The sequence below is a fragment of the Miscanthus floridulus genome, chromosome 9, assembly GCF_019320115.1.
Source record: "Miscanthus floridulus cultivar M001 chromosome 9, ASM1932011v1, whole genome shotgun sequence".
NCBI classification, from domain to species: Eukaryota; Viridiplantae; Streptophyta; class Magnoliopsida; order Poales; family Poaceae; genus Miscanthus; species Miscanthus floridulus.
In genome coordinates this window covers 136,248,522-136,320,610 of record NC_089588.1, presented here as the reverse complement: position 1 = coordinate 136,320,610, position 72,089 = coordinate 136,248,522, and positions in this window count along the sequence as shown.

Here is a 72,089-nt window from a genome sequence, read left to right as displayed (position 1 = left end):
CTTCCCGGTGCAGGTGACCTTGACAAGCTCGTCGGGGACTCCTAACGTGACGAGTACTCGGCAGAGGGTCTATGCAAAACCCCCGAGCTCACGTAGGTCGAAGGTAAGCTTGGCGTGGTCCAGAGGTAGCGGTCCTAGAGGCGGCCATTTGACGTTCGTTGCCATCTGCATGTTTCAAGGAATAGGTGTTAGCAGGTCAATAATAGATAAGCCTTGCATAAAAGTAAATGCAGGGTCGGTATATAACCGAAAGAAGGGTTGTCCACGTCCTATTCTATCGTCCATTTCTGAGGGTTTCGTCCTAAGGTCAAGTATGACTCTAATACCAACTGAAACAACCCCAATTTCCACGATGGGAAATCCACAGAGCCGAAGTGTAATAAGACCGTTGTAGATCATATTACCCCAATTCTAGTCGAATATCACATCCATACAACGATAATATCATAGTACAAATAGTGCGGAATTACATAAGTTATTACATCTCCGCATTGGCGGAATCAAAAGTAGCATTCATTCAGAACAGCTTGAAGATAAGATCGCCAAACTCGAGCGTAGGAACGAATCCCTCAACCGTCAAACTCCTCGGAGCTATACTCCTCAGCAGAACCTGTGTGCCAAAATTTATCAGTACGATTTGTACTGGCCACTCCCAACCCTATGAGCATTGCTTTGTGGAAATTGGATGCAAGTTGGATATAATCACAGGAACCTATAAGGCTGGGGTTTCCTATGTACTTAGCATATCAAGTATATATAATAGTATAGTCAAGTTTTAACACCAATTCAACACCCATTCCACCCCATTCCCATTCCAGAGCCAGGTTTCGATCTTGGGATCGATATACCACCATCTCAACACCATCATCATACCATAACCATACCATCGCTCAGTCGACAGGCCAACTCCCTCTCGGCACTGTCTCAAGGCCCATAGCCCCTGGCTACGACCGAACACTCTCTCACAGGGGGAGAAAAGAAGGACTCATCTCTTTATCTAGTTTAAGCGAAACCCAGGAAAGGTCCATAGCCGACAAGTCGGCACATGTATCGATAGATCAACCATACACTCTGCAGAAGTTTTACATAACCACAAGATCTGCCTTCCTCGCTGACCATCGTCAACTGGGCTGATTCTGGCCGCTTGCTAGCCTAGGATATTGCCACCCTACCATTCAGCCTAGGTACACCCCAAGTCTACCCTAGGGTGGCTAAAACTGTGAGTCATGAGCCGGGTCCACAAGGTCTCCATGAAGTCTCGGAAGGGTGTGGGGGAAAATCCTCCGCGCCCCGTACCTCCCTCGCACTGTCCGCTATCAACCTAGCAGTAGTGGCAATATCCTACCAAGTAGTCCGGCCGTCCCGCACCATATAGGGCGAGTGGTACGTAATGCTTCCCGGTGAATCTGAGTACTAGTAAGTCCTTAGGGATGACCAAGCTAGAATGTCTTCATCAGGGTTTCCATTTACCGTGCCACCATATCACCTCCACCCTATGCTCCAACCATCACAGGTTCACACCTAGGGCCACCTCATATACCATTTACCCACCACAGGTATCCATTCCAGGGGTGCCCAGGTTGCACCCCACGACAAGACTTGCCCCAGGCTCGTCGTATACTCCAACTTGGTCGACACAACCCTCGCCCTCCACTCACCCGAGTCACACACGCAGCACTCTCCCCATAGTCCAGTTAACACCAGTTTCCACCATGCATCGATGTAGTATAAGCGTAGTAGAAGTAATAAGCAATGAAATGTAGTAGCAAGCGTGTGTCTAGCCTAATAGCAGGGTGAGCAGGGGTAAGGTTGCGTCAAGGTAAAGGCCATCAAGAGAGCATACTACCATGCAAGTCCTATCATAGCATGATTATAACAACAAGGTAGAGCAATAGCAGTTCTATGTTAGCCATGCATAATAGGTGCTACGAAATTGGGTGGGATGTGGCACCTTCAGTGTAGTCATCTCCGTACTCCTCATGGTACTCACGATCCTCGTCTGTCTGGTTCTCCTCCGAGTCTACAAACGATCGCATTATAGTCGCGTTAGCGACGTCTATAGAATAGCACAAAGAAGCAAAGAAAATTCAAAAGAGCCAAATGCACTCAAATTTGGGTTCATTGCGTAGAGCTCGATTTTAGATGAATTTTGGTCCTGGTTTCGTATTTTTCCTCGATTTTAGAGCATGATGTCATTGTCACGGTTCCGAGCTGACAGGTGGGGTCCAGCTGACGTCATCATGGCGTCATCAACGTCATCCATTCCGACAGGTGGGGCCAGAGGCTATTGAGTCACTGACATGTGGGTCCGGTCAAAGTCAACGACGAGTTAATGGTCAACGGTCTTCGATAAACAGTCAGGGTCACTGACGTGTGGCTCCAGAGTGTCCGTGTTACTGACATGTGGGGCCAGCTCAACGGTCAACGGTGACCGATCAACGGTCAACATGGGCCGGGTCTCAAATGGGCTCTAGTGGGTTCGGGTTGGGCTGGTCTGGGCCGGGCTGGGCCGAACACGTGGCAAACTGTGGTGCTGCCACGTCGTGGTCGTGGGCCACCACTGGGCTGACGTCCACAGCTTGCGGTCCACGGTGGACGTAGGTTCACGGTCCATGGACCCAAGATAGGGTGCATGGTGGACCAAGTCCACCGTCTCTTCTCCTTGGTTCAGCTCACGTGCACCGAGTGTAGGGCTGCGCTGCTCGACTCACCGCTCTCCTCTGTTTTCCTACGGCGGCGAGCGCCCGGAGAGCCTCGCTAGTGGCGCTGGTGCTCAATCGAGGCGGGTGAAGGCTCCACCGAGCCTCGGTGTCTTCGCTGGTGGGGTCTACGCGGCGTGCGGGGTCCCGTGGTGTGCCGGTCACGGCGGCGGTCTTCCGGACACGACGGCGGCGACAGTGAGGGGGCTACGGCCATGGTGAGGCGTCTCGGCGGGGTGTGTTGGCTCCTACAGATTCGTGTGGACGCGGCGAGGGCGTCCAAAGCTCAAGGCGGGACTTTAGTTTCCCGGTGGCCGGTAGGGGCTCCAGCGGCCATGGCGACATGGTGACGACGGCGATGCGCACGGGTGATCTAGGGGGCTCCCGCGGGGTGGTCACGGCATGGTCGTGCGGTGTGCGTGGGTGCATGTGTATCCCGAGGCCGGAGATGGCCCTAGCCTACGCGCTCCAGGTGTGGAGCGCCATGGCCGACGGTGAGGTTCGGCGGCAGAGAGAGACCGGAAGGGGGGGGGGCTCACCGTGGGTGTTGTGGAAGAGGGGATAGCGGTATCGTGGCATTTTGAGGCCGTGTAGCTTCGGAAGCCGTGCAGTGCCGTGCTGAACCGCGTCGGTGATGTAGACGACGGCGTCGCTCTCGGCTCTAGCGATCTCCTCCCCTACAGCGGCTTCGGTGTTTCCCCCTCTTCTTCCTCTTCTCCCTCTTCTCTCTTGGCTCGGGTGTGCTGTGGACGGCCACCGAGGTGGCGGCGGGCGATGGAAGGCGCTAGGGGCTCTCGGCCGAGGCTCTTATAGCCGAGCGGGGATCGGCGAGCCCGGTGATCGGCGGTTGGGGAATCAAGGGCGATCGGGGCGCGAGCTTGCATCCAATGGCCACGAGGGGTTGCGTGGGCGCGGCGCAAGGGGGGGCAAGGCCATGCCCTGGGCGTGACCCCCTGGCCCGCTCTGCCATTGCTGTCGGGGCTCTGTCGGAGGGGAGAATCAGCGTGGGCGTGGAGAAGATGAACAGGGGAAAGGCTGACGAGTGGGGTCCGTTGGCAACGGCTGCGGTCGAAGGAGAGAGGGGCGCACGGGTGAGCAGCGCGCGGCTGACGCACGGGGCCAAGTGGCAGTGACCGCAAGCGAGCGGAGGGCGCGCGGGCGTTGCTGGGCCGCAAGCTGGGCCACGCGCGCGCGCTGGATGAAGGCGGGCGCGGTTGGCAGGCCGGTTGGGCTGGCTGGCTGGCGTGGCCTACTTCTTATTTTCCTTTTTCTGTTTTTCATTTCTTCTCCATTATTTGAATTTAAATTTGGTTTTGGTTTTTGAATTCAAAAATTGGTGCACCAAATTCATTAGAGTTTTAGATATGTGGCCCACAACATTCTTATATATATATTAGGAATTTATTTAGCCATTTTGTATAACAAAAGTCAGTGTAGTTTTGTTATACAAAAATATACATAGTTTTTCACTAAAAATCTTTATTCTTTTATTTGATTTGATGGTTTATTACTTTTAATGGAGTTGTTAGGCATTACATAAAACAAATGAAAATCCAAATCACAACTTAAGTTAACAATGTATGCAACACTTTGTTTGTTAGAAATTAAATAACATAATCAACAAATGACATGCCATGCTTATGTGTTGACTTGGGTTGGGTTACTTCTAATGCAACTCTTAGGTTGGGTTTCTATACATGACACTCATCATCACATGGGAGTTCCAAGAAAAATTTTGTAGTTGGTATTTTTGGTGTGTGGATGTTTGGGTTGTTACAGGAAGCATCGCCAAGGGCTATGGAACAGAAGATGTCATTGAGTTCTGTGTTGACTTTATTCCCAACCTTGACTCAATTGGTGTTCCTGAATCGAGACATGAGGGGAGACTAAGCGGAAAGGGGACACTAGGGATGAAAACATATATTGGTACGGAGGATGATTATTTCAATAAAGCGCACTACACAGTTCTACAGAACTCCTCTTTGGTAGATCCGTATATTGAGACACACAAGAATCTCTTACGATCCGAGTTTCCAGGGAAGACTAAAGCTTGGATTACGCGTAAGCACATGGAAACTTTCGGCGATTGGTTGCGAAAAAAATGTCAAGGTGATGAGAGCATCCATGAGCAACTGTATTTATTGGCTATGCAACCATCATGGCATATCGTCACATACAAAGGGTACGAGATAAATGGGAACATATTCTACATAGTAGCCCAAGATAAAAGGAGTACCAACCAAAATAGTGGTGTCCGCATAGATGCCACAGACCCAAATGGGAATAAGCAGACATATTATGGCCGCATAGATGAAATATGGGAACTAGAATATGCACCTACTTTGAAGATCCCATTGTTCAAGTGCCAATGGGTCAAGGTGACCGAAGGCGGGGTAACAGTAGACAACGAGTATGGAATGACAACAGTAGACCTTAGTAATATTGGGTACAAATATGAACCATTCGTCGTTGCCAAGGATGTGAATCAGGTGTTCTATGTCAATGATATGTCTACCAAACCAAAAAGAGGGAAAACGATAATGACTCAACCAAAGAGCCAAAGCGCCACATAGTTCTTTCAGGGAAAAGAGTCATCGTGGGAATTGTGGACAAGTCGGACATGTCAGAAGATTATGAAAAGGATGACCGAATTCCATCCTTCAAAGTGAACAAAGACCCTAGCATCTTGGTAAATGATAAGGACACTCCATGGTTACAACGCGATCATAACGAAGGGACATACGTAAAGAAGAAATTCACTGCTGTACCCACTTGATGATATAGTGGTTTAATGTAGTGTGTGTTTGAGATATTATGTAATAATTGTGAATTCAGATGTTTATTATGTCGTGTTTCAAATTAAATCAATGTTTGATTTGGTGGGATTTCTCTCTCGAAAAGTTAAATTAGGATATTAGGTGATGAAAAATTAAAATATTAACGTTAAAATGATGTGAAAACAAATTTCCTGTCCAAAACCAATAGTTTTAATAATTTTAATTAAACACTACATTTTTGCAATAACAAAATAATAAATATTAGTAACATTATGTTTTATAATTATAACAAAAAATAAAAAAAGTTAGGTTATAGATTTTTCCTATGTGCAATAAAGAAAAAGAAAATCCATATTTTTAACAAAATAATTTTATGCCTTTTATTTAATTTACTATGTATTTAACAATACTATTGCATTTTATTAAAAAAATTTGCTCAAAACATGCAGAAAACGAAACTGCAGCCCACCTTTACTCCCGGGTGGGAAGCCCACCCGGGAGTAAAGGTGGGCTGTAGTTTCGTGGCCCGCCAAAAAAAACATTTGCTCCCGGTGCGTGTTACCAACCGAGAGTATTTGTCACACGCACCGGGAGCAAAGGACCTTTACTCCCGGCTGGTGGCTGGCACCGGGAGTAAAGCTCCCTGTTATATAAGCGCCAGTGCCTGGCGCAGATCGATCCCCTCCTCTTCTTCCTCATCGAACAGCCGCCCTTTCTCTCTTCTTCCTCGCGCCGCCGCCGGTCTCGCCACCCTGCCCAATGCCGGTCGCCTGGCCCCCGCGCATTAGCCCGCCGCCGTGACACCGGAGCTCGCGCCTCGCCTCGTGAGACCGCCGATGACCTCGTGCGGCCGTCCACCGTGCGCGCCCGCGCGACCCCGTCGATCTGCCTCCGCATTCGTGAGGTGAGCTCTCTTGACTTTCTCTCTCCTCCAGCGCGTGCCGTCAAAATGACACGACGCAAGGAAAGGTGCCGGCCGGCCACCCGTTTGGCTGAACGCCGCAGGGGCACATGACACGACGCGGCGACTGGTGCGTGCACCGGCGTGCTCCTGTGCTGCTCGGGGCTTGGCTAGGCTAGGCACGAGGGGTTTTCAAGGTCTCCAGTCGACAAGGTTTGGCCTTGCGGCCGCGCACGTGAGTGCCGCGGTCGCAGGCTCGCTACGACGAGTGTGCGCACTGCTCATACGCGCGACGACGTGCAGCGCTCGGACACCGATCGAGTGCAGGCGAGAGAGGTGGGCGCGCGTCATGGTGCGCAGCGCCGCGGCGCTAGTGGCGTGCGGGGGCTGCGTTGCCGGGCGTCGGGTTGTTCACGACGGCTGCTAGGCTTGTGTGTACGTGGTGCAGCGGTGAGCGCGCCATAGCGAGCTGGATTGTGAGGATCAGTGTCAAAGTGCCCGAGGAGGAGAAGAAATAGGAAGGGAGAGATATATAGAGCTGGCCACTCTGTGCCGGCGCCGCTCCGGCCGCGAGTCCACCTGCAAGGCCTCGGCTTTTGGCTTCGAGATATGCTCCTATGTAGCAGGATTCGACCGATATGATCTTTGTGTGTAGTAGGATTCAATATGTACTGCGCGCTAGGTGCCGCTATTGAATAATAACTCGAAAATGGTTTCCGATTATGGCTATCTACACATCACATGAACCAAACGGGTAACATGGCTATCTTGAGGCGAGCGCGGCTGCGGTGGCATCTTTATGAGGCTGACCAATTCGCAGTTTATACGGCGTGGCCTAGGGTTTAGGGTTTATACGGCAGAGCACCGCCGCCCTCGTTTGCCCTAGGGTTTATGGTTTATATGGCGGAGCACCGCTGCCCTCGTTCGGCCTAGGGTTTAGGGTTTATACGGCAGAGCACCGCCGCCCTCGTTCGCCCTAGGGTTTAGGGTTTATACGGCGGAGCACCGCCGCCCTCGTTCGCCCTAGGGTTTAGGGTTTATACGGCGGAGCACCGCCGCCCTCGTTCGCCCTAGGGTTTAGGGTTTATATGGCGGAGCACCGCCGCCCTCGTTCGCCCTAGGGTTTAGGGTTTATATGGTGGAGCACTGCCGCCCTCATTCACCCATGTGTACAAACATATATACGGTGTACAAACATATATACGGTGGAGCAGAGCACCGCCACTCTCGTCACACTGCCCTCTCTCGCGGCCTAGTCGATCAACATTCGTATTATCGTTAATGCTAAACAATCACACTAGGGCGAATTGCATCGGTGACTAGGGCGAACCGCGTTGTTGATGTCACCGACGTGGTTCACCCTAGTCACCGACGCAATTCGCCCTCGGCCGTTTATGTATAGCCCTAATTCGCCTAGTATCGATGCAGTTCGCCCTAGTGTGGCGAATTGCGTCCGTGACCGAGGGGCAAGATTTAATAATGCATATTGTTCGTAGATTTTATGCATGTAAGCAAAGATTTGACATACTATATATTGGTTTTGTTTTTTGAAGCTAGATGGCCGACCCGAGAAACATGGATGAGGAGGAGTTTGTGATGAATTTGATCAACACTGGCACTCAAGTTGCCGGCGATGATGGTGCTAAAAATAACGTGCAAGAGGATGCAGATGACGGGAGTCAGTACTTAGCTCTTGAACAAAATGAGCAACAACATATTGGCCAAGTATATATTTTTTATTATTAGCTATATATATTATCATATGTCTTATGTGTGCTCATGACATTAAAAATAATGTTTATGTCTTGTAGCCCTCTGGATCGACATCAACAACTACAACGAAGAGTAAAAATGTTTGAGGTCCCAAAAAGCCATTGGAGGGCCGCTTCATCATCTCGGAGTTCAATGTGGATACAGGCGAATCGGGGGGCCAAATAAAACAAAACTCGTGCACCACTGTGGTTACCTTGTATGGGACTGCCTCCCGATCAGTACCCGTGAATGGAAGAAGAAGACCAATGCTCCTCATATCAGTTTTGTCTCCGATCGTGACAAGACGTTAATTTGGAATGATGTCTTGGAACATTTCACGCTCCAAACAGATGGTTATGATGATATAATAGATGGTGATGAATTGAAGGAGCGAGTTAGGGATTGGGCAATGAAGAAGATGGCCACCCAGTTTCAGACTTGGAAGAAACACCTATACACGATGTATGTCAAGAAGAACATAGCACCAGATTTCACTGTCCCAGGCCCGATCTCAAAGCAGAGGCCCTATTGGGATGAGTTTGTACAGTACAAGACGTCAGAAGAGGGTGTGAGTCGGGTGATAAAGAACCAACGTAATGCCCAACATAAGACATACCACCATAACTTGGGATCAGGTGGCTACCAGACTGCCATTAAGAAGTGGAACAAAATGCAAGCAGACCTTCTTGCCAAGGGTATCACACCAGAATCACTCGAGTGGGGAGAGCGTACAAATCGCCAGATCATCATAGTGCTCTGTACGATGACAATGTGTTGGAAGGCGAGGCTGCATCCACACCATCTCCAAGGAGGTCTCCAACGCCGCAGCCGCCACCTCCAAGGAGGTCTCCAACGCCGCTGCCACCACCTCCAAGGAGGTCTCCAACGCCTCCCCCGCCCCCGCCTACCAAGAAGCCAAGTACTAGCAAGAGGCTAGCCCCGCAAACGAAGAACCAGCCCCCGTCGGCAAAGAAAGCCACCGTGAAACCAAGGGCTATTCCCAAAATAATATCTGAAGAGAAGGAAGAAGTAACTGATGCATATAAAAAAGATATGTCCAGATTCTATGACAAACTTAAAAACGATCAAGAAGCAAGGAGTAACCCGGAGAAACCGTACTTCTTCGTAGCTCTAGATATTCTAAGAAAAAAGGTGGCTTCTTACCAGCAACAACAACGGGAATCTCGTAAGCCGTCCAAAGCAACATTAACGGACTATGACCGCACTCTCACTAAGTCAATTGAGGCGGCATAGAAAAAGAAGTGGGCAGGGAAAGGAGTTGCACAACTCGGACAACAATCGCACCAATCAGTCCCCCCGCTAGTTGTTGGTAATGAATATGGTTCGAATTTAGGATTAATGTATCAGACAAACATACCTCCGGATGTCGATTTGGATCACCTTGGTGAATTTATTGAAGAGACTGGTCTCGACCTTTACCATATGTTTGGTGATGGAAACATTGAGAGTGCGGCGGAGGTTGATATTTGGAAGAAAAAATTTGTACTAGGCTAGAGTCTATATAACCCTCAAGCCTTAGGTGATCTGGGGACGCAAATGTACCTGCTAAATAAGTGGTACATGCAGGTGTCTACCGGTGGATACTTCTGCGTTGGTGTCAGAATTAGAGATGAACATTGGTTCCGTGGCGATGATGTTATGTATGTTGACTTTGCAGAATTTCATCAACTATGCCACCTGACCTCTCTGGACAAAGTTATCATTAGCTGCTATTGCCTGTAAGTAATAATTCTTTCGATCTATTATTAAACTCATCATATGTGTGTATATGCATATAAATTATCCTAACAAGTACTATATATATGCAGATTTACAATGACAGAGTGCAGAAAGAAAGGCTGCAATGAAATTGGTTTTGTTGATCCCCATATAGTATTCAAAGACCCAGTTACTCCAAAGCCTAATTGGAAGTCTGAGTCAGAGAGTAACCTCATGAACTTCTTAGTGAACCAACGCCACAAGAAGGATATACTCTTTCCCTACAACTTCAAGTGAGTGTTAATAATGTCGATCATCCTTAATGGCTCATATGTTGATTCTAGTTAATTAATGAGTGTTATGCGTTATATCCTATAAACACATGCAGCAATCACTGGATATTGATGAACATCGATCTGGTGAAAAGTCACTTGATAATCTATGACTCGATGAGAAAACCACAACAAGACTACCAAGATATGATAGATATTATCCGGAGGTAATTTTGGTATCTCTAGCAACTATATATACACACAAACATGATGATTAACTATATCTGATGATGTGGCAAATTTTTTATTGGGCAGTGTTTGGAAAACCTTTATTGAGAAGCAACACATGGGAAAATGCAAAGCGCCACTGAATGTAATCCCTTTGAAAGCAAGTCCCCTAAATCGCATCATCTTTATTAATTAAACATATAGCTTTCACCGGATCACCAGATTGGATGACAAATCTTTTTCTCGTAAAGTGGTGTCTGAGGCAGGAATAGGGGAACAACTACTGTGGTTACTATGTTTGCAAGTTTATCAAGGAGCTCTCCCAAAGAACTCCTACAGAGAGACTCAAAGTACGTTAAAAATACACTATATATTCATTTAATTATTATTATTGATTGTGTTACTATGTCTTTATATATATATATATATATGTATGTATGTACATATATTAATTTATTTTCCTTTAATTCAAACCTGTAGGCTCGATGGTTGGAGGAAAAGGTCATACGACAAGACCAGATCAAAGCAATTCAAGAGTCTATAGCCGGATTTTTTAATGACTAGGTCATCGATTCCAAGGGCGAGTTCTACTTCGACCCAACACTGCCATGGAAGCCAAGCTAGAGGATGAGAGGAAAATTGTTATATTACAACAACTATAAAATACACATATGCATGCATGCATGTAAATATATATATATGATATATATATATATATATATATATATATATATATAGTTCTATGCTTGAATTGTGTCATTTAATACGTTCATTGTGCTTGAACCGAAACATAATAATACGACTTCGAAAACCTATTTTGAAAAGAAAACAAAAAAATGAAAAGAAAAGAAAAAAGAAAAAAAACCTTTAGTCCCGGTTGGAATTACCAACCGGGACTAAAGGGTGCCGGCCTCGTGGCATGTCAGGAGGCACCTTTAGGCCCGGTTGGTGTTACCCACCGGGACTAAAGGTCCCCCTTTAGTCCCGGTTCCTGACCCGGGACTAAAGGACCCCCCTTTAGTCCCGGATGCTTGCTCCCAGGTGGGGAACTGGGACTAGAGGGGGTTCCCCACCGGGAGTAAAGGCTGTCTCTGTACCAGTGCAATGTAGTACCATCCAAGCAAACTAAGCATCCCGTCTTCCCTTTGATCTATCCAGACAATGCAAACAACACGGGGTAATCATTGGTAGTAACAAATATTATTGCTCTACATATGAAGTCCTCCTTTCGGAATGCATCGTACATCGGCTCCTCATGCCTCCATAGCCTTTCCATTTCTTGCATCAAAGGCTCAAGGAACACGTCTATATCAATGCCTGGTTGTTTACGGCCAGAAATAAGAATAGTGAGGAGAAAGTACTTTCTCTTCTGAAACAACCACGTTGGGATGTTGTACATGGTCAAGATCACTAGCCAAGTGTTGTGGTCGCTTATCCTCTCATTGAAGGGATTCAATCCATCAGTGTCAAGCCAAACCGTACATTCCTTGGGTCATCACTAAATTCTTTGTGCTTCTCATCAATCCTTTGCCACTGACTACAATCAGCCGGGTGTGCAATCTTATCATCATCCACCTTGCGCTCATCATCCCACCATGTCATGAGTGCGACTTCTTTAGGGTTTAGGAAGATACGTCTCAAGCAGTCGGTCACTAGCAGGTACCACATTACCAGGGCATGAATTCTTCTCTGCTTTGCATCGTTGCCTAATGGAGTGTCCTCTGGGGCTGAGATTCTTGTACCAACTTTTTTGTACCCTTCTTATTCCTCTTTTTCCCCGTGGAGGCTTCGTCCCCACCGTAAAGGTCATTGTTCTTGTACTAGCTGGCCCCACACTGTGGACATTTATCCAGTGACTTCAACGTTTTGCCACGAAAAAGGATAAAGTGGTTGGGCCATGCATGGATTTTTTCAACCCATTGTCAATGGACTTATGACCTTCTTCGCTTGGTATGTGTTGGCGGGAACTGAGTTTGGTTGTGGCAGCACCCATGGCAGGAGACGTAATAGATCATTGAAACTACAGTCTGGCCAGCCGTACTTAGCCTTCAGGATGAGTAGCTCAAGCACAAAATGTAGCAATGTCCAGTGTGTCGGACAGCCCTTTTCAACACCATACATAGCCTCCTTCGATGCTTTTTCACCCTTTCAAAATTTTCTAGACCTTTCAGGCTCTTTAGTAAAATCTCTGGTCCAAGGGCTTGAATCATGTCCTCCAAATCATCTTCATCCCCGACACGTGCTCCGCCATCATTGTTGGCACCACCTTCGTCGTTACCATCCCAACCACCAGCATCACCACCTTGTTCATTGCCAAACTTGGGATCCATTCGTGCATCAAGCTCTGCTGAATATTGGGACATGGATTCTAGGGTTTCGTCATCGTATTCCTCCTCATCCTCATCGTTAATAATAACCGTTTCACCATGATGAATCCACACTGTGTAGTCCTCAACAAATCCTCGCATAATCAAATGTGATATGATGATAGTCACATCTGTCCATGCCATACGATTCTTGCAATCTTTACAGGGACAAATAATTGTATCCTTATTCTCTGTCAACGTCGTTGCATGCTTCTCTGCGGCTTCAATAAATTTATCCACCTCTTCATGGAAACCTGCCTTGAACCTTAACGAACCAAACATACAAGAGTTCCATTACTCCATCTTTTACAACAACAACAAAACAAACATTAAAGGACTACTTATTCAGGTATATATAAAAATGAATCAAATTAATAATTACTTGAGAATAATTGTATATACTTTAGATATATATGAATATAAATCAAATATAATTACATGAAGCATACAAACACACCATGGTAGAGGGAAATTAATTAATGGCCTATTTATCCATAAATAATCAAAATACATATTTGTTGATTATAATAAATAATTTCAAAGACAACAATTAGCAACAATTATATTTTACCCAATAACTTTAATGCAAACCCTAGTCCAATTTCATCAAACATAAATTTACAAAAATGAAATTAATAAAAAAAACGAAACCCTAAATCTAGATCTAGATCTACATGCACATGAAACATCCATAAAACTAACTAATTGTTCACTAAAATCAAGAAATATTGACCAAATAAGGGTATGATCTTGTTCCAATACCTAATTTACCCTAGTATATTCAAAACTTGGGTCTAATTTTCTTCATAAGTAGCTCAAGCACCATAGAATAGAGAGAAAAGCAAAACTCTAATTACTCACTAACCAACCATTAATACTTCAAAAAAAATGTGGAATAGCATTTTCTTACCTTCTACAACCTCTCCACCAAAGGATTTGAGACCAAAATCTTCCCCTCTTAGTAGAGCAATTTTTTGGAGGTGCCAAGGCCTCCCTACCTTTTTTCACGGGTTAGAGTGAGTGACCCGAGGAGAAAGAAGGGGTTGCAGGTTTTTATACGTGGGGCATTTGTGGGGACGGCTGGTGATTGAGCCGTTCCTACAAATCGCAACACCGGGAGCGGCTGGTGAGTGAGCCACCCCTACAAATCGACCCATTTGTAGGGGCGGCTCGTATCACCAGCCGCCCCTACTGTGCCATTTGTATGGGCGGCTGGTCTCGTGGGTCCCGAGCACGCCCACTGTAGGGGCGGATCTATCCCCAGCCGCCCCTAAAAAAATTGAGCCGTTGTTACAAATATTTTCAGTAGTAGTGCACGATCGATGCTTGTTACACTAGTGTGTTGACGTACGAAAGGGATCACCATTTCTCAGCTCATCATGATATGTAAGTTAAGTATGTGCCATTCATGATACGTCATCCTACTTCTTCTGTATGTAGGAGGAGCCAATTTTTTTTTCTTATTATGGCCCTGCATATATACATGATACGTCATCCTACTTTGTTCCATGAATTTTTTTTCCAACTTGAGACATACTTTGCTCAAATACGAACTAAACAAAAATGCAGTACGTACTTTAGTAACCCAAAGCAATGTCTATCACTCAAAATAGAGACTGAATTAAAATATTCTATAGTTTGGAAATAGGTATTATTGCATCATGAATTCTTGGCTGTGTGATGTGGTCATTCACGCCAAGGGTCAGGACAGGTGAAGATGTTCCGGTGTTGCAGCACTCCGGAGGAATCTGGAAACATGTGGTCCTCCTCTATGGCAGATGACTTATGCTAGCTAAATCACTATTCAGATGTTTTCTCATGTCAAGTTTTCAAAATGTGGAGATCATGTATTTCATTGAGAAGAAAGTGCAATACTTGTTGCAGCGACAACAGATAAACATCATAAACAGTCGGATGTGGTCCTCCTCTATGGCAGATGACTTATGCTAGCTAAATCACTATTCAGATGTTTTCTCATGTCAAGTTTTCAAAATGTGGAGATCATGTATTTCATTGAGAAGAAAGTGCAATACTTGTTGCAGCGACAACAGAAAAACATCATAAACAGTCGGAAGACAGCCTAACTAAGAGAGAAAGGAATCGAAGTTGTCCACCGCAGGAGCAGAGCAATGTGTGGTTCTTGAAGGAGGCTTGCCAACTACACGGCTCCTGTATGATGGACTATGAGATGGCAACTGGCTATTGGGTGGAGAAGAATCGGTTTTTGTGCTGCTTCCAGAGTGCTTCTAGCAGCAACAACCAAAGTGCCAAATTCATTCACGAGGGATTAGGCTACGCATTTCGTACCGTTAACTCACCGAAACAATGAAAATGCCTTGCTTCCAACAATGTTGGTGCGATAGCTTGCATACCCAAGCTACCATGGTCATACACTACCGGAGACCGGCTCTTTGCCGAGTGTCAAGTGGTTTGTCGAGTGTTGTTTTTCGGGCACTCGGCAAACAAGTCTTTGCCGAGTGTTTTTTTTTGACACTCGGCAAAGAAGCTCTTTGCCGAGTGTTTTTTTTGACACTCGGCAAAGAGCTTCTTTGCCGAGTGTTTTTTTTTTTGACACTCGGCAAAGAAAATTTCAAAGCATATTTTGAAGCAGTAAATTAATTCAAATGAAAAAGTTTTCAACTACAAAGTTGTACAACTCATCAAGATGTACAATGTTTGTTTTGGTCTTTTCTTCATATGACAAAGTGAAAGTAAATTTGTTCACAAATCTAACATATCTCTCTTGTAGTTTATGAAACTACAAGAGAGATATATAAGATTTGTGAACAATGTTAGAACGACTATGACGGATGAACAGATGACCAAACAACCAAAATAAACTTTGTAGATCTCAAAAAGTTATGAAACTTTGTAATTGACAACTTTTTGATTTGAAATCATCTTGTCATGCAAAACTGTGTTTGACTTTCAAAATTTTAAAATTCGAACTTTTCAAACGACCTCGGATGGAAAAACAACCAAAATAAACTCTGTAGATCTCGAAAAGTTATGAAACATTGTAGTTGGCAACTTTTTGATTTGAAAACATCTTGTCATGCAAAACTGCGTTTGAATATCCAAATTTTAAAATTCAAATTTTGTAAACGACCTCGAATGGAAAAACTTCCTTAACTAAAAGTGTAGATCTCGAAAAGTTATGAAACTTTGTAGTTCACAACTTTTTTATATGAATTCGTTTAGGGCCTCAAACAAAAAATTTACACTCGGTTTAGTATAATATATTGGGAACTAAAACGGAATCTAGACACAACTGACAGTGTGGTGTAGTGGTAAAGGAGGTTTGTGCGCAGCGGGAGGTCTCGGGTTCGAATCCCGTCGGCCGCGTAGTCGTGAAATTTACGCGAAAAAAGCCGGAGATGGATGGGCGCTGACCGGTGGGGGCCTCCACCAATTAAAAAAAATCCATTTTTTTTGGGTAAAAATTCCCATTTTTTTTGGGGTTTTTTTTTGTTCCAACTTTGCCGAGTGTCGGGCACTCGGCAAAGGCTTTGCCGAGTGCCCGACAAAACACACTCGGCAAAGACGTCTTTGCCGACTCATTTTTTACCGAGTGGTCTTTGCCGAGTGCAGGTTCGAATCCCGTCGGCCGCGTAGTCGTGAAATTTACGCGAAAAAAGCCGAAGATGGATGGGCGCTGACCGGTGGGGGCCTCCACCAATTAAAAAAAATCCATTTTTTTTGGGTAAAAATTCCCATTTTTTTTGGGGTTTTTTTTTGTTCCAACTTTGCCGAGTGTCGGGCACTCGGCAAAGGCTTTGCCGAGTGCCCGACAAAACACACTCGGCAAAGACGTCTTTGCCGACTCATTTTTTACCGAGTGGTCTTTGCCGAGTGCAGCACTATTCAGATGTTTTCTCATGTCAAGTTTTCAAAATGTGGAGATCATGTATTTCATTGAGAAGAAAGTGCAATACTTGTTGCAGCGACAACAGAAAAACATCATAAACAGTCGGAAGACAGCCTAACTAAGAGAGAAAGGAATCGAAGTTGTCCACCGCAGGAGCAGAGCAATGTGTGGTTCTTGAAGGAGGCTTGCCAACTACACGGCTCCTGTACGATGGACTGGCTATTGGGTGGAGAAGAATCGGTTTTTGTGCTGCTTCCAGAGTGCTTCTAGCAGCAACAACCAAAGTGCCAAATTCATTCACGAGGGATTAGGCCACGCATTTCGTACCGTTAACTCACCGAAACAATGAAAATGCCTTGCTTCCAACAATGTTGGCGCGATAGCTTGCATACCCAAGCTACCATGGTCATAGGAGTAGGCTTGACCTTTTAAAGTCTACTATGATTGCTACATTAGAGCAAGGCTAATAAAACAGCTGGCTGCTAGCTGCAAGGATTCTTACAGCCTAGCGCTCAGCTCACCCGTATAATAGTTAGCTCTTCAGCATTAATACGTGGCCACTTGTTTCTCTCACAGAGTTTATCGGTTCTTGTGTATAAGCCGGTTGTAAACTTACAGTCCGCTTCTCCCCGTCTCTCTCCTCTCCTCTCTCCTGCACGTAAGCATTTAGCCTGCTTACAGCTTGTTATTAGACTTGCTCTACTATGCCTTCCAACCTTAGCTTACAGTTGTCAATTGTATGGACTGCTCAAGTGTGGAGTCGAGAACACATTTAGTGCTACGTATGCTCTTGAGTCAGCATAACTGCTGACACCAAAACCAATTTATAGACTAGCAGTCATCGTTTACAAGGATGGAGTCAAAAATGTTTGTTTTAAAATTCTTAGATTTTAAGATTCAAATTTTTGAAAATTTCAAATGTTCTTGGATGGAGACATGCCCTATACCAAAATTTCAAAGGTCGTGATGAATGGGGGAAGCAGCATCAACATCCTTTACAAGGATGCATTCGAGAAGCTCTACATCGACGCAAGCAAGCTGTGTGCTTCGCATTCCCCCATTCCATGGGATCGTTCTAGGGCGGTGGGTCATGCCTCTTGGCACCACCGTCCTCTCAGTCACATTCGGCGGCTAGGTATACTACTGGAAGGAAACAATTTCCTTTGAGATCATCGACTTTGAGGGCCCCTACCATGCCATCTTTGGGAGGCCATGCTACGCCAAGTTCATGGCGGTGCCCAACTACACTTATGTCAAGCTCAAAATACCAGGCCTGCGTGGCGTCATCACGATATCTAGCAACTTTCGGGATGCCTACGAGTGCAAGAGAAGGCTGTCGAGCAGGCAGATCACATCCTCCATTCCGAGGAGGTAGGGCTGAACTTTGAGGTAAAGCGTAGGATGAGCTCGGGAACCACCAGGTGTGCGCTCTCATCGGCGGAGCACCAGACCACGCCGGTGACCCCGTCGAGCATATCTCCTACCTTCCTCCTGCTGTCAGCTTCACCGGCGACACCGCTACCTATAGAGGAGCCTGAGCAAGTACAGCCGAGGGAGCAGGGTGTAACACCCTAAAATTTGCAAGATTTTTAAAATAGGTAAATTTGATTTAATTTTGTATTTTGTGAGCATTTAAACCTAGAAAAAAACTTTGTTAAAATTAAAATCAAATATAAGGTTTAGCAACTTGTTTGTGCATACATGCTGGTGCATTGGAATTATTGGAATATGTGTCTTTGTCTAAAATTCAAAATGATTCAAATGGATTTGAAAAACATTTGAAAAAAAAGAAAACTTAACTCTCCCTCTCTCCCCTCTCCTAGCAGGAAGCCCATCCCGCGTAGCCCAGCAAGGCCAGCCGGCCCGCTCCCACTCTTCCGCTCTCCCCTCTCCTCATCAGAGCCATGGCCCAGCACCAGCTTTCCTCCCGCGCGGCCCACCTTCTCCGCCGGCCTAGTTCCCCGCTTCGCTCCCTCTCCGCGGCCAAATTTCACTTGGGCCCAGCCAGCCGCATCGCCGCACTCCCCTCTCTCCATGCCCTGTGTCACTGTCAGCTCGACCCCACACGTCAGCGACGCTGCCTTCTTCTTCCTCTCGCCGCAGCTGACCCAGACCCTGTCCGCCGCGAGAGTCCGACACCGTACCACGCCGCGCCTTGCCATGCACTCCATGTCTTCCCACCCCATAAAAGCCAAACCCAAGCACCCGCCGCCTCCATCTAGCTCCATCCGCGGCCGCTCCGTGCCCTAGCTACCGAGCCAGCGCCACAAAACCCTAGTGCCGTCGTCGCCGTCGCCCCGCCGAGCCGCCCACCAACCTCGTTCTATTCCTACATTCAATTTTGTTTGTGGTGAGTTCACCATCTCCTTCTCCTTCTCCCCGTGCTTCTGGTTTGCTCTCCCGTGGCCTCTAGGGTTGATTGCAAGCGCGCCAGCGAGGTCTCTCACCGCCGGCCATGTCCACCGTCGCCCTCAGCTCCGTTTTTGACGCCGGCATCGCTTCTCCCTCCCCGTCTTCTAATCTCCGCCGCCTATCTATGATTGAACGGATGAGATTGGTCAGTACCCCTTCGACCGGCAATCTTTGAAAAGAGCGCCCGTAGTTTCACGTAATAGAACCCGCCGTCCCTGCACTTTTTCTAAAGAACCCATGTACTTCTTCTTTATCATGCCCGCCGTCCCTGGCTCAGTTTAAAATTCAATTTTATTAATTTAAATTCTAAAATCAAGTTTCAGCTATTTATAGAAGTGCCACTGATCTTGTTTTGGGTATAACTTCTTCATTTTAATTCTGATTTGACCTGTTCAAGTTGCATTAGATTCGTAATTGAGTAATCTACATGTTTAAGCTACTGTTAAATATATTTTCAACTTTTGAAATTTGAGGTTAGATTTAATCTATTATTTTATTAAAGGAAATCTTGTTTAATTCATAACTTCTTCGTTATAGCTCCGATTAGAGTGCTTTTCGCGTCTGTGTGTTCGTAGCAACGTGTAGAACATTTTTAAAATCTTTTTACTTCTTTATTATGTTGGTGTACTATTCTAATTTAGTTCTATTATTTGCTTCGTGTATGATTGCATGGATGCTTGTCTGGTATTCTATGATCATGTTCAGTCGGTGAGCTATACGTGGTGAATCCAGAAGCAATTCATTGAAGGTTTTGATTTGAAGAAGGATCTGAGTTGAAGGCAAGTATAGCATGGGATCATCCTTGTTTCCTATCAACTTTAATACATTTAATTCATATTGCATGTGTCACTTTGATAGGGATTCCCTAGTATTGAACTTATACCTTGTCTCCTATGGGATATGCATTGGGTAGCTTTGCTAGTGCTCAACTAAAGCCATGATCTTGTAACTTGACTAATGGATTATGCAATAAACAATAAAAGATGCTTTTTAGCAACAATGAATCAAGGGGCCAGAGGATTGGGCTATTTTATGGTGCCCTAGATTCCTTGTCCTAAGGACTTATCGGTAAGCGAACATCCAGGACTTAGAGTACAACTGTGAGGGCTACATGGCTCTGGCTTTAGCTCAGTATGAGGACCTTTTCTAGCTTGTTGGTGGTTACCTTCATTTACATAAGAATGGCTTGATGAATCGGGTATAGGACAGCCTCTACTCTTATGTGTATAGCCGTGAGGGAATTGTGCCATTTGAAAGGGGGGGTTCCTATATCTGTTTGTCGAGTGAATCTAATGGCCCTAACTTGTTAGACGAACCTTTGAAAGGCTTTATAGTGACCCCTGCCTGCTCACCTTAGAAGTGTTTTGGGAGTAATTAACCCAGGCATATGGGTATGATGACTCATAGTGAAAGTGTACAACCTCTGCAGAGTGTAAAACTGGTATATCAGCCGTGCTCATGGTCACGAGCAGCCTTTGACCCTTATGGAATAGATGATCACTAAGAATTATCTATTTATGCTATTCATTATTCTTGTTTACATTGATCATGTGTTGTACTTTGGGATTGATACAACTTGTTGCTATTCCTATGCTAAAATTGTGACAACTAAAAGCTGAATGTTGTTAAACCTATGTCAAGCCTTTTGAGCCTCATGAACCCCATGTTACACTTGTTGAGTACGACACGTACTTATGCTTGTTTATCTTCATTATTTGGATAAAAATCCTGGATGTGTAACAGATGGCTATGGTAATGACGACTTTCCTAAGGATTACAAGACTTGTGGTCAACCAGTTGACGTCCCTGTGAAATGGAGCTTCCTTGAGAGATTTTTCTTTATACTTCTGCTACATTTATGTGAAGACTATGTCTTATTATTCGTGATGTAATAAACACTTATGATGATACTATTTATAATTTGTCGGCTTATGTGTGTGACTGATCTCTGGGCGCACATAATATTTTGCATCCCATTCTAACCTTAAAATCGGGTGTGACACCAAAACCCATGACAAGAGAGCAACGAGCCTTTCCTGCTCCCATAAACAAGTATGTGCTCAGGATAATAAGTCTGTGACTTAACTAGAACCCAATGCAACGGCCGATCCTTAACCGACACGGACAGGGAAAATAGTGTAACCAAGCTATGCCCCGTTGGCCGCGGGACACAACCTCTTACACCCACCAATACACATACCAAATCCCTGTCCGGTCTCCATTTCCTTTCACCATTTTATCATGAGAGTGATAATAATAATCACCTATTGTGAGTAACAGCAGGTTACTCACGCTACCGATAGCCTAAGCATAGCAGCTACTCGACCTATGCTAGTAGAACTATTAGGTAGGCTATCTATGCATGTAGTTTCCATAAAATACCTATAACGTAAATGCACATCACATATATATATCCAGTGATTATTCAAAATAAGGGTTATGCACCGGGGCTTATCTTGGGCAGGCGCGGTGTCAGCTCAAGAAAGTGCAATACTTGTTGCAGCGACAACAGAAAAACATCATAAACAGTCGGAAGACAGCCTAACTAAGAGAGAAAGGAATCGAAGTTGTCCACCGCAGGAGCAGAGCAATGTGTGGTTCTTGAAGGAGGCTTGCCAACTACACGGCTCCTGTACGATGGACTGGCTATTGGGTGGAGAAGAATCGGTTTTTGTGCTGCTTCCAGAGTGCTTCTAGCAGCAACAACCAAAGTGCCAAATTCATTCACGAGGGATTAGGCCACGCATTTCGTACCGTTAACTCACCGAAACAATGAAAATGCCTTGCTTCCAACAATGTTGGCGCGATAGCTTGCATACCCAAGCTACCATGGTCATAGGAGTAGGCTTGACCTTTTAAAGTCTACTATGATTGCTACATTAGAGCAAGGCTAATAAAACAGCTGGCTGCTAGCTGCAAGGATTCTTACAGCCTAGCGCTCAGCTCACCCGTATAATAGTTAGCTCTTCAGCATTAATACGTGGCCACTTGTTTCTCTCACAGAGTTTATCGGTTCTTGTGTATAAGCCGGTTGTAAACTTACAGTCCGCTTCTCCCCGTCTCTCTCCTCTCCTCTCTCCTGCACGTAAGCATTTAGCCTGCTTACAGCTTGTTATTAGACTTGCTCTACTATGCCTTCCAACCTTAGCTTACAGTTGTCAATTGTATGGACTGCTCAAGTGTGGAGTCGAGAACACATTTAGTGCTACGTATGCTCTTGAGTCAGCATAACTGCTGACACCAAAACCAATTTATAGACTAGCAGTCATCGTTTACAAGGATGGAGTCAAAAATGTTTGTTTTAAAATTCTTAGATTTTAAGATTCAAATTTTTGAAAATTTCAAATGTTCTTGGATGGAGACATGCCCTATACCAAAATTTCAAAGGTCGTGATGAATGGGGGAAGCAGCATCAACATCCTTTACAAGGATGCATTCGAGAAGCTCTACATCGACGCAAGCAAGCTGTGTGCTTCGCATTCCCCCATTCCATGGGATCGTTCTAGGGCGGTGGGTCATGCCTCTTGGCACCACCGTCCTCTCAGTCACATTCGGCGGCTAGGTATACTACTGGAAGGAAACAATTTCCTTTGAGATCATCGACTTTGAGGGCCCCTACCATGCCATCTTTGGGAGGCCATGCTACGCCAAGTTCATGGCGGTGCCCAACTACACTTATGTCAAGCTCAAAATACCAGGCCTGCGTGGCGTCATCACGATATCTAGCAACTTTCGGGATGCCTACGAGTGCAAGAGAAGGCTGTCGAGCAGGCAGATCACATCCTCCATTCCGAGGAGGTAGGGCTGAACTTTGAGGTAAAGCGTAGGATGAGCTCGGGAACCACCAGGTGTGCGCTCTCATCGGCGGAGCACCAGACCACGCCGGTGACCCCGTCGAGCATATCTCCTACCTTCCTCCTGCTGTCAGCTTCACCGGCGACACCGCTACCTATAGAGGAGCCTGAGCAAGTACAGCCGAGGGAGCAGGGTGTAACACCCTAAAATTTGCAAGATTTTTAAAATAGGTAAATTTGATTTAATTTTGTATTTTGTGAGCATTTAAACCTAGAAAAAAACTTTGTTAAAATTAAAATCAAATATAAGGTTTAGCAACTTGTTTGTGCATACATGCTGGTGCATTGGAATTATTGGAATATGTGTCTTTGTCTAAAATTCAAAATGATTCAAATGGATTTGAAAAACATTTGAAAAAAAAGAAAACTTAACTCTCCCTCTCTCCCCTCTCCTAGCAGGAAGCCCATCCCGCGTAGCCCAGCAAGGCCAGCCGGCCCGCTCCCACTCTTCCGCTCTCCCCTCTCCTCATCAGAGCCATGGCCCAGCACCAGCTTTCCTCCCGCGCGGCCCACCTTCTCCGCCGGCCTAGTTCCCCGCTTCGCTCCCTCTCCGCGGCCAAATTTCACTTGGGCCCAGCCAGCCGCATCGCCGCACTCCCCTCTCTCCATGCCCTGTGTCACTGTCAGCTCGACCCCACACGTCAGCGACGCTGCCTTCTTCTTCCTCTCGCCGCAGCTGACCCAGACCCTGTCCGCCGCGAGAGTCCGACACCGTACCACGCCGCGCCTTGCCATGCACTCCATGTCTTCCCACCCCATAAAAGCCAAACCCAAGCACCCGCCGCCTCCATCTAGCTCCATCCGCGGCCGCTCCGTGCCCTAGCTACCGAGCCAGCGCCACAAAACCCTAGTGCCGTCGTCGCCGTCGCCCCGCCGAGCCGCCCACCAACCTCGTTCTATTCCTACATTCAATTTTGTTTGTGGTGAGTTCACCATCTCCTTCTCCTTCTCCCCGTGCTTCTGGTTTGCTCTCCCGTGGCCTCTAGGGTTGATTGCAAGCGCGCCAGCGAGGTCTCTCACCGCCGGCCATGTCCACCGTCGCCCTCAGCTCCGTTTTTGACGCCGGCATCGCTTCTCCCTCCCCGTCTTCTAATCTCCGCCGCCTATCTATGATTGAACGGATGAGATTGGTCAGTACCCCTTCGACCGGCAATCTTTGAAAAGAGCGCCCGTAGTTTCACGTAATAGAACCCGCCGTCCCTGCACTTTTTCTAAAGAACCCATGTACTTCTTCTTTATCATGCCCGCCGTCCCTGGCTCAGTTTAAAATTCAATTTTATTAATTTAAATTCTAAAATCAAGTTTCAGCTATTTATAGAAGTGCCACTGATCTTGTTTTGGGTATAACTTCTTCATTTTAATTCTGATTTGACCTGTTCAAGTTGCATTAGATTCGTAATTGAGTAATCTACATGTTTAAGCTACTGTTAAATATATTTTCAACTTTTGAAATTTGAGGTTAGATTTAATCTATTATTTTATTAAAGGAAATCTTGTTTAATTCATAACTTCTTCGTTATAGCTCCGATTAGAGTGCTTTTCGCGTCTGTGTGTTCGTAGCAACGTGTAGAACATTTTTAAAATCTTTTTACTTCTTTATTATGTTGGTGTACTATTCTAATTTAGTTCTATTATTTGCTTCGTGTATGATTGCATGGATGCTTGTCTGGTATTCTATGATCATGTTCAGTCGGTGAGCTATACGTGGTGAATCCAGAAGCAATTCATTGAAGGTTTTGATTTGAAGAAGGATCTGAGTTGAAGGCAAGTATAGCATGGGATCATCCTTGTTTCCTATCAACTTTAATACATTTAATTCATATTGCATGTGTCACTTTGATAGGGATTCCCTAGTATTGAACTTATACCTTGTCTCCTATGGGATATGCATTGGGTAGCTTTGCTAGTGCTCAACTAAAGCCATGATCTTGTAACTTGACTAATGGATTATGCAATAAACAATAAAAGATGCTTTTTAGCAACAATGAATCAAGGGGCCAGAGGATTGGGCTATTTTATGGTGCCCTAGATTCCTTGTCCTAAGGACTTATCGGTAAGCGAACATCCAGGACTTAGAGTACAACTGTGAGGGCTACATGGCTCTGGCTTTAGCTCAGTATGAGGACCTTTTCTAGCTTGTTGGTGGTTACCTTCATTTACATAAGAATGGCTTGATGAATCGGGTATAGGACAGCCTCTACTCTTATGTGTATAGCCGTGAGGGAATTGTGCCATTTGAAAGGGGGGGTTCCTATATCTGTTTGTCGAGTGAATCTAATGGCCCTAACTTGTTAGACGAACCTTTGAAAGGCTTTATAGTGACCCCTGCCTGCTCACCTTAGAAGTGTTTTGGGAGTAATTAACCCAGGCATATGGGTATGATGACTCATAGTGAAAGTGTACAACCTCTGCAGAGTGTAAAACTGGTATATCAGCCGTGCTCATGGTCACGAGCAGCCTTTGACCCTTATGGAATAGATGATCACTAAGAATTATCTATTTATGCTATTCATTATTCTTGTTTACATTGATCATGTGTTGTACTTTGGGATTGATACAACTTGTTGCTATTCCTATGCTAAAATTGTGACAACTAAAAGCTGAATGTTGTTAAACCTATGTCAAGCCTTTTGAGCCTCATGAACCCCATGTTACACTTGTTGAGTACGACACGTACTTATGCTTGTTTATCTTCATTATTTGGATAAAAATCCTGGATGTGTAACAGATGGCTATGGTAATGACGACTTTCCTAAGGATTACAAGACTTGTGGTCAACCAGTTGACGTCCCTGTGAAATGGAGCTTCCTTGAGAGATTTTTCTTTATACTTCTGCTACATTTATGTGAAGACTATGTCTTATTATTCGTGATGTAATAAACACTTATGATGATACTATTTATAATTTGTCGGCTTATGTGTGTGACTGATCTCTGGGCGCACATAATATTTTGCATCCCATTCTAACCTTAAAATCGGGTGTGACACCAAAACCCATGACAAGAGAGCAACGAGCCTTTCCTGCTCCCATAAACAAGTATGTGCTCAGGATAATAAGTCTGTGACTTAACTAGAACCCAATGCAACGGCCGATCCTTAACCGACACGGACAGGGAAAATAGTGTAACCAAGCTATGCCCCGTTGGCCGCGGGACACAACCTCTTACACCCACCAATACACATACCAAATCCCTGTCCGGTCTCCATTTCCTTTCACCATTTTATCATGAGAGTGATAATAATAATCACCTATTGTGAGTAACAGCAGGTTACTCACGCTACCGATAGCCTAAGCATAGCAGCTACTCGACCTATGCTAGTAGAACTATTAGGTAGGCTATCTATGCATGTAGTTTCCATAAAATACCTATAACGTAAATGCACATCACATATATATATCCAGTGATTATTCAAAATAAGGGTTATGCACCGGGGCTTATCTTGGGCAGGCGCGGTGTCAGCTCAGTCAGTCAGTGGTGGCTTCGGGACCTCCTCCTACACAAGGATCTCTTCCTTGTACTCTTCAATCACCTCCTCGTTCTCCTGCTCGCCCGCGGTCATGAAGTCCACCAACTCGTTCTCTACATGTATGCAATGACGATGCAACACTCAATATTAAGGCAACAACAGTTCTTAAAATAAGAATACATCTACTAAGCCACTAAGCTAGCTCTAATGACTAAGATACCGAGCTAATCATCATTCCCATCAAACCAGCAGGGTTTCACCTACAAGTGCTATATAGCAACTAAAATATATTCTTACCCTTATTAACGATTTCCTATATACTACAACAAGGAGTACTTAGCTATCATATTTTTCCACCAATTCTAAGGCTACAAAAATTACAGTGAGCAAATAATAATACAATGAACCTACTGTAAAAATTTCATGGTCAAAGCTATTACCATTTTGCCACAAAAATTCCTACAAATACTAATCTAAATAATACTAAACACTCGCAATTGATTTAATAGGCCTCAGTATCAACTCATACATGCATGAACTAAGTATACCATCTGATAGACAATATTTTTAGGAGCCTACCAAAATTTATCTCACAATTTTTGGACACCCAAGTGAATTGATATTAATTTCCAAAGTTCAACTCAGAACTAAAATCAAAAGCAATTGCTATTTCTCTATGAAAAAGATAAACCAATTCTAGCCCAACGCGGCCCACGTGGGACGCAACCCGCGCGCAAAATCGGCCCGTGATGGGGAAGCCCATGCGCATCGACATCTTCACAAAAACACCCTTGAGCTACCGATAATTCAACCCGAGGTCCGCAACACTATTCCTATAGACTGCTGCTATGCAAATAAGCCCTTCACCTTTCTCTACTTTACAATGGCCCGATCCTCCGACCACCCCCACGCGTGTCGGTGCGTCGGCGATGGTATTGGATGGCCATGCCGACCAGCTAGGACCTGTGCTGGCTCCACTAACAGGCTGACCCCCATCTACAACCCTAGCGCCTACACTAGCCTAGGTTATAGGAGCGGCGGAGCTCGCAGAAGTGGTGACCACGGCGCTCGCCCATGCGCGACAGTGGCGCTGCCAAGCTGGCGACCCTAAGCCACCGTGGCGTGAACTATCTATCGCTAAAGCATCACTATCTTACCCTGGTTGTGGCTGCGGTGGTGGTTTAGCCGGAGGTTCCCTGAACAGGGCCGGCCACGTGCGGGTGTGGGATGCGGCAGCGCTCTGAGACAGCACGGCCGCGTCAGTGGCTACGGCGAGGCGAAGAGGTGTACATGGGGGCATAGGGCGAAGTGGGGATGGAGGCTAAACTAGAGGCATAGCTGGATTGGCCTAGAAAGGTGAGCTAGGGGCTGCCCCTGGACGTGGCCTTACACGGCCTAAAATGGCATGGCGGAGAGGAAGCTCCCAAATTGGGGCTCGTCGCGATGCAAATCAAAGTGGTGAGGTGGTGGTTGAGATGTTGGTGACCGGGCACACCCACATGCGTGAAGAATTGATGGCTGGTGCCTACGCTCGGGGACTTAGTGGCCGCGATGTGATCGCGGCGGGCAGAGGTGCAGCAGGAGAAATACGGCGGCGATAATGACGCAGTTGTGCGCCCTGGCGGGACGCGTATGTTGCGACCAAACTACGCGACACACGGCCGAACCACATGCATGGGCAGGGAGGGAAGGTGGGAGTAGCCTGCGTGGCCGCAGTGCCATTAAGGCGAGGCAACGGCGCAAGCGTGGCTGTGGCTCCCCACGTGCACGCGGTGGCAAGTGGCGGCAGCAACGTGACGTGGCACCGGTAGCGACAACGGAAAACCATGTAGCCGTATGGAGAGGCGACGACAAAGTGACGATGGGACAGTGGGGGCAGTGAATGGCAGTGCACGTTGCAGCAGTGACATGACGACAGCGGCACCAGTGGCCAGCGCGGTAGGGCAGCGCAACAGGGCAGCGTGTGAAGCCACAGTGGCACTGGTAGCGGCTCCAGTAGCAGCGTGCAGCGCGCCAGGCGTGCGGTCAGGGTGGCCAGCGGTGCCCCAGGTGCGTGGTGACCACGCACACTCGGCTAATTGGCTAAAAACACGCTGTGCACACATTTTAATGCGTCAACCACGACCCATCTAGCTCGGTTATGACCCAACCAACTCAGCCATACTGAAGATGGTACCTAGGGCTACTGAATGGAGCAATATACTTGGACCAAGGTAGACTAGAAAATAAAATATGAGCATGCCAAGTGGATGCTGTCAACCGGCGCCCAAACTGCATTTTCTAGCTTTTGTAGCAATTAATTGATGATCAAAGCACATACTAACTAAACCAACCCCTATACCATTGACAAGTACTTACTTGGATGCAACCCACCAAACAAAAATATAGCACAAGCCTTCAGCTAAATTTTTCAGAATTAATTCACAAATATAGCATTGTCACACCGCTTTCAACTTTGAAAATATGCTAAGTCTTGGGCTGAATTTTAGTCCAAGTTCCATTTCTAAGCTATTAGAAATACTATCTAACAATAATATTTTTCAACAACAAGTATTTCATTGCCATCTACAAAATTTGTACCTTCAACTTTCTTTAAGTGTCACATACATGTTTCATAGCATTTTTGCTTAATAAAAACTGGTTTTCAACCTTAAGTGACATACCATGACTATTGAATTAACTTTCGTTTCGCATTCTAGTTGATCGTTTTGAGTTACAGAAATTGATCTACACACTTTATTACATGCATTAACACATAAACATGATGCTCATGACATGTTTTAGTAAATGATTTACAGTGTAACACTGAGGGTGTTACAAGAAGTAGTTGAAGTTATCTTTGTGTTTATGCATAGGATCGCGGAGCGCTTAGCCTAGCTTTATTCGAATGGGTTAAGTCGCAGACTTTTGTGTAAGCGTGGTGCTTATACAGGGTAGTGCTTGCGGATGCACCCTGCATGCCGGAACGTGTGGTAAGCTGCGTGAGTGACAGTTGTGTTGGTCCTTTGTAATCCATCTCCCGTGTGTAGGACTAGTAGGACTTGGTCATAAGGGAGGAAGTATATTTGCTATGCTCCTCTTTAGAGATGCCCCATATGCATAAATGTGGAGTTAATCTTTTGCTATAACTTAGTATATATGCTAGTGTAAATCTATAACTTTGTAGCGAGATATCAAAGGAATCTACCTCACCCGTTATACTCCTAAGCTATCAAGTTTATTTATTTATCCCCTGAGTGTCATTATTCTTAATGTCTATCCTTACATTTACCCCTACTGTATCGATGTCGATATGTTAATTAGTAGACACTCTTTTGTTATTCAATAATCTTTATTCCATTGTTTCCCTGTAGTAAAATATAAATAACGATACATGTAATACTCCCAGTGAAATGTAACAATGGTATTCTGTGCGCTTGCGGAATTCTTATTTTTAATTTGCACTCATAAATACCAACACTTGTGTTAATCAAATAGTATCAAATTAGAGTTCCTTCTAATAATCTAGGAAACCTTTGTGTCACTATCAGAATTCTATTTGTAACCCAACACCCTAGATTATATATGGTGGGATAGAGAGACCCTAGTCGGTATGTGAAAGCCCTTTGTTTGGTTTTGATAACTGGATGACAATTAGTGGACTAACCTTTGCTAGGTATTGATTAAGCTACGTGAAGTCCACACCAAGGTTGTGAGCAAGGCTATGAGGTGGATGAAGGGTGATCAATCCAAATGGATGCAGGTTCACACTTGGAGAGGAAAAACAAGCCTGAAGATAAAGGTATATGCTAGGGGGTTTTTATTTCACTAGCCGTGACGTAATAGAGTGCGTGGTTGGGTTTAGGATGGATAGTTGTACCGAGGGGAACTCCAATGCTTAAGCTGTAATCTAAGTGCCACTAGCTATTAACTAACTTTGCATATGCATTGGACCTAGTGACGTGGTGAGATGCAAGTAAAAAATGTTTTTGCAAAGCTAACTCAGTGCCTAAGGTGAAGATGTTCATGTTTGAACACATTGTAACTTAGTACAACTTTATTGGAAATTTCTGTGCTCCAGCAGGGGGTCATCACAGAACGTGCTACAGCATTAGGGTGCATAAGGTCACTTAGGCGATGCTAGGATCAGTATTAGGATTTATCTAGTGCTTGCCCACTGACTGCACCAAAATAATAGGGAGCATAATTCACTGAGGGGCTATTTCAGACAGGTGCGCGAGAGAAAGCGGTAGCGAGCACCGGAGTTTTCCATTACGGCCAGTTTCTGGTGTGGTTCTACAGAATAGTTTGGCCCACCGGAGCATGCGGTAGACTGGCCATTAGAGGCTAATGGCTAGTTGGACTTTGTCAAGGCATCGAGTAGCCACTGGATTTATCCGGTGTCTGCGAGTTGCAGGCACTGGAGAAAGTGACATGTTCAATTACTGAGTAACTCTTTCTTCGATGGGGTGTATCTAGAGGTCACCAGATTTTGCCTGTGCCTACACAGAGAGCCAGTCAGCCAGCCCTAATGTCTAGTTTAATTTTCTTGGGGTCCCCAGGCAGCACTTCCTTGTCATCAAACGAGATGCTCCGGTGGGCCAGAGCCGCGATATGGAGGCCATGAGCACAAGGTGGAGCTCCAAATAATTTGGCGAGGCAGAGAAGACCTGAGGCGAGGTAGTTGTTGACAACCAAAAATGTTCATTTTGTGAAGTTGTCAAAATGTGAAACGGACTTCACCATTGCGTTCCTCTCGTCGAGACGGTCAAGAAACATATATGGAATGTCTAATTCGGAGTCCGGATGAAGAAGTTATGCCCTCGGAAAGATGCCTCATCGTCGGGAGTTCCGACCCAAGTCGGGACTTCCGACTGTCGGAAGTTCCGACGTGTGTCGGGACTTCCGGGAAGCCTGAAGAAATCTGCTCGGGTGTCTAGGGTTATCCCTACGTCAGGAGTTCCGACAAAAGTTAGAAGTTCCGACTGTCGGGAGTTCCGACTCGAGTTGGGACTTCCGACACAAGTCGGGACTTCCGACTGGACTTCCGACATACCTGACAGAAAATCCTGTTCGGATCTGGCCTTTTGGATTCCGATCCGAACTGTTCCAAACTCGTGGGAAACTTGGAAAATAAGGCTTGGAGAGGTTTCCTACTGGGATAAGACCACCCCCTCTATATATATGAGAGGATCATGGCCGATTGAGTTCCCATCTATCCAATCGTCAAACAAATCAATCTACTACCTCTACTCTAACCCTTTTGCCCTCTTCTCCAACCCCATGCTGTTCATCCCTTGATCCGACGACCAAGGATGGCGCCCTAGGCTTGCCGGCTGACCTAGGGCAACCCGACGACGTCCTTGCCCTGACGGGGTCCCTCCCGGGCGAGAGCCTCAACGGTTTCTTTGCTAGTTTGCCTGAAAACTAGCCGGTTCTTCATCACGTAAGCACGTTGGTTATCCTTTGGTGGTTTGCTTGTAAACCTCTCCGTTCTTCACCATGAAAGAGTGACATCCTCGCTGTGTTCTTCGGTCCGTAGCGGCCCGGGCGTCCAAGGCCCTATTGGTGTTTGATTCGGATCACTTCCGACGTCAACACACTTTTTGGCGACTCCGCTGGGGACGATTGGTTCGGCTATCACTTATAGCTGATCTCTCTGACCTAGCCTTACTCCTCGTTGATATATCTTCTTGAGCTCGCCATTACCGTTGCATCTGGCCCAAAAGGCCGATCGCATCTGGTTTTGACCTCTTGTAATCTTGTTTGCGATTCTGCAACAAGTTGAGATGCTTATCAAAAAATTCAGCAAGGCGGTCAAGTTATAAATCATGAAGTACCAAGGTGTTGCATCACAATATTACTACAATCACCCTGAGGTACAACTTGCAAATGCATCTTATGATCCTAATTGTTATTTTGCAAGTTCTATGAGCTCTCATGTTGGTGTTGCTAGCTGTAATGATACTAGATATGTTACATCGGCTAATACTTTTGTTAATGCTCCTCATCATACACTTCATAATTATGAATATTATGGTCAAGAGCCCATGCATGTTGTAAATTCTTCAAGTTTTGATGCTGCTAGCAACATACAACACGTAAATTGTTATTCATCGGCTAGAAGTTCACAATATGTGGTTCCACCACAAGACATGCCGATGAATGAGAGAATTGGCTATAACAATGCTAACTATTTAGCCAATTGCTCTGAAAATTCAGCACCTTATGCAGATATCAATGCTCACAATTCGGCTTTGTATTCCGCTCATGACCATAGCCGAATTAGTGAAATTTCAGCAAGGCATTCGAGTGCTAAAACTCATGATTCGGCTCTACATATTGCTAATAATTGTAGCCGAATCAATGAAAATTCAGCAATGTGTGCACTTGCAAACAATCATGATTCGGCTTCATTTGTTGCTCTCAAATCAAGCCGAATCGATGAAGATTTAGCCCATGCTATGAATCCATATGGTTCCTCTAAATGGAAGGTGCCCACTTATCATAGACCGTACCCATTATGCTATGATTACTTGAAAACTCCTAATGGTTGGTGGGTACCTGATTTTTATGAATTTAGTGGTGAAGATGATAAAACCACTATGGAACATATTAGTATATATCTCTCACAGCTGGGTTTTGCCGGTAAAGAAGACTATATGAGAGTGCGAAATTTTCCTTTATCTCTCACCGGTATTGCCTTTGCATGGTTTACATCTTTGCCGTGATGTACTATTGGTTCATGGTCTCAATTAGAGGAGCAATTCTATGAATATTTTGGAAAGACTAATGAAAAAAGACCGATCACAGTTGAGTCATCGGTACAAAGAGGATTGCTAGTGGGCATGAAAGAAATAATTGATTCGGATGTAAGCAAAGGTTCGGCTACAAAAGCCGAACAATACAATATCCTTTCCGAATCAATCACATCTCAAAAAACAAGTCTTGCTACAGAAAAGCATGGAAAACGCCATAAACTAGCTAGACTTGATTTTTCAGGAGTTAAAGGGGTTGTACACTTATCTAGTGATTACCGCATCATTGATGGAGATCAAGCCCCTACAAGCAACAAAGGAGGGCTGCCTTCCTACTCAGAATCGGCTGAGCCGACTTCAAAGTCAGCTAAGCTGATTGCTGCCTGCCCTGAGTTAGCTAGGCTGACTGCTTCTGCCGCCTTCCCTGAGTCGGCTAGGCCGACTTCCCAGTCGGCCAAGCCGACTGCAGCTGCTAGTGCCCAAGTCGGCCTAGCCGACTTCCAGTCGGCTAAGCCGACTTTCTCAGTCTCGGCAGCTGCCAATGCATCTTCGAATGATTTGGCACCTAATGTTGATCATTCTATGGAGATGAAGAGCAACATCATGCAAATCAAGGACATGCACTTTTCGAACATGATCAACAAGGTAGAAAACACAAATATTTTGCTCAAATTCCAATCTGGTCATACTATTTTAATTTCTACATCTATTAGAGATATCCTTGCTAATTATTGTAATAGACCGACTGAGAATAGCAATTTATTTGTTGATGATAAAATAAATTCAGATTATATCGGCCAAGACATTGTTACATATGGCAAGGCCGATAGTGGTAATTCGTCAAAGCTAAAGCTTCCTGTAAGCAATTGCAAAGGTGTGGCCGAATGGATTGATAATAAATCCGACCCATTCATTTGCCTAGCTTTAAAGCCGACTCCACAAAAGAATCGGCTAAAGAAATCAAAGTACACCTTTCACTTTACTTTTTGTGATCATGTCTTTGATGTCTTGCTCAAGAATAATTTTATTAGAATCATTGATCACAATGTTTTGCCATCTGTTAAAAAATTAGAAGAGCTCACATATTGCAAATGGCATAATTCATTTGATCATAATACTTCTGATTGCAATGTGTTTCGTCGACTCCTCCAATCGGCCATTGATAAAGGACGATTGAGATTTTCTAAAGCTCAACACATAGACCAATTGGATTCAATTGGTCTTGATGGCAAACGGGTTTCAAATCGGCTTGCATTAGCCGGTTCACTCAAAGCTCAAAGCTTGAATGCCCAAGAGAGAGATGTGGAGCCCTCAAGTGAAGGTAAGGTTGTTGTTGATGAATTGCAAATAGAAGATTTTCTAGAGGATAGCAAAGTTATCACGGTTCTAGAAGATACTAGGGGGCAGCTAAAATCTCTCCAACCAAAGCAAAAGCCGATTGATCTCGTTGAGCAAGAGGAATCGGCTAAGGATCCTCCTTTGGAGCATGTCTGTCAAGATGGGGAGAAGGAGGATGCTCGTAAAGCTAATGGAGGTAAAGATTGTGACAAACAAAGAAGTAGAAGGCCGAAGCTTAGCTTCAAGGAACTTCTAGCTAAATATGAGAAGATAGCAAAAACAAATGTCACCAATCGGCCAAAGAAAATCCAATTATCAAAATTACCTCCAAAGCACAATTCTCAAGAGTGGAATTGGCAAGGAGATAGATCTCACGCAGCAACAACATATTCTCCTTTTGAGCAGCCAATTACCATGTCATATGGATCACAGCCCGTATATTTTCATCCTTATTCATCTTGGGGCTGGTTTGATCAAGAGGCACATGTTTCACCATATTTTAGGCCACAATATATAGAGTATGCAGCTCCTAGACATTCAGAGAGATCATCATCTTGTAAAGACCATTTTGATCAAAATCGATCTGGAGCTCAACCAAAGAAGAAAGTGGTAAAGCAAGTTTACCGCGTGAAGTATGATGGCCGAAAGAAGAAAAGTTCAGATCTGAATTTAACAATCGAAAAGCCGATTACATTGCTAAAAAAATCTGGCTATTGATGGCAAAGAAGTGAGGAAATCATCTATTAATATTCTAGGTGCCAAATCTGAACAAAAGAAGGTGAGTGTGCCCAAAATCAAGAAAGATTTGCTGTTGTCCAAAACAGAAATAAAACCGATATGCTCAATCGGTTTACCAAAGTGGCAAGAAAATAAGTTACAGAAGCTTAGTACAGAGAAGCTAAAAGAAAAAGGTTTGGCATGGGTTCCTAAAGGAAGTATTCAAGCTCAGAAGGATGATGTTCAAGCAAGTGGTGCAACAATAACAAAGGAGAGGAGATTAAAGAAACAATTGTCAAGTTGGAGGTTTGCACCAAATCATCAAAATCATTGGTTATGGCATCATCCATACTCTCTGCCTATGCCTATGTGGAATTCATCCCCTGGTATGCATGGTTATCCCTCAGCTCCTTATTTTGATCCTTGGTGTGGATCTTTATGTTATGGAGGGTTGCCAAATTATTTTACTTACCAATGATCGAGAGTCAAAATATTTTGTTTCGGCTATGCATATTTATGTGGATGAATTCATATGGCCGATATTTTGATATCGCCCTTAGTGTAAAATATAGTCGATGGATGCTTGCAACCATCGTGCTATTAGAAAAGCCCCCCATGGAATTTACTTTGATGGCCTTAAGGCCCGGGGGGCATGATATATGCATTTTGATTTACTTCATGGATGTGACAATATGATTAGTCGGCTTGCAAATAAGGCCAAGGTGTTGGCATAATCATTATTTCTCACAATGGTGCTATTGGAGACATCAAGCCGATTAAAATTATATATGCGCCAACATTTGAGCCGAATGTGAAGTTTTCTTATTCGGCTTGGCCATATTGCAATCCATGGGGTATAACATGTTGAAGCCTATGGTGATTCCTTGCTAGTGGTACAACAAGTTGATAGAGAATTTCAATGTTTAGAAGGGTCACTAAGAACTTGTCTTGATGCTTGCCTTGATATTGTTGACTATTTTGTTGAATTCCAAATTCGGCATATTCCAAGGCATGAAAATCAAAAGGCCAACATGTTAGCTCAGCAAGCATCTAGCTATGATGTCAGTGGACATAATTTCCATATTCAAGAATAGCCGATGCATGAAGATTTCAATTTTTCCTGTGTAGGTGCAGACCAGTCGGCTAAGCCGACTGACCAAGTTGGCTCAGCCGACTGCTCTTCTACTGTGGCCAAGTCGGCTAAGCCGACTACCCTAGTCGGCCAAGCCGACACCTCAAAATTGGCTAAGCCTATCGGCCCAGTTGGCTCAGCCGACTCCCCTGTGACCAGCCCGGTCAATTCGCCTGAGATGTTGGGGCCGATTTAGAAGATTGGAGGACTCCCTTGTTGAGATATCTACATGATCCGAGTGCCAAAATTGATAAAAGTGTTTGGCGGAGCGCTTTCAAATATGTATTGCATAATCATGAGCTCTATCGAAGAACCGTCGAAGATTTGCTACTTAAGTGCTTGGGATCAGATCAGGCAAGAGTGGCTATGGGAGAAGTCCATGAAGGCATCTGTGGTACGCATCAATCGGCCCCGAAGATGAAGTGGTTATTGCGTAGAGCCGGTTTCTATTGGCCTACTATGATGGCCGATTGTTTTCGCTACTACAAAGGTTGCGAAGAGTGCCAGAAGTTTGGAAATATTCAGCTTGTGCCTGCTGCTGTACTTCATCCTATCATCAAACCATGGCCTTTTCGTGGTTGGGGGTTAGACTTCATTGGCCAAATATATCCCCCATCTTCAAAGGGACACCGATTTGTGTTAGTTGCTACAGATTACTTTACTAAGTGGACCGAGGGAGTTCCTTCGAAGAATATGACACACAAGGAGGTAATTGAGTTCATTACTGAGCATATTATTCATAGATTCGGCATCCCTCAAACATTAACTACCGATCAAGGGACATCATTTGTGTCTAAAGAGGTGAGGGAATTTGCCGAATTATATAAGATCAAGTTGCTCAATTCATCTCCATACTATGCTCAAGCCAATGGCCAAGCTGAGTCTAGTAATAAGACTTTGATCAAGCTCATCAAAAAGAAAATTGAGGAGAATCCAAGAAGATGGCATGAAGTTTTGTCTGAGGCTCTATGGGCACATCGCATTTCAAGGCATGGTGCTACAAAGGTTACTCCTTTTGAGTTAGTATATGGCCAAGAGGCCGTGTTGCCTGTCGAAGTGAATTTGGATGCATACAGGCTTGCTAAACAAAATGATTTATCAGCTGTTGTGTATCATGATTTGATGATGGATAATATCGATGAGGTGACTGATGTGAGATTAAAAGCTCTCAAGGAAATAGAGAAAGATAAAGCTCGAGTTGCCAAAGCGTACAACAAGAAAGTCAGGAGCAAATCCTTCCAAGTGAGAGAATTGGTGTGGAAAACCATACTACCAATTGGATCGAAGAGCAATCAGTTTGGCAAGTGGTCACCGAATTGGGAAGGTCCTTACAAAGTGGTCGAAGTTATATTCGGAAATTCATATGTGCTAGAGACATTGTAAGGTGAACGTCTCACGAGAGCAATCAATGGGAGGTACTTAAAAAGGTACTTTCCAAGTGTTTGGCAAGAAGCCTAAGTGCTCACCAAACAATGGCCGATACATGTATCGCCCTTAGAAAAATGGTCGATGTATACATCGTCCTTAGCCACTGAGCAGCCGATGAGATGGGAATCGTCGCTGTTTGGTTTTAATTTATTTGATTAAGTGTTTTCAGGTTTATGCATCATTCACCTGAAAACAGGGGGGCATATGTTGACAACCAAAAATGTTCATTTTGTGAAGTTTTCAAAATGTGAAACGGACTTCACCATTGCGTTCCTCTCGTTGAGACGGTCAAGAAACATATATGGAATGTCTAATTCGGAGTCCGGATGAAGAAGTTATGCCCTCGGAAAGATGCCTCATCGTCGGGAGTTCCGACCCAAGTCGGGACTTCCGACTGTCGGAAGTTTCGACGTGTGTCGGGACTTTCGGGAAGCCTGAAGAAATCTGCTCGGGTGTCTGGGGTTATCCCTACGTCGGGAGTTCTGACAAAAGTCAGAAGTTCCGACTGTCGGGAGTTCCGACTCGAGTCGGGACTTCCGACTGGACTTCCGACATACCTGACAGAAAATCCTGTTCGGATCTGGCCTTTTGGATTCCGATCCGAACTGTTCCAAACTCGTGGGAAATTTGGAAAATAAGGCTTGGAGAGGTTTCCTACTGGGATAAGACCACCCCCCCTATATATGAGAGGATCATGGCCGATTGAGTTCCCATCTATCCAATCGTCAAACAAATCAATCTACTACCTCTACTCCAACCCTTTTGCCCTCTTCTCCAACCCCATGCTGTTCATCCCTTGATCCGACGACCAAGGATGGTGCCCTAGGCTTGCCGGCCGACCTAGGGCAACCTGACGACGTCCTTGCCCTGACGGGGTCCCTCCCGGGCGAGAGCCTCGACGGTTTCTTTGCTAGTTTGCCTGAAAACTAGCCGGTTCTTCGTCACGTAAGCACGTTGGTTATCCTTTGGTGGTTTGCTTGTAAACCTCTCCATTCTTCACCACGAAAGAGTGACATCCTCGCTGTGTTCTTCGGTCCGTAGTGGCCCGGGCGTCCAAGGTCCTATTGGTGTTTGATTCGGATCACTTCCGACGTCAACAGTAGTGTTTGTATTAGCCATCAAATCGAGTGTTGGGTGAGGCTCTGGCGGGTCAAAGCTGCAATGTGGAGGTTGCAAGTGTTGGGCAGATCTTTGGATTTGGCAGGGTGGCGCTTCATTGCTGTCGAAGTGAGCGCTAGGAAAGGCTGTAGTGTGTGTGGCTCTATTTGTAATTGGGATTTGGTGGTGTGGACCAGCTATTTCTAGAGAGGCGCTCGTTACAGCAGCCCACCTTTGAAAATATGGATTTCTGGAGGCATGCCTTTTAAGGCATGTCATAAAAAATTTCTGATTTTTAGAGGCGTGCATATTTTCTGAGTGTCTGCGAAAATCACTACTACAGGATGGCCTTGTTGTCCCGGGCGGTAACGGCCTTTAGTCCCGGTTACCGCACTGGGACAACGATCCCGGGACTAAAGGTGGAACCTTCATTCCCGGGTCATCGAGCCGGAACTAAAGAGGGACACCAACCGGGACTAAAGGCCCTCCAGCTGAGCAAACGTGGCCGCACCCTTTAGTCCCGGTTGGTAACTCCAACCGGGACTAAAGGTTCATTTTCTTTTTCTTTTTTTTGTTTAATTTGTTTTCAGTTCAGTTACACATATTTGTTTAATATATAATATATTTTTATATACGTATTCTACGCTGCTGATATAAATACACGCACGCATATAATTACATCTAATTCTCATCTCGAGCATTATTATATTCGAATAAAGTATGAAACTATATATATTATAGATATATATGTATATATACAACACTTTCATAATCTTGTTCTCGAAAATAACGATATCAATAAATATTTAATTTACATCATTTATTCCTTAGGATCAAAGTAGAACTCGCCGTTGGGATTTAGCACTTTTTTTAGAAGAAATCCTGCTATTGACTCTTGAACTGCTTTCAGATGGTCTTTTTGCATGACCCTTGTTTCAACCATTCAGTCTTGCATTTGAAATAAAAGGAAAAGTATTAATACATACATATATATATATATATATTCATTTAAAAATAAATAAAAAATTGATATATATGTACTCTGAGGACATCTTCAGGAGTTCTTCTTATGTGTGCAGTGATAAATTCGCAAACGTAGTATCTACACAAGTTATTACCTGGTTGCTGCTGCAAACACCACTGTACGAGAAGAAGATTATTCTCATCATCTCACACGTAAATTGAAGTACGATATAGTAATTAAACACGTGGAGATGTATATATAATACAACTTACTGGTATTTCAACTACATTAAGTGGTGCCTTGCAATCCTTGTGGTGTTGTCGAATAAACTCTTTCTAAACCCTGTGCGACCAATAATGTACGATAGTTAATAAACTATGGCAAAGTCTATTCAATAATACTTGTGCATGAGAGATCGAAATTACCCCTGGATAATGTCTATCATATATTGGTATAGTGCCCGCTCTTTTCTCAACGAGTCCAAGATTACTAACCGACTTGAGTTTAACTCAATGGCAATGAGTATCCAGTGAAACATGCATTGGTTTATACACACACGTACATGCATATAAGTTGTATTGATATTACATAAAATGTGTAGACTACATTATTATTAACACTTACTCAAAGTTGTATGCGAAAAGTATTGTTGTCTTGTCGTGCTGCTTCACGAAGAACCTCATGATATTCTTCTGTGCTTCAGATACCCACTGCTCCTTGACAATAATATCTGTTTTGAATACGATATAAGGATCAATGAAGCCAACACTGGTGTCTTGTATTCTTTGGAGCTCTGACATCTGGAATCTGTATATAAATATAAGTTACATGTGAGGATAATTATATACACGTACATATGGAAGTGAGTTTATTAAATAAAAGTACGAATCACTTACAAACAAAAGGGGCTAATGATTGATTTGTCCAGAGTGTCCATGTGGTATAGTTGATGCAATTCTTCGAAACTAATATGTAAGATGTCATCGCCACGGAAGTAATGATGGTCTCTAAATCTGACAAAGATCCACTCCTCACCCCTGCCACATGCCTGCATGTACCACTTGTTGAGCAAGTACATTTGCGTACCCAATTCATTTAGAGCCGCAGGGTTGTATAGACTTTTGCCAAATTTATAAGTCTTCCAGGTATCAACTTCCAGGTTCTGGATTGGAGCTTTGCCCGTCAAATGATCCAAGGTTAAACTAGTTAGTTCAAAAAAAGCATTAAGGTCTTGAACCGACACTTCTCCAGAGTTGTCTGGTCGATAGACTTCTATGTTGGAACCATATTCATTAGCAACAACAAGATTTTGCATTGGTTGCTTCTGTTGTCCGAGCTATGGGACATCCTTCCCTGATGCTCTTTTCCTTTTCTTATGTGCATCATGTGACTTCACGAGGGAGCGGTCATAGTCTGATAGTGGCGGAGGCTTACGAACTTCAAGCATCTTTTTCTTGTGAGCTTCGACCTTCTGCCTCAGCAGATCTCGTGGTATGTAAAAGTACGGCTTCTCCTTAAGCTTCGCTTGTCTCTGCTTTTGGATATCTATAAAAAAATCTTTCACTTTTTTGTCTTCTTCAGCTGCTATTTGCTCATCAGTCTTTTCAGGAAGTATTTCTTGAGAAATAACTCTCTTTTTTGGGGTCTTCTTTGCCGCCGGGACCTTAGACGTCTCTGTAGTGCGTCGCTGTGGAGGGGGTGGGGGCGGTGTTGGAGACCGGCGTGGAGGCGATGAGGCCGGTGTTGGAGTCCGGCGTGGAGGTATTGGAGATCGTTGTGGAGGCGGTGGGGCCGGTGTAGGAGTTGGAGATTGTTGTGGAGGCGATGGGGCTGGTGTAGGAGTTGGAGATCGCCGTGGGGATGAAGCCGTCTCGCGCCCCGCGACGCTGTGATGAGATGGGGAATGAATGATTGGGCTAGGCTGGGGGGAGACCCTGCTACAAAAACAAGTTGTGGGTCAATTATTTTTGAAGCCAATATAAAATTAATGGAAAATAATATTTCATTCACTTTCATTCGTATCTAGGGTGAGGTAGGGGAAGCGGTGGCACCCCAAGAATGATGATGAAGCGTTTGCGCCATTGAATAATTGTCTTCTCTGCTTCTCCTAGTGTCTTCTCCCCATCACCGCCTTAAATGTCAAGAGGAACATTGTTGTAACCTTTGAGCACTCTATCGACCGAGACGCTAGCATATCTAGGTTGAATAACTGACCCATGGATTCTTGGTGTCTTCGTTTGGTCTATTGGAGATACAACCCCGACAGCCACCATGACTAATGCATTATTACCATCTGGAATGTGCAGCTCACATGTTGTTAGAGGCTCGGTAATGTCATCAACAGGGAAGCGCAACCCAGCGTCACCTTGAATAACTGGCAGCTCCGTGAAAGCACAACTGCTTTTCATCTGACCAATGGGCTAATGGTGACTCCCGGCGTTGATTGCGATTGCATTTGACTCATTGCTAGCTGCACTTGCCTCTTGATCTCCTCCTGCATTCTTGCCTCAAGAGATTTTTCTCGTTCACGTGATTCAAGCAATGCTTGTCGTGACTCATTAACAAATTGCTCCAATACATGGATTAGGTCTGCCTCCTCATCCTTCTTTCTCTGGCGGCTTCTGTAGGTATCCTTGTCTGCTAGGAATGCTTGTAGCCACAGAACCGTCCCATAGCCTCTTGTTCGACCACCGTGTTCGGGATTCTCTAGGGCATATGTCAATTCATCCTTCTCTCTGTTGGGCTTGAAAACACCACTATCAGCTTCTTCCCTAGCACGAGCTAGTCTCTGTGTCGCTCTCTCAATTTTTTGGCCAAAAATTAGCTTGCCAGTGTCTGGGTCTAGGCTTCCCCCATGAGCGTAGAACCAATTCTTCACGCGTTGAGGCTAGTTTTTCTCTATTGTTTCAGGTATGATTCCCTTGGCAGTAATCTCTGCTTCTAGGTTCTGCCACTTGGGAATAGCACTCCTATAACCACCTGATCCCATGCGATGACGGTATTGCTTCTGTTGGGCATTCTGTTGATTCCTCATCACACGTTCCTCACTCTCTTGAGATGTCTTGTATTGTACGAAGTCATCCCAATGGGACTCCAACTTGACAAACGCCTTAGCATTGAAATCCGGCGTATCATTCTTCAAGATAAACTTTTTATACAATGTCTTCTTCCAACTCTGGAACAATGTTGCCATCTTCTTCATTGTCCAATCCCTCACTAGCTCCTTCAAAGCATCATCTGCTTGTAACGTGAAATGCTGAGTGATATCTCTCCAAGCTAGGTTCTTGTTACGATCAGATACAAAACTAACATTAGGAGCGGATATCTTCTGCTTCCATTCATGAGCACTAACTGAGATCCTATCCCTTACAATGAACCCACATTGATTGACATATGTCTGAGCATGTGGTCCCAATGGTTTGCCGGTGTCGGTGTTGAATTCTGATATTATGAAACGGCCCTCTAATGGCTTTTTTGGCCCTCGGACTTTCCTACTCTTGCCGGTGGTTGATGTAGATCTAGAGACTGGCTACATGAGTAGAAACACAACGATTAACAACAAATATACGTACGCATGTATCTATAAGAGATGATAGATAATCGAATATACCTCACCAGTATTTTCTTGCGCGACAATTTGTTGATCTTCAACCACCGGGATATTTAGGATATCCTCATAATCAGCAAAGTACTGACTCGTGTCATCTACATCCGCATTGGTGCCGGCATTGATAATATCTGCCATTATGTCATCATTCAAGTTATCATCCGGAGCAGCCATGTGTATCTTCAAGATAACACATAGATAGAATTACTGTGGCACATAACATAAGTACATGTGATAACACATATAGAATTACTAAATCCAATTAAATATAATAACACATAATATTTCATAAGGATAAACAATAATAAGATATAGGCTTTGGAATCGAATCAAAAACACTTTCGATCCAAAAACATGGAAATAAGTACATGTATATATACACATAGAATGATACAATTTTCTCTCTTTCTCTCTCAACACATAGAAATAAGTGCATATGTATATATCTCTAGATATGCATGTGATAACACATAAAATGTCTCTCTAGATATAATTTTCTCTCTCTCAACACATGGAAATAAGTACATGTATATATACACATAGAAATAATTAAGTACATATGTATACATATAGAATCTATCTCTAGATATGCATGTGATATAGATAGAATTACTAATAAAATATCCAAGTGATATATAGATAGAATTACTAATAAAATATGCATGTGTCAATTACTAAAACAAAATTAAATCTAACATATATATATAGAGATAGAATATAATTACTAAATCCAATTAAATAAAATAACACACATATATCTAGATAGAATTAATTACTAAATCTAATTAAACCTAACATATATACATAGATAGAATTACTAAATCAAAATTAAATCTAACACATATATATAGAGAGATAGAATAATAATTACTAAATATATCAAAAACTATAATAAAAAACTATCTAAAAAACTATCTAAATAAAGTACTAATTAAATTTTAATACATTTAAATCTAATTAACATATATCAAAAACTATCTAAAAACTAACTAAAAAACTAAGAATAAACTACTAATTAAATTTTAATATATTTTAATCTAACATATATATCAAAAACTATCTAAAAAACTATTAAAAACTATCTAAATAAACTAGTAATTGAATTTAACATACATTTTAATCTAACATATATATCAAAAACAATCTAAAAAACTAGAAACTTTGTAAAAAATATGGCCGAGAGCAGCTAGCTAGCAGGCTAGCTGGGGCAGATGGCAGGCCGGGCAGGGCGTGCTGGCCGGCCACGGGGCTGAGCTGAGCACCTCGCGCGAGGACGACGTATGGCGGAGACGAGCTCGACGGCCACCGGGCGGGGCTCGACAACGAGGCCGGGCGGGGGTAGACGATGACGGCGGCGCGGCAGAGACGAGCTCAACGGCCGGGCACGGCAGAGACGAGATCTACGTGTAGATCGAAAAGTAGAAGATGAACAGAACAGGAACCGTTCGATATATATAGGCCGGGACCCTTTAGTCCTGGCTGGTAACACCAGCCGGGACTAAACGCCATTTAGTCTCGGCTGGTAAGCCGAACCGGGACTAAAGGTCCAACCCTTTAGTCCCAGCTCGGCTTACCAGCCGGGACTAAAGGAGCTTTAGTCCTGGTTGGTGTTATCTGCCGGGACTAAAGGTATTTTTGGGCGGGTAATTCCGCCCACCCTTTAGTCCCGGTTCCTGGCCTGGGCCGGGACTGAAGGCCTGAAAATTTTGGCAGCCCGCCAGAGTAATTGGAAAGGCCTGGGATTTTGATTTTATTCTCCTTGTTTAATACTAGGTTAATCAATTAATTCTATAGCAACTTCAATACTTTGCAATATTTATTTTAAAAAATACTATTGATTAACTAATTATTTGTTGTAAATAGGAAAATTTTGTAACCTAAAGTTTTTAATTTCTTTTATGAATATAGAATATAAATGTTACTAATACTAAGTATTTTGTTAATGCAAAAATATATTTGTAACTTAAAATTAATAAAACTAATATTATTCGATAGGAAATTTATTATCACATTATTGTAACGTCAATGTTTCAATTTTTTCTCGGTTTTTACCAAAATGACAGGAAATTTTTGTTGAACCTATAAAAATAAAGAAAATATAGTATTTTTGTTATACAACTTTTTTAAATGAAAAAATGGCCTATATAAGGATTGTAGATCTTGATGAGTTGAACAAACTTAATAATCAAAACTTTTCAATTTGAGACAATCTAGGGTTCCGAAAACTAGTTTGTAGGCGTCGAAATTTAAAAATCACAAATTTGAACCATCTAAACTTTCTGAAATGGAAAGTTGACCAAAACAACAATTGTATATCTTGATGAGATGAACAAACTTGGTATTCAAAACTTTTCAATTTGAGACAATTTAGGGTTCCGAAAACTAGTTTGTAGGCGTCGAAATTTAAAAATCATAAATTTGAACCGTCCAAACTATCTCAAATGGAAAGTTGACCAAAACAACAATTGTAGACCTTGATGAGTTTAACAAACTTGATATTCAAAACTTTTCAATTTGAAGTCATTTAGAGTTCATAATACTAGAGTCAAAGTGTTGTTTTTTTATTTGACCAAATTTGACTTGGTCAAACTTGCTCAAATGAGACACTAAATGACCTCAGATGAAAAATCTCTGAATACCAAGTTTTATCATCTCAGCAAGATATACAATTGTTACATAGCTCATTTTCCCATTTGAGAAAGTTTTATCAAACACTAGTCACAAATTCTTGAATCTCATATAGACTTTCTAAAACTATGTCACATACTTGTGAAATTTGAACTACATTTTGTTCAAACTTTCTCAAATGAAAAAATGGCCTATATAAGGATTGTAGATCTTGATGAGCTGAACTAACTTGGTATTCAAAACTTTTCAATTTGAGACAATCTAGGGTTCTGGAAACTAGTTTGTAGGCGTCGAAATTTAAAAATCACAAATTTAAACCATCCAAACTTTCTCAAATGGAAAGTTGACCAAAACAACAATTGTATATCTTTATGAGTTTAACAAACTTGGTATTCAAAACTTTTCAATTTGAAGTCATTTAGAGTTCATAATACTAGAGTCAAAGTGTTGTTTTTTCATTTGACCAAATTTGACTTGGTCAAACTTGCTCAAATGAGACACTAAATGACCTCAGATGAAAAAACTCTGAACACCAAGTTTGATCATCTCAGCAAGATCTACAATTGTTACATAGCTTATTTTCCCATTTGAGAAAGTTTTATCAAACACTAATCATAAATTCTTGAATCTCATATAGACTTTCTAAAACTATTTCACACACTTGTGAAATTTAAAACATATATTAAACATATTACAATGTGAAGTCATAACATATTACATAATATCCGTCTCTAAAACATAATATATTAAACATGCATCGTTGTATCATGCGGGCACAACAGTGAATTTCTTCTTGACGTATGACCCTTGGTTATGATCTTATCGTAACCATGGAGTGTCTTCATCATTTAACATGATGCTTGGACCTTTATTCACTATGAAGGGTGGAATTCGGATATTTCTTTCATAATCTTCTAACATGTCTGACTTGTCTTCAATTCCCACTATATTTTTTTCCCAGAAAGAACTATGTGGCGCTTTGGCTCATTGATCATTGAGTTGATGTCTTCGTTTTTTCCTCTCTTTGATTTTGTAGACATGTCTTTCACATAGAATACCTGACTCACATTGGCAGCAAGGACGAATGGTTCATCTTTGTACCCAATATTGTTGAGGTCCACTATTGTCATTCCATACTCTTTGTCGACTGTTACCCCTTCTCCGGTCAGCTTCACCCATTGGCACTAGAACAAAGGGACTTTAAAATTAGGTGCGTAGTCTAGTTCCCATATCTCTTCTATGCAGCCATAATATGTTTGTATATTCCCATTTGGATCTGTGCTATCTATGCGAACACCACTATTTTGATTGGTGCTCCTTTTAGCTTGGGCAACTGTGTAAAATGTATTCTCATTTATCTCGTACCCTTGGTACGTGAGGATATGCCACGATGGTTGCCTAGCCAACAAATACAGTTGCTCATCAATATTGTCATCGCCTTGACATTCTTTTCGCAACCAACCACTGAAACTTTCCATGTGCTGACGCCTAATCCAAGCTTCAGTCTTCCCTGGAAACTTGGATCGTAAGAACTCCTTATGTATCTCGATGTATGGATGTACCAATGACGAGTTTTGAAGAACTGTGTAGTGTGCTTTATTGAAATAATTGTCTTCCATGCCAATATATGTTTTCTTCCCTAAAGTTCCTTTACCACTGAGTCTCCCCTCGTGTCATGATTCGGGAACGCCAATCGGGGCAAGGTCAGGAATAAAGTCAACACAGAACTCAATGACCTCCTCTGTTCCATAGCCCTGGGCGATGCTTCCTTCAGGCTTAGAACGGACTTTCACATATTTTTTCAAGACTCCCATAAACCTCTCGAAGGGGAACATGTTATGTAAGAACACAGGTCCAAGAATACTAATCTCCTTCACCAAATGAACTAGGAGGTGTGTCATGATATTAAAGAAGGATGGAGGGAACACCAACTCAAAGCTGACAAGACATTGAACCACATCATTCTGTAGAGTAGCTAGTTCCACTGGATTGATTGCCTTCTGAGAAATTGCATTGAGGAATGCACATAGCTTCACGGTGGCTAGACGTACATGTAGAGGTAGAATTCCTCTTAAAGCAACTGGAAGCAATTGCGTCATAAGCACGTGGCAGTCGTGGGACTTTAAGTTTAGGAATTTCTTCTCTGGCACATTTATTATACCCTTTATATTGGAGGAGAATCCTGATGGGACCTTGATGCTGCTTAGACATTCGAACATGCTGTCCCTCTCTTCTTTGCTAAGTGTGTAGCTAGCAGGACTTAAGTAATAACGTCCATCATCTGTCTTCTCTGGATGAAGGTTGTCTCGTTCTTTCATGCCCTGCAAGTCATGGCGTGCTTCAAGTGAATCCTTTGGCTTCCCGTACACACCCATGAATCCTAACAGGTTCACACAAAGATTCTTTGTCAGGTGCATCACGTCGATTGCGTTGCGGACCTCTAGGACTTGCCAATAGGGTAGCTCCCAAAAGATGGACTTCTTCTTCCACATGGGTGCGTGTCCCTTAGCATCTTTGGGAACAGATTCGCTGCCTTATCCCTTTCCAAATACTACTTTCACATCCTTGACCATTGCGAGTACATCTTCCCCGGTTCGGTTATGAGGCTTCTTCCGGTGGTCTGGCTTACCTTTAAAATGCTTCCCTTTCTTTCTTACTTGGTGATTCAAAGGAAGGAATCGACGATGGCCAAGGTACATGACCTTTCGACATCTTTTCAAATATATACTGTCAAGGTCATCAAAACAATGTGTGCATGCATTATATCCTTTGTTTGTCTGACCTGAAAGATTACTTAAAGCAGGCCAATCATTGATTGTTACGAACAACATTGCTCGTAGGTCAAAGTGTTCTTGTTTGTACTCATCCCAGACATGTACACCTGGTTTGTTCCATAAAACTAGAAGTTCTTCAACTAATGGCTTCAGATAGACATCAATGTCGTTGCCAGGTTGCCTTGGACCTTGGATGAGGATCGACATCATAATGAACTTCCACTTCATGCATAACCATGGAGGAAGGTTGTAGATACATAGAGTAACTGGCCAAGTGCTATGACTAGTGCTCTGCTTCCCAAAAGGATTCATACCATTTGTACTTAAGGCGAACCTTAAGTTTCTAGCCTCATTTGCAAACTCTGGAAATTCCCTGTCTATCGCTCTCCACTAGGACCCATCAACGGGGTGTCTCAGCATATTGTCTACCTTACGGTCTTCTTTATGCCACTGCAACAACTTTGCATGGTCTTTATTTCTGAACAAACGTTTTAAGCGTGGTATTATAGGAGCATACCACATAACCTTGGCAGGGATTTTCTTTCTAGGACGTTGTTCACCCTCGACGTCACCAGGATCATCGTGCCTGATCTTATACCACGCTGCTTTACATACCGGGCATTCATCCAAATTCTTGTATTCATTGCCATGGTAGAGGATGCAGTCATTAGGACATGCATGTATCTTCTGGATTTTTAATCCCAAAGGGCAGACAACCTTTTTTGCTTCGTATGTAGTGGTGGGCAATTCATTTGGCTTCGGAAGCATCTTCTTTATGAGGTTCAATAAATTCCCAAATGCCTTGTCGGATACACCATTCTTTGCCTTCCACTGTAGCAATTCCAGTGTTGTACCCAGCTTTTTTTTGCCCCTCTTCGGCCATCGGGTATAGCAACTTCCTATGATCCTCAAGCATGCGCTCGAACTTAACTTTCTCTTTTTCACTTTCGCATTCTTGTTGTGCATCACGAATGGCATCGCCAAGAGCATCACTGAGATCATCTTCTGCCGCTACCTCTTCTTCATCTCCCCCCCATTGTAGTATCATCAAAGGCACCATACTGAGCAATAATGTCATCAATGTCTAAATCTTCTCCTTCACCTTCTTCCATCATGACCCCGCTTTCTCCATGCTTAGTCCAACATATATAGTTTGACATGAAACCTGACTTAAGCAAATGTGAATGAAGACTCATTGAGCTTGAATATTCTTTAAATTCTTACATAGGGCACATGGACAGCACATGAAACCATCCCACTTATTTGCCTCGGCCACACCTAAGAAATAGTGCACGCCCTCAATAAAGTCTTGGGAGCGGCGATCGGCATTGTACATCCTATGGCGTGACATAATCTGCATTACACGACAAATTATGAAAACCTTGAACATAATTAAGTATTTTATTACACAACATAGATGACACACACACGGTTGATTAATTAACTAAGCCTGGCTACAACGTAAGCAATCCCAACTATCACTAAACAAACTAAAACTACAATGCACTTCAGTAACATAATTATTTCGTGACCGTACGCAACTAAAATAGACAAATCATTCGTCTGTTGAATATCAATAAGCTTCTCCTGCTGGCTCATTGCCTCATCATCAGCAACCGCTACCTCAAGCGCACCCGAATTCTGCACGTATGTAGCATAATCTTCCTCCCAGTACCAACCATCGCATCCATTGCCCTCCCACTGAAATTAAAGCCAAAAAATATTTAGTCAAAAATATTCAAGAAAAGCAGGTCAATTAGCCATAATAATCAAATGCGTAAGAAACTCACATCGCGATCCGGGCACTTGTAGAAAACACGACCCTTGTTGGGTCCCTGTCTCTTGACTCGGTACTCCATCACAATCTTCTGCTTACACTTGCCGCAGATAATGAGAGGGAGTTCTGGCCTCAGTCGTTTCGCAACAGGCTGAGGATCCGGTACCAGTTGTCATCTACTTTCTATACTTATTTTTGCAAACTAGTGTAAATTTCACATTTTCTAAAATAATATATTTAAACAAAACTAAAATTATTTATTTGTCTAACTAAACCATGAAATATGTACTATGTATAGTAGTAAAATACCAAACTATCAAGTGATTTTACTATTATAAATCATCATGTGATTTTGAGCTAAAAATGACATAGAAATCATAATCAAATCCACCATATCAAGTTACTTTCTATACTTATTTTTGCAAACTATTGTAAATTTCTCATTTCTAAAGTAATATATTAAAAAAAATAAAAATATTTATTTATCTAACTAAACCATGAAATGTACTACATATACTAGCAATACTAAACTATCAAGTGATTTTGATGAACTAATTTAACTTTTGTTTATCCAAACATATATGCAAATCATCATCTGATTTTGAGCTAAAAATGACATAAAATCATAATAAAGTCCAACATATAAAGTTACACATGCATCTACATCACAAAATGAGATAAGCTACTGATAAAACATAAGAGGATTAAGTTTGTTACCTCCAAAATCGAAGAGCAACACCAATGGAGGGGGAGAGAGCAAGAACAACAGCAAGCTCAAGAACAGAGGCAGTGAGTTTGAATGGAATGGCTCGGGCTCGGGGAGGAAGAAATGAGCTGGTCTATAGGCCGGGATAATTAGTCCCGGTTAGGGGACCAAACCGGGACTAAAGATTAATCTTTATTCCCGGGGCATCACCCAAACCGGGACTAAAAGATTTAGTCCCGGCTGGTATTACCAACCGGGACTAAAGATCCCTGCCCCGCGGACGACCGTTGGGCAGGAACCTTTAGTCCCGGGGGGGGGGGGGGGGCAAAAAATGCCGAGGCTAATGCCAAATTGGGACATGGTTCTAAAGTCTGTTCTCTAGTAGTGAATGTATTGTCTCCCAAAATCATTTACATAGACAATCAGATAAAAGTGCTGCCTCTGAAAATAAAAGTCCATGTCTCCTAAAATCATTTCTATAGTAATGAGCAAAGGGAACTCATAGAGTGTTAGGAAACGTTCAGCTGGTCCTGGTGCTCCGACTCTACAGCGGAAGGAACTCATGGCGCTAGCCAGACTTCGGTCGAATAGCTTATGTGCTATCCCTTTGTATAAATTCACAACAGACCAGCTGAATAACTCTCAGAGTCTTATAATTTTTATGTACATGCTATATATAAATCAAGTATGACCCGTTTTTTGGATTGGGCATCATAGCTTTGTAGCATTGAATTGAAAAATCTTCCTAAAATGTTATTTCAACATTGTGGCTAAGATGTTTATCTCCAAAATAATTTAAAAGATATGAGAAAATATCAAAACAAATCCTAAAACATAAGATTTAAATTGAAATTAAATTCAAAGGCACCCAAAGGGAATCTTTTTTTCAGGACATGTCCGTTGACGCGCTTTTCATTAAGGGCCCGTTTTGATCCCTCCATTTTGGAGGAATTGGAATCCACTTAATGGATTAGACTATTTGACATGGAATTTGACATTCCACCACTTTCTAAAGCTCACAAATAAGCATATCTCAAATTCATAGGGTGTGAGATGGAAATGAATTCTATATATCACTATGCTATATTTCTGCTCTCCGACTTATAGCACAATCTTCAACCCACTTCCATACAATAGAAATATAACATATAAGTATGTCCCTTTATATGGCTAACAATAATATACAAATATATTCCATATACAACCATATTACCTTAATTAATCTAACTCTAAATTGTAATTATTAAAATAAATTAAATTCAAAGGATCCAAACGGGCCCTAAGTGAATTAAAAGTTTACAACAGAAGTCACTGGGCGAAAATGCGAGGACCATTTCCACCGGACAAGCACGGCTACACACCAGTGTTGCCAGAAGAAAGAAAAGACCCCTTGGAGCTACATGCTGCCAAAATAGTGCCTGTTTCTATTGATATAGAATTGGGTAAAACATATCCCACTCAACAGTCACCACAAACTCCACTCAACTCCTTTTATCTCTTTATAAAATTTATTCCCTGTACTTCTTGGAGCATGTAAATCCTAAAAATTTCATGGCCCTGTTTGGATTGGATTTCTGGAGGCTACACAACTCCAATAACAAATCATATAAACCAAAAATTATTTCTAAGGCATCATGCGTTAGTCTGGTGAGGTAGCCGCAATCATATTAGCTTAATTAATCTAAGTCTAAATTGTAATTATTAAAATAAATTTAATTCCAAGGATCCAAACGGGCCCTAAGAGAATTAAAAGTTTACAACAGAAGTCACTGGGCAAAAATGCTGAGGACCGTTTCCACCGGACAAGCACGGCTAAACACCAGTGTTGCCAGAAGAAAGAAAAAACCCCTTGGAGCTACATGCTGCCAAAATAGTGCCTGTTTCTATTGATATAGAATTAGGTAAAACTCCGTGATTGGTCAGGAAGCAACAAACATATCCCACGCAACAGTCACCACAAACTCCACAACTAAATAACTCACTACTAGTAGGACATGTCGACATCCCGCACCGGAAGCCTCCTTTACCGCCAAGGATGTAATCCGTCGAACACAAAACTAGTGAGTAGTGACTGCTATGTGGGGCCATCTGCTGTAGCGACACTTGTTTGCGGTCGTCGCTATAGGTCATAGACACGGGAAAGAGGCAGACCCCACCAGAAAGCAAGATTGCTGCTGCCATGTGTGGGACCCATACGATAGACTGCACTTTCCAACTCACCAAAGTATTCCACCATGGCTATTCCAGCCCCTCCGACACTATTACAGAAGTTAACTGTAGGGGCGGCTCTAGAGCTTGTGTAGAGACGGCTGCGCCAGCCGCCCTTCCCAAGGTGTTACTACAGAGGGTGCCTCCGTAGGGGCGGTTTCCTGACCGCCCCTGCAGTGCCCTCTGTATGGGCGGCTGGTGTTTTCAGCCGCCCCTACAGTGCCCTCTGTAGGGGTGGCTGGTAATATCAGCCGCCCCTGTAGTGGACTTCTGCAAGGGCGGCTGTATCACCAGCCGCCCCTGCTGTGTGTATTTGTAAGGGCGGTTCAATCAAGAACCGCCCCTACAGTGAATTTTCCAGCAAAAAAAATAAATAATTCAAATTTAAATCTGACCACATATATATATATATATATAATTCAAATTCGAATCTGACCGCCACAAATATACATATATACATCCACAAACACAAGACCATTATACATGTAATGTCATTTAAAATCAAACTAGTCCTTGTTTGAAGTATCTAATGATCAAAAGAATGGCTAATCCTAGCTCATGATCAAAAGTTTAGCATAGCACATGTCCATGAAAACCAACAAACATTGGGCAAAAGCTCAAAATCCACAACCATACAGCCATTAGGTCATGACCAATGAATCGGTTGGTTGCACATCGTTAGTACTATGATCGGCTTGCTGTTCACAAGCTGGTAGCAGCATCCAAAAGTACCTGAAAAAAATGATAGAATCAGTAGTCTAATAAAGTACAAGTTCCAATGTACATAGTTGTACATTGGAATAAACTAGAAGATAGCAATTTGCCTCCAAAAATTGTACAGCTAAAGGGTAGCAGCATCCAAAAATTGTCAAAGACCGATAGCAATCGCCCACCAAAATAACACAAGAAATTTGATGACGATCGATCTCAAATGATAGTAACCATTAGTAAGAAGAAATCCACGGATCTTATTGCAAACTGATCACTGAAGTTTAAAACAAGCTTTGCGTTGAACTGAAAATAAAAATAAAAATAAAAACAAGCTTTGCTTAGATACTACTGCAGTCTACCAAACTAAACAGATCAAGCACTTGGAATAAACTAGACAGACCGTGAGCAAACAAGAAGGATAGAACAACAGTCAATGAACTGAGAATGCAACTCTGGACCAAGGATACACTGAACTGAAAAAGACAGGCTGCACCTAAACCATTTAACTACTAGAAATACTAGCAACGAATGGAACAAAGGCCTAGCTACCAGCCAAAAAGAAAAACATGAAAGGAAACCTTAATGATCAGCTAGCTGCTGAAACGAAGTTTTAGAAACATGTATGTACCGTGCTACCTGCACTGTTTTTTATCTTTCAATGAACAAAGCATGTAAATGTTTTCAGGAACTAATAGAAGGTCAAATTTTGGCTCCAGGTACTATTTGCAATAGTGCCAATGTTCTATCCTAAGAGATCAATTTAGAGAGTTGAGATCTGAAATACAAACCACATACTAAGCATCAAGTATATACAAGCAGCCTTTATGAAATAAAACATTAGAAATCTTACATTGAAGCCACCAAATTTTGCCTCCAAACTAATGCACGAGAGCACAGAGAAGCATACCTGTTTTGGAGGGGCTACAGCAGGCCTAGCAGAGTAGAGCACACAACCAGAGGCCTGCATAAAAGAGCAAACACCCACCAGCAAGTATCAAGAGCCCAGAAGTTGCATAAATTGCAATTAAATAGTTCAAATGTACGGTTATTTTGTTTCCATTTACTAATTTTAGATATAAAAAACTGAAATGTAAGAAGTCAAGTACACACCAGCAAGCAGGCATAGATATTTTGTTAAAATGTAACACAGGGAACTGCTCACAATTAACCAAACAAAACTAGTAGTTTTAACATGAAGTTTGACTAGTACCAAGCTAGTAACTTATATCTCATGAGAACATCACAGGTGCACAGCATGGCAGAGAGGTCACAATTCTCACAAATAAAAATTATGAGGATAGCATTAAAGAGGTCACAAATGCACACCACTCATAGAGTCATAGTTCGTTACAGGTTTTCATAGTGCACAAATAAAAATTTCACTTATAGGAAAATATCTATCTAAGTTCACTGCTGAATTAAACTAACACAGTCCAAATGTTCTAAAATGTTGGCTGAGTTAGAGCTTTACAGCTTGCTGATTCATACAGTTTTGTTGTTAAAACTTATTTAGTAAAACTAGGAACACATAAATTAGCAACAAGCTACTGAGCACATCAGAAAAAAAATTGACAAACTCCACGGCTGCATGGGATGCTGGTAGATCAATTACATACAATACATCAAGTAAGCTGTAAATTATTCATCAAGTACCTCCCATACTGCTGCTGCTACTCTCGAACTGACCAAGAATGAAATCTAAGAGCTGCTGTTACAACTACCAAGATGTAGCACAGATCAAAATAAGTTATGAGTCGCAGCAACTGCATGGAAACAAAGATAGTATAAGAACAAAAAGCGTACACAAAATCACTTGCCAGACCTCAAATTACATATGCTTTGTATTGTGCCTACAAAAATGAAGAGATGCTCACCCAGCTATGCAGGTCCAGTGCAAATCTGCATGGTCTGATGTGTGAATATCTGAAAAAAATAGTTCACCAAGAATTAACTATTATTACATACTACAAACAGTCAAGCACTGGTAAAACATACACCAATTAGTAATTTTAATGCAATTTTCTTATAACTAAATTTCAATTTATCTACATCTCAAATAAGAAAGGGATATTTTAGAATTAATTAATAGAGTGATACCAATATTAGTTAAGCAATTGCAGGCTTCCAGCTGTGAGTTCCTGGAAATTGGTTCTTTGGGAAAGAATTCCAGCTGCTTCCTCAGTGCCCTCAGCACTTTCTTCAGCAGCAGAGCTGTTGTGGAACCAAACAATCAAGATTCACTAAGCAGGGGCTGCCTGTAAGACACGACAGCACCACATAATTCAGTAAATTTCCTGAAATCTCAAAGTAATTCACCTGGAAGGCTAGGCACTCTGAAAAAGGGTAGAGAAACAACAGAGCATGCAATACTGTATAAGTAATACGGAATCATAATCACTGTTTTGTTCCAGCATGAATGGAGAAATATGAGGTACTGTAACGCAGGCAAAGGCATGGGTCCTAAAACACATCCAAAGCATAAGATGTAGACAATGTGAGGAGGCATAGATCAGATCCAAATTAAAAACGGAATCAGCAGGCACCGTAGGCTGTAATCAGATCAAATCCGCATACAAATGGATGAAGCTAGGGTTTGGCAGGTCGCTGTGGCACAACAGACAGAGAAGAGAAGGGATGGGCGTACCTGCTGCCGGAGGCGGGGGCCGGGCCTGAGCTTGCGCCAACCGCGCCGGTGCGTCGCCCGAGGTTGGACCGCGGCCGCCGTTGCGCCGACAGAGCTGAAGCCGGGGCCACCGTCGTGGTGTGTGTGTGGGGGGGGGGACCGTCGCGTGTGCACGACTGGTGCCGCAGGCCGTCGTCGTCTCGCCCGCGCGCCCACGCCAGGTTCGAGGGCAGGCGGCAGTTGGAGAGAGAAGGGGAGAGAGAGAGAGAGGAAAGGGCGGGAGAGACGGAGATGGGAGGCAGGCGAGGGAGGGCTACGGAGGAGGAGGATGGTGGACGCCGTCGTCGCGCCAGCCGCCGGCGCGGACGCTCGCGCCCGCCGTGGCCCCCTGCCCGCGTCGGAGAGGGAGAGGGAGAGACAGCGAACACGAGAGAGAGAGAGAGAGAGAGAGGAGGGGAAGAGAAGCTTCGTGAAGGACAAGACGAAGCTGAGTATATATTTGTTTCGGTGGATTCCGACGAGAAGCGGGAGAAACGAGAAAGAAGGTAAGGCGAAGCAGGAGAATCAACTTCCGTTAGAATCCGATCCAAGAGATCTGTGTCGCCGGTTGTGGAGATCGAACGGGCGAAATGATGTCAAATGAAAAATTTGAGACACCAAATGATCTTAAATGGAAATTTGATAAACATAAAAGTTGTAGAGGTCATGAAGATCTACAACTTTTATTTTGGTCATCTTGTCATTTGATAAAATTTGAACCTTTCAAATTTGAAATTTTTAAAAATTACAAGTTCGAACCAAAATTTGAGACCCAAAATGATTTCAACATAAAAAGGGATGAATACCAAAGTTGTTCAACTCATTAATATCTGCAACTTTTATTTTAGTCATCTTGTCATTTGATAAAATTTGGACCTTTCAAATTTGAAATTTTGAAAAACGACAAGTTCGAACAAAATTTTGAGACCCAAATTGATTTCAACATAAAAAGTGATGAATACCAAAGTTGTTCAACTCATGAATATCTACAAATTTTATTTTGGTCATTTCTTCATTTGATAAATTCTTAGCACACATTGTTCACTAATCTTACACATGTCTCATATAGTTTATAAAACCTTATGAGAGCTGTGTCACATTTGTGAACAATGTCACTAACACTTTGTCATATGAAGAAATGACCAATACAAAAGTTGTAGATCTTGATGAGTTATTCAACTTTGGTATTTATCACTTTTTCAGCTGAAATCATTTGGTGTACCAAAATCTTGTCTGAAGTTACATTTTTTTGAAATTCAAAATTTAAATTTCTCAAACTTTTCATATGTATATATTGATAAAACCAACAAAATAAATTGATACATAATGATTTAAGAAAATTTTAGGAAACAAAATCATCAGATTTGGAGTTAGTATGAGGAAGAAAAACAAGTTACAAAGTTGACCCACAAATTAAAAAAAAGAAACCACACTGTTTACTATGATCATGTAAGGATCATCTAGAACAGTGTGATTTCTCTTTTTAATCTTTGGGTAAACTTTGTAACTAGTTTTTTTCTTCCTCATACTAACTCCAAATGTGATGGTTTTTTTCCTAAAAATTTCTAAAATCATGCTTCAGCATTTAAGTTTGATCAAACTTGGATGTGACAATGTTTTACACATTTTAAAATTTGAAATTTGAAATTTGACAAGTTCAAAGCAAATTTTAAAACCCTAAATGATTTAAGATGTAAAAGTGATGAATACAAAAGTTGTTCAACTCACCAAGATCTACAACTTTTATTTTTATCATCTTGTCATTTGACAAAATTTGAACCTTTCAAATTTGAAATTTTAAAAAATTATAAGTTCGAACCAAAATTTGAGACCCAAAATGATTTCAACATAAAAAGTGATGAATACCAAAGTTGTTCAACTCATTAATATCTACAAATTTTATTTTAGTCATCTTGTCATTTGACAAAATTTGAACCTTTCAAATTTGAAATTTTGAAAAACAACAAGTTCGAACAAAAATTTGAGACCCAAATTGATTTCAACATAAGAAGTGATGAATACCAAAGTTGTTCAACTCATGAATATGTACAACTTTTATTTTGGTTATTTCTTCATTTGACAAATTATTAGCACATATTGTTCACTAATCTTACACATGTCTCATATAGTTTATAAAACCTTACGAGAGATGTGTCACATTTGTGAACAATGTCATTACCACTTTGTCATATGAAGAAATGACCAATACAAAAGTTGTAGATCTTAATGAGTTATTCAACTTTGGTATTTATCACATTTTCAGCTGAAATCATTTGGGGTACCAAAATCTTATCTGAAGTTCCATTTTTTTGAAATTCAAAATTTAAATTGCTCAAACTTTTCATATGTATATATTGACAAAACCAACAAAATAAATTGATAGAGAATGATTTTAGAAAATTTTAGGAAAAAAATCATCAGATTTGGAGTTAGTATGAGGAAGAAAAACTAGTTACAAAGTTGACCCACAGATTAAAAAAAAAATCACACTGTTCATTATGATCATGTAAGAATCATCTAGAACAGTGTGATTTCTCTTTTTAATCTGTGGGTAAACTTTGTAACTAGTTGTTCTCCCTCATACTAACTCCAAATGTGATATTTTTTTTCCTAAAAATTTCTAAAATCATGCTTCAGCATTTAAGTTTGATCAAACTTGGATGTGACAATGTTTTACACATTTTAAAATTTGAAATTTAAAATTTGACAATTTCAAAGCAAATTTTAAAACCCTAAATGATTTAAGATGTAAAAGTGATGAATACAAAAGTTGTTCAACTCATCAAAATCTACAACTTTTATTTTGGTTATCTTGTCATTTAACTAAATTTGGACCTTTCAAATTTTGAAATTTGAAAAAAGACAAATGGGCACTGCAGGGGCGGCTGGTGATTGAGCCGTCCCTATAGATCAGCCCCAACTGTAGGGGCGGCTCAGGTTACCAGCCGCCCCTACAGTTCCATCTGTAGGGGCGGCTGTGCTGCTGGGGCCTGAGGACGCCCACTGTAGGGGCGCCCCCAACCCCAGCCGCCTTTACAGTAAAAATGTCCCCGTTCCTAGTGTGGGAATCTGGCGTAGTACGAGACTGCCTAGTAGAAACCACCATGAAAAGGGTTTTTAAGACCATGCACGGCAATGGTTGATGAAAGGCGAGCAAACCTGACCGTGTGACTTGTAGATCTTACATTATCTAGTTTAATTGGATCTTATATTTTTCTAATAGAATGTTCCTTTCTGGAGTTTTCGTGATGCGCACTGACACTACTTGTACAAATATATAAAATTCCCCGCTTGGACTAGATGGATAATAATTTACATATCTCTCGTGTTAGGCAACTCGTCATACTGGGCATGCTTCACTCAACGAATCAAAACATAAAGGCAGAGGAAGAAATGTTGATAGGTGGACATATATACCTGTATTTTGATGGATTGGTCGCTGCCACTAAAGTTGTTGCGTGTTACCGAACGCAACAACCATCAAACATGGAAGTCGGAGATTAAGAAGGAAAGTTGTACAAAAGTAATTATTGCACGTTGTTCTACATGGTTGCGCACTACTACTGCACATGATTTTGCGAGGCCATGTCCTTTTATTAAATGAGGGAATGAGGGACCAAGATGACCAGAAAACTGACCGTGGAGGCTAACACTTAGGGACATCAACAAACAAGAGCACATGGAGAGTAGTAGACCGTCTTCACCAAGTCAAGACGACGGTTGACCACATCAAGCGGAGGCACTGGAGATTTGGCCGGGCGATCGAGGACGACAGTGACACGTGTCAGGATCGTGGAGGAGGTGTAGCGATACACTTCTCCAGGCAGTTTGGTGACCTAGGCCTCAAACCACCGGTGGACGGTTTTCGGGTTTGGGCCTCAAAACTCAGGTTGGAGTTCCAGTGGGAATGGGAGGAGTCACATGGTGTTATTGTGAAGCATGCATCGAGGCGAATCAATGTCGTGAAGAGCCCGTGGCCATCGGATGGACATATCTTGAGTTGGACTATTTTGCCCCTAGGTTAAGTGGTTCAGCCAAAATACCTAAGGGCGTGTTGGGAATGTGTAATAGATTTATAAATAAGATAGAGGCTGCCACGAACCAGCTATGTCTCTAGTTTTACATTTCTAGTCTTTCCTAGTGTCGACACAGAATTTTTGTCCCGTGCCGAAGACACAAGCAGCAAGCCGGAAGGGTCCGCTAGATGGAGCAGATCCGCCTAGCTTCAACGCAGGGACGGTCGATCCTACGCGTTCCTCCCGAGGTGTGCCAGTCAATTTGACCCTGCAATTGACAAGGAGAGAAAGTTCATCAGTAATTAAGGGCGGAACTTGCCGGTGTTGCCAGACAGTCCCGAATGTGCGGCTATGAAAGCCGATATGAAAGGAGATCGACTAAATAGCCGATTCCAGCATAGTCATGGGAATAAATCAGTTAAAGCTCGTGGGGATGTGTAAGAAGAATCTGTTATCATTCAGGATAAATATCGTTATTTGAGCAAATATGAATCAATGGCAATAAGATATCAACAATAATCGGTTCATGCTGAGCCAATGATTACAAGTAACCGAACCCCTTTTATATAAAGAGACAATTCAACGCCATTTAACCGTTTGATAAAGATAAATCTAATGACCATGTTAGATCTCATCTATTGCTATGACCAGTGGGGCATGAGGCAGAATCATGCAGGCCGTAGAAAATAAAAATAAACTTGACGACCCTAACTCATTACTAATATCAGTGGGGCATGAGGCAGAATCATGCAGGCCGTAATACAATAATAAGATCATGGAGCTAACATATCTTTCAACCTATCTCTACTTCAACGGTCTTGTGATGCGAACTGTTCGTGACAGCGCTCGATATCGGCTAAAACAGCCGATTCAGGCATAGCGCACAGTTAAAGTCGTGCCTTACCAAAAATAGATCTACCAGATAACGGTCCCCACTCCACGGTGCTAACAGTGGGGTGTGAGGCAGAACCACATAGGCCATGATAACGGGCCATGGAACGGTTTTCGCTAACCAATAAACCTACTCAAGACGCAACACGCCTCAACCGCACGCTATGCACGATCAAGATTGACATAAAACAGCCGATAAAACATAACTCATCGTTTAAGGTGTAGATTAAATCAATTTGAGGTTAGCAAACGATGGGCTAAACAAGATATAAGGCCGATCTATATCAATCCCAATCGGGCAGAGTGATATTGCTGTAATTATATAAACAATGAAAGCAATAAGCAATATCGGTAACTTAATGAATCTACCAAAGACTGCCATTCCAAGGTAGAGCCGATAACTTGACCTTGATCTAATTCAAGCAGTGGGGTGTGGGGCAGAACCACATAGGTCATACTTGAATTAGACAAGAGTTGATAAATAGCTTATACCAGAGCCGCAGTGGGGGTCGACCGGATCGATGCAGCAATACGAACAGAGGTATAAACCGTGACGGTAGTTACAACAAGCAGTGGAGGTCGACCGGATCGATGCAGCCGTACTTGTCAAAGAACTTGCCGAGATCTATTCTACTCCTACTCCTAAGGGGTGGCCGGAGCTGAAAAAGTAATTGACTTGTATTTGATTGATTGGTTGTCCCTTTACAATTGCCGGTGTTTGGTATTTATACCCGGGCCTTGTGCACGACTCCTGCCTAAGCATGAATTATTATAATTTTTTACTCTAAAGAAAACATTCCTAATTTAAGATAACTTGGACTCTAATCTTTCCCTTTTTGCAGAGTCCAACATGTTTCGTCCTAGCGCCGAATCGTAGTCTTCGTCGTTATCCGTTGGCGATATCTGGAGAAAGCCAATTCTAAGTTTTGCATCCGAATCAGCTAGTTCCGATCTGCACGCAATTGATTCCTTGACGACATGATCTTGGGAGCTTTCAAGTTCCTGCAACTCTTCTTCCAAATTTCGGTGTAAACACATGCCCCCAATTTTGGGATAAAAGTAATTTTATTCCGAAATTATCATATTTGTATCCCTGATTGGTCCACAGTCATGGGTAGAGAACCTTGATCTGGGGTCCATTGTTTGTCGCCGCTTGTGTCCACTCATGAGCCCACGCCTTAAAACTTTTTATAAAAGCATCACTGCTTCACAGGCACTTGGATTCATCTTCCCGGGCCGGCTATAAAATGCCTATCCGACCTTGGTGAGAGCAACTCAACAATTCAGCCATGTTTCTCTTCTACCTGCCTCCTCTAGTGCTCTCGACTCCGCTGGACCCTCCATGGTCTATCCTTCTACTATGAAGATCTTGAGCGGTTAGAAGAATTCTTGTGCATAGGGTGATTGTGTCGCTCATTCTAGCGCCTTGTCGAGCAAGAGAGTCAGCTACTACGGCTAGAAGAAGCCTTGTGACATCACCTGGGTCTTCTCACCATGCTCGTAGAGTTGTTCTAGTGTTTGCAAGGGCTAAAATGTGTGGACACCTTTCCCTTGTCTGCCCCACTAAACGCCCACCGGAAAAGCCACAGGCTTCTTTCCCATAGTTTCTCAATTTACTAAGAAATCGGCTAAGCACATGCTAGGCGGACGATTTTTCCTCTTCTCGGGCATAATTTTATCAATGGGCCGATGTCGATTCGTTTCACGACGACCTTCGGCCTTGTGGGGCCCGGACTTCCTTCAATCCAAAGAAACCTTGACGAAGAAGCCTTGACAGGTTGATCTCTGGTCAATGTAAAATCTTCGAATCTGTTTCATGATATTTTGTAATTCGGGGAAGCAATAAATTCGAATCTGTTATCTCTTCGTTATCCGTCCCCTGAATTCCCGGAATGTTGTTCCACTTCCGTTTCTGATTCCAAATTCACACCCCCAGTGAAATCTATCTCCTCGCCTTCCTGGGCTATATATATATATATGGGCTACGGCTGTGGCTCGAACAACAACTCACTTCGTCTCAAACTTTCTGCACCCTTAGTATAGCTTCTGTTCTTCTGTAGCTTTGAGATCATGGAGAACGGCAAGAGGTCCGCCGAGGAGGTCTTCGATGGATCTACATCATTGCGCCAGCGCATCCACCGTCAAGAGGATGCAATGTGCGATGCTTCCATCGTCCTAGAGCAGAGGGCCGACTCTACTCAGTTCTTGGGGCCATCCTCAGCACCAATTTGTCGTCAGCTCCCCTGTTACCCAAGGAGGTCGAGAGATAATGATGACCTGATTGCTTCTATTGATCGGACTGGTGAGAAACTTCCCGACTATCTTTCTATTGCGGAGTCGGCTCTGACCATAAATCAAGGCCGATCGCCTCCTGAGGCCAACCCGGTGCGGGAGAGGCTGGTCAAGGCTAAAGCCAGAATTGCTGGTGAGACGTTTACCATTATTTTCTGCTTTTTCTTCAACTTTTATTCCCTGAGATCCTGCTCACCTCCTCTTCAAATCCTTTAGATCTATTAGCTCAGCTGGAAAGCCTTTGTTTGGCTGCGGACCATGCGGCAGGATTCTTCAATGCCAGGGGTGTCGTTCCGGTGGTTCGTTTGCATGACATCCCAAACCGCGTCAGGGAAGTCGCTCTTCACGGCATTCGTCATGGGGCTGCCATGGCGTTGGTTGCTGCGCAAGTTCTCTCCGGCCATGATCTTCGGCTTCTTCCTCATGGAGCTCTAGTTACCGGATACCCCGGGGGTTACAAGCGACTAGTTGAGGATTTCTTCAACGCCGCCAATTCTGTAGCTCTGACTTCCCAAGCCGATGATATAGTAAACAAAGTGTTTTCTGATTTGTAGCTTGTAATGAGTAATATCAGTGAACAACTCTTTCGTCTTCAATGATTTTTACTCCATCCATTACTTTGTTCGTACTTGCCTTGCTCCTGCAATCGATACACATCGTATCGGTTTTTATCCTGCTAGGTTTACCTTCGCACCAGAAGCAATACTTTTCTTGTATTGGCTATTAGAACCGACAGCTTAGCAGCTTGGTTGTCAAGTGTTAATCCAAATTGTTAGGGTAATATTCCTTTAAATATTCCCTATTTGATTGCTCTTTCGAATCTTCTTCTCCTTTCAGTGTTTCCAAAATGTAAATATCATCAGGCGCAAGACACCTAATCTGATAAGGTTTTTCTCGATTAGGTGATTATACCGGCTATCTCGCTTTTGGCTGTCAAGGGTAATCCATCCCTGGCTTTCTCTGGAGTCTCATTGCCATTGACCGTCATAAGTGTGTCTTCGAGAGCATCCCCAGATCAGCCGAAGAGGCCAAACAAATCGCGGGAGCTGGTGTTATTCGGCTAGAAATATTGAGAACGATCTATGATGTTCCGGACTCATGTCAACTCGTATCTTGTGTGGAATAGATCATATTCTCCATGATTTGATTATGCTTCCCTTTTTGGCTAAAGAGCCGATTCGATACAGCCGATCCAGACTTTCAATCCAATTGAGTCTAAAAACACGACTTTCATTAAGAGAACCCTTCGATTTCCTGCCTTCAGTTACTCAACGCCGTACTCCCATCGGCACTAGTGAAGTGGTGTTTCGCCTTCTATTAATTGCGGTTGCCTTTTACACTCCTGAGGCGTCCGTCTCTTAGCTTCAGGTCTTCAAATATCAGCCAGTGATTTCGGCCTCGAACACATCTCCACTCGCAACTGTTCTTTTGCTCTTCTCCGCCTGCCAAAACCCTATAGTGGTTTTCCTTCTCCCTTTCGTAGATCCAATCGTCCTCCATGGCCGACGAAGATAACCGAGGTAAGCGCACGATGGAGGCAACCCTGGAGGAGAATATGCCGATGAACTAGCGTCTCCGACGCATGAGGTGAGATCGACATTTCTTGTTCATGATGATGAATAGTTCTGACTCGCCTGTAGGTTTGTTGTGAATGACAGTCTACGTCCTCTTCTGAGGGCCGGTGGGCCTTCTGATGCCGCATCCTCTATGTCGGCCTCGTCGTCGGATTCTTCTGACTCCTACAATGGCGACGACGCCCGGCGCTACCTTCATGAGTGGAGGATGGCTCAGAATCGCTATTTCAAGGCAACTTGGGAGAATGGCCAACTGGAGATTCGCCTTAGGGTTTCTCAGCCCGCCCTTCACGTAGCTGAGGAGGAGGCCATCGCCGTCTGAGCACGGCTAGCCGAGTCTGATGCCATGGTGGCGGGTAAGACAAATTCCAGGAATACTTCATTCCGATTTCCATCATCTTTGTCTTGATAGTCTTTTGTTCCTGTGACTGCCAACCCTGACGGTGCAGTTGGAGTCCCTCCAACTGGCGGCGAATGCAGCCACAGATGTCGTCAATGCATGGGGTTCCCTTACCGCCGCTCGTCTCCAAGACGTCCTGGTCTGCGTTTGAGAGATCGCCCACCACAGTGTTTGTCATGGCGCGGCGGTGGCGCTGACTGCGGCACAAGTCCAAACGGGGCACGAGCTCCATGCCATGGAAACTGGCTTCCCAATAGGCAAAGGTCCTGAGGAGCATGAGGATCTGCTCGAAGAGTTTGTCATGGCGGCGGAGGCCATAGTAGACATCACATCCGCCCAGGATGTGGTGAACAAGGTCTTTAGTTAGATTGTATCTAGGGTCATCCAACGAATAAAGACTCATGTTCTTTCCGTGAATGTACCTTGGTACAATGCTCTTGTGTGTGACTATTTTTATCTTTTGTTTTTGCTCTATAGGCGATACATATCGTATCGACTTTTACTGTCTTTGAAGATTTTCATTTTTTGAACTAGAGGCGATACCTTCCTAGTACTAGCTATTAGAGTCGAGAACGAATCAGCTATTAAAGTGTTGATCAAATGTTGGGAAAACACCTTCGTAGAACTTTTCACATCAAAGGTCAAATGGTTAATCAACTCAGGTCAAGTGTCTATTTAAGCAAAACAAAACTTCTTTAAGAAATCCATTAACTCTGAATCACACTTCAACTCAGCATTCACATACGTCGGCCTAAACCCATCTTCAAGACTCAACGCTTATTTTTTCTTTGATCCAATGGCTGATGTGAAGCCGTGATTTTTATATTAAAACAGACTCTCAGAGCCGATCGCTTGCATCGGCTGTTGGCTTTAATTGCTGATCTTAATGAAGCCTCCTTCCCATGACTTGCCAGAAAAACATTCAAAGTCTCCTAGTTCCCAAAAGACTGGATCGGCCGTCGCGATGCTCACAGACTCATCAGCGCGAACCAGTTTGACGTCATCTCCATGCCATTGGATCAAACACTGATGCATCGTTGATGGTATGCAGCAATTCGCATGAATCCAATCATGACCAAGGAGCAAATTGTAAGACCCTTTCCCATCGATGACGAAGAATGTAGTGAGCAGAGTCTTGCTTCCAATTGTTAGTTCAAGGTTTATTGCCCCCCGAGTATTAGACGTATTACCTCCAAAATCTTTAAGCATCATGTCAGTCTCCATCAGATCTCCTGGTCCTTTGCCGAGTTTATGAAATGTAGTGTAAGGCATAAGGTTGATAGAAGCACCTCCGTCCACCAACATCTTATTCATCGGCTTTCCATCGACAAGACCTTTCATATATAACGTCTTTAAATGCTGATGTTTGACTGGTTTGTCAAATATTGCTTGCTGTACAACCGTCAACTTGGCAACTATCTCCTCATATTCTAATTCATCGAAATCCGAATAAACTTCTTGATTTGTCGGAGCTCTGAATTCCGATGGCAACAAAAAAGCCATTTGGATATTAGCCGATGGTTGCTTTCTATTGGCTACTTGCTTGGTGCGCCACACTTGAGTCTTACTGGATGCCTGGGCCTATTCCATCTCTTTATTCCTTAGGCATTGCACCCTTCTCTTCTGGCTTCTTGTTAAATCCCCTAGGCACCATTGGCCTTCCTGCCACATGTATCTTCTTTCAGTGCCTTCTGCTTCATGATCAGCCCAGTCTTGATCAACAACTCTTTTTCCAAGCCAGTCATGAACACTTTTATTTTTTAAGCGCCGATCCACGTTATTATGATGATATGCATCTTGAGCATGGATAGACCGGCAGTTGGTTTGAGATTGCCTATACTCCCGATATTGATTGCTGCATTCTGGACAGTCATGTCTGGTAGGCAACTTCAAACCTTCATTCCAGCAATGTCTGAAGAAGGGACAATTCCAATGTAATTCGGCATGTTCCCTTTCATACCTCTCTCGCTTCAGTTGATGCTGGTACGCTTGATCTTTTAACCAACACTGATAATCCTTTTCCTTCTGCCGCTGCCATTTATTCAATAGAATCCAAGATGTGACCCACGGCTTTGTCATCTCTGCTTCTGACGTCTTCCCCTGTTCGTATCGGCTCTTTTGCTCGGCACGATGTCTTCTAATCTCTCTGTACTCGTTAGCCGATATTTGCATCTTGGGATCGACTGTCCCTGCTTCTTTTGATTTGGTTGATGTCAGGACCTTAGCTTTTCCTTTGAATAGCCCAGCATCAACCATGTCTTGATCTCCTAGGAAAGGATTATCATCGACCTTCATTTTTCGAGGCGTATCAAATTTGAGCCTCCCGTGCTGAATAGCTCTCTGTATATGCTGCCTGAAGATTCTACATTCATTAGTGAAATGAGAAGTAGCATTATGGAACTTGCAGAACTTCTTATTCTTCAACTGATCAGGGGGCAACATGACATGACCATCGGGCAACTTGATCTGCCCTTTCTCCAGCAAGAAATCAAAGAGTTTATCTGATTTGGTGACATTGAAGTCATAGCTCTCCTCGACTCCTCTTCCCTAGGGATTTGGCACCATCACTGTCTTCTTGCCCCAATTCCATTCAGCCGTAGCAGACTCTTCTTCTTCATCTTCATAATCGTCATCGACTGAGTATGGATCATAAGCTTCGGCCACTGTGGAATTCCTCTGGAACCAGGTATCTCTGCGCATGCTTTGGAATTGGCTATTGAGCGCCTTTACTCGTTGAGCCAATTGTCCCAAGTTATCAAATTCTTGTCCCAGTAGCTTTTCTTTCCACATCGGCAGCATTCCTTGAATAGCCAAAGCAGCTAATTGATCATCGGCCAGATTTAAGGAGAAGCACAAGTTCCTGGTTTCTTGGAACCTCTAAAGAAATTCAATGCCCGATTCATTAGTCCTCTGTCTTATGGTTGTCAGATCGGTAATCTTCTTTTCTCTAGTCCCATTGTAAAAATATGTATGAAACTTCTTCTCCAAGTCAGCCCAATTGGCAATGGAATTGACTGGCAATGATGAAAATCAAGTGGAGGCTGGCCCTGATAAGGACAGGGAGAAGAAACAAACTCGATGGGCATCCTCAATTGATGTCTCGCCCAATTGTGTAAGATACCGACTGACATGTTCTATCGTGCTTGTACTGTCTTGGCCAGTGAACTTAGCGAATTCTGGGAGTCTATAATTCGTTGGAAGAGCGACCAAATCATATCATTCTGGATATGGGCGTTTGTACGAAAAGGTCAGCCCTTTTGGCTTTAGACCAAACTGATTTTTCATCATCTCGGTCACCCTTAGCAATAATTCATCAACTTGCGGATTTGGATTTCTCTGCACCTGCTGACCCATCTATGGATTAAAATCCTGCGTGCCTTGATATCCTAGATTTGGCATCATGTGGAGGGTGTTATAATCCATGCCATAGTGATAGCCTTGTGGAATCTCAATCTGTTGGGTCCTTTGCTGGCTTGCTGCTTGAAGTCTCTGATTATAGACATAAGGATCTATATCTCTACGGATCCTTTGAATTGATGGTGCTATTTTCTGAGCCGATGACGGTATATGGCCTGATGTACCAAAATTGATCACATGGTTCTGATTTTGCCCTGCTGGCTGTTGCACATGCTGTACTGATGGTCCAGGACTATACTGTGTTTGATTTGCAGTAGTTCCTTGAGTTTGCTCAGATGAACCCTGAACTGTTTGGACATCACCACTACCAGCTGGTGTTGCTTCTTGATGGCTGGTACCGACTTGATTGGTTCCTTGGGTCGACGGATCTGGAATGTTGTAATAAGCCGATCCGCCTTGACCAACTGGAAATCCATGAATTGCCTCTTTCAAGGCGTTATGGAATACGTCCACGAAAGCTTCATTATGGCTTGATATGGCATCACAAATATATTTGTCCACAACCTCTTTAAAGAAATGCCTGTCTTCGGCTTTAGTTGTGTCCGTCTGCCCGTGTAACAAAACTCTCGGTAGTGGAAATTTCTGAACAATTGTATTGTCACGTATTTTGGTGTAGGACAACAAACATTTATTCTGAAACTCTTCTATAGCTTTGCTGATGACACCCTTATCCCCATCAGGTAGATCTTCATAATGCAGCATGAGGATGTCGTTGTTGTTGTGAACCGCCATGACGATTGTGGTGTCCCACCGGGCGTGCCAGAAATGTGTGTCGACACAGAATTTTCATCTCGTGCCGAGGACACACGCAGCAAGCCAGAAGGGTCCGCTCGATGGAGCAGATCCGCCTAGCTTCAATGCAGGGATGGTCGATCCTTCGCGTTCCTCCCGAGGCGTGCCAGTCAATTTGAACCTACAATTGATAAGGAGAGAAAGTTCATCAGTAATTAAGGGCGGAACTTCCCGGTGTTGCCACACAGTCCCGAATGTGCGGCTATGAAAGCCGATATGAAATGAGATCAACTAAATAGCCGATTCCGGAATATTCATTAGAATAAATCAGTCAAAGCTCATGGGGATGTGTAAGAAGAATCGGTTATCATTCAGGATAAATATCGTTATTTGAGCAAATATGAATCAATGGCAATAAGATATCAACAATAATTGGTTCATACTGAGCCAATGATTACAAGTAACCGAACCCCTTTTATATAAAGAGACAATTCAACGCCATTTAACCGTTTGATAAAGATAAATCTAATGACCATGTTAGATCTCATCTATTGCTATGACTAGTGGGGCATGAGGCAGAATCATGCAGGCCGTAGAAATAACAATAAACTTGACGAGCCTAACTCATTACTAATATCAGTGGGGCATGTAGAATTATGCAGGCCGTAATACAATAATAAGATCATGGGGCTAACATATCTTTCAACCTATCTCTACTTCAACGGTCTCGTGATGCGAACTGTTCGTGACAGCGCTTGATATCGGCTAAAACAGCCGATTCAGGCATAGCGCACAGTTAAAGTCGTGCCTTACCAAGAATAGATCTACCAGATAACGGTCCCCACTCTACAGTGCTAACAGTGGGGTGTGAGGCAGAATCACACAGGCCGTGATAACGGGCCATGGAACGGTTTTCGCTAACCAATAAACCTACTCAAGACGCAACACGCCTTAACCGCACGCTATGCACGATCAAGATTGACATAAAACAGCCAATAAAACATAACTCATCGTTTAAGGTGTAGATTAAATCAATTTGAGGTTAGCAAACGATGGGCTAAACAAGATATAAGGCCAATCTATATCAATCCCAATCGGATAGAGTGATATTGTTGTAATTAGATAAACAATGAAAGCAATAAGCAATATCGGTAACTTAATGAATCTACCAAAGACTGCCATTCCAAGGTAGAGCCGATAACTTGACCTTGATCTAATTCAAGCAGTGGGGTGTGAGGCAGAATCACACAGGCCATACTTGAATTAGATAAGAGGCGATAACTAGCTTATACCAGAGCCGCAGTGGGGGTCGACCGGATCGATGTAGCCATACGAACAGAGGTATAAACCATGACGGTACTTACAACAAGAAGTGGAGGTCGACCGGATCGATGCAGCCATACTTGCCGAAGAACTCGCCGAGATCTACTCTACTCCTACTCCTAAGGGGTGGCCAGAGCTAAAAAAGTAATTGACTTGTATTTGATTGATTGGTTGTCCCTTTACAGTAGCTGGGGTTTGGTATTTATACCCGGGCCTTGTGCACGACTCCTGCCTAAGCACGACTTATTACAATTTTTGACTCTAAAGAAAACATTCCTAATTTAAGATAACTTGGACTCTAATCTTTCCCTTTTTATAGAGTCCGACATGTTTCGTCCTGGCGCCGAATCGTAGTCTTCATCGTTATCCGCTGGCGATATCTAGAGAAAGCCGATTCTAAGTTTTGCATCCGAATCAACTGGTTCCGATCTGCACGCAATTGATTCCTTGATGACATGATCTTGGGAGCTTTCAAGTTCCTGCAACTCTTCTTCCAAATTTCGGTGTAAACACCTAGCCTGCCTATGTCCTAGCTGATGTAATTTAAGGTTTCATCTAGTTTTAGCTGTTGAGCTCCACGGTGTAGAGGGTTGTGTTTAATCTTTCATCTATAAAATATCATACCTAGTAGATCTTGCAAA